We start from the raw sequence: 72,089 nt of genomic DNA, 5'->3' as shown, positions 1-72,089 counted from the left end.
TTGGCCCTGAAAGCATCCTCAAGTTCCTCCCAACTTCCAATTGAGTTTTCGTGGAGGCTTTTCAACCAATGCCGAGCTGGTCCTTTTAACTTGAGGGGAAGGTATTTGATGGCGTGGAGGTCGTCCCCACGAGCCATGTGGATGTGAAGGATAAAATCCTCAATCCAGACCCAAGGGTCTGTTGTTCCATCGTATGCCTCTATGTTCACGGGTTTAAATCCCTGTGGAAATTCATGATCCAGCACCTCATCGGTGAAGCACAGAGGGTGCACAGCCCATCTGTATCTGGGCATGTCGTGGCATGCTATCGGTTGTTGTTGTGTTCGGTGCTGATTCCGAACTGGTATTCGATCAGTGTGATTATTTTGTGACCATAATCCTGCGTCGGAGCATGTCCTCTGGATCCGTAGATGGACCTGGTTGCACCTGCCTTTTTGTCCAGGAGCTCACGTAAATCGTGTGCGGCATCAGTGGCTGCTCTATCGCGGCCATGAAGTGGTTGGTCCGGCCGATTAGCCATATTGTTCTTTGGCGGAATGGGCTATGCGGCCTCATCGTCAAATTCGGGCAGCAGCTTGCGTTTTGGGTAGCTCTTTGTGTGGCGATCGTCGCCATATTTTCCTTCAGTGTCTAGCACTTTATTCCATCTTCGGTTGAGCGTATCCTGCGTGGCCTTAAGCCTTTGCTTCTGCTTCTTTAAGCTCCTCGATGTGGCCATAAGCCTTCTGCGGAGGTTATTTTGTTCCAAACGTTTTTCCGGGATGATGAATGCATCGTCAACCGGACTGTCCTCCTCTCTGGAGGCAGCTTGATGAGTTCGGCCCTCGGGATCGCTGTGATCGGGCGTCTGTTCAGCGTGGCCTGGCTCTTCTTGCTCCATCGCTGGGTTCATATTGTTGCCTTTGGAGTCAACCAGAGTGTCATTTTTCCTTGCGCTATTATCGCTATTTTTACTGTGACTGGACTTACAGAGGCGCCTATGCCATTGTTTTGGCTTTTGTCTAGGGGGTTTATCCTTCGTTGTATCCTTCTTGTCGCCGCCGTCCTCCTTAAGCATGTCCACCATGTAAGTGTCATATGAGCAAGGGGCAGTCCAATGCCCCATGGGCGGTGGTTCCAAATAGTCCCCTGCATCGACGTCCATACCGTCGATGTTGTCGGAGTCGAAGTCAAGCATGTCTGTTAGGTCATCGACAGTGGCTATGAAGTGGGTGGTTGGTGGGATGAGATTTTCTTCGTCGCCCGTATCCCACTCGGGCCGTACATAGTTAGGCCAAGAGTCTTATGACAAAGGGGGAGTGCTGAAAGACATCCGCGGCGATGAACTCCATTACTGGAGCCCAATCGGACTTGATGGGCCTGGGCTGGCGCGGTTCGGAACCCACATCCGGACGTGAGTCCGGGGGTCCGATGACACAGATTCCCTTAACGGCGGAATCGGCATTCGGCTCTACCGCCGAAGAGTATGCGGCCTCCGTGACGGGGTCCATCCACCCGTCCTCGGACATCATGATCCGCCCTGGATTTAGGTCCGGGGCAGATGCAGGGGCGATATCCCAAATACTGTTCGACATCAGATTTAAGTCGTGCTCGTCGTGACTGTTCGGCGCTCCTGATGCAGGCCCGAATCCGTCAAAGATCAAATCTCCATGGATATCGGTCATATAATTCAAGTTTCCGAACCTGACCTGATGGCCAGGGGCGTAGCCATCGATCTGCTTGAGATGGCCACGCGAGTTGGCCCGTAGTGTGAAGCTGCCATACGCGAAGATCTGTTCGGGGAGAAAAGTCTCACCCTGGACTGCGTTGTTGTTGAAGATTGAAGGAGCCATCGAGCCTTATAGCAACGACACAGAGGAACTCTCAATGAAAGCACCAATGTCGGTGTCAAAACCGGCAGATCACGGTTAGGGGGTCTCGAACTGTGCGTCTAAGGCTAATGGTAACAGGAGACTGGGGACACGATGTTTACCCAGGTTCGGGCCCTCTCGATGGAGGTAATACCCTACTTCCTACTTGATTGATCTTGATGATATGAATATTACAAGAGTTGATCTACCACGAGATCGTAGAGGCTAAACCCTAGAAGCTAGCCTATGATTATGATTGTTCTTATCCTACGGACTAAATCCTGCGGTTTATATAGACACCGGAGGGGGCTAGGGTTACACAGAGTCGGTTATAGAGAAGCAGATCTATCATCTGAATCGCCAAGCTTGCCTTCCACGCAAAGGAGAGTCCCATCCGGACACAGGACAAAGTCTTCAATCTTGTATCTTCATAGTCCGATAGTCCGGCCAAAGCGTATAGTCCGGCTGTCCGGATACCCCTTATCCAGGACTCCCTCACCCCCAGATGTTACATATACTGTGATTTTTCAATCACAGTTCGAACATGCACGTTAATGCATGCTCACCCAGGGAAAGGAACCCTTAACGGAACTATTCTCTCAGGAAGATGTTTCTTACAATCACAATGTAATATAACATAGCTACCCGGATACAACTTGCCTGTTCAAGCAACTATGACCCCCCTACGCCTGGTTTCTATGCATACCCCGGTTTATTTAGCCGCTCCGGTATTCGGAAACACTCCGCACCTTCGGGTCCAGAGGTCGAAGTGAAAAGGTCTGCCATGACAATTGTTTTACAATCCAGCTAGGGACAAATATGTCAAGGAAAGTACATAGTCACTTGGACTCAAAAATTTCCTCTTCTATGTCGTCCAACAGGTTGTCTAGCTTACAATCCTGTGGGGAATATTTTGCGGCTACTTTTACGTGGTCATATACCAAACTAACAGGAATTTATTTTCCATCTGACCCTAAAGATCCGACCCGGGCCATATGATTTGGATCAAGCTTGGAATACCATGTTTTCCCCATGGCCCAGTCTTCTCGCGCACCTTCTTGGTAGACCGATATCTTCCCTAATCGGAAACGTCGCTGCTCTCCCTTAAATAGTTGTAGAAGCTCCTCCATACTTCCTGGAGGGGGGTGGATGGCCATAAGGCCTTGGCAACACTTCGCACGCCTACCGAGCTCGCTCGTGCATTTGCGACAGCTCTTGTAGCAGATCACCCAAAGATCCGGACATCTCCCCTTCAGAATGCTCAGTCAGCATACCTACAGACGTGACTCTATTAGTTCCTTTCTTCGCCAAATTACGCGGAGGTAAGTTTGAACACATAATAAATATGCCGCTGAGGGAGTCCTGGATTAAGGGGTCCTCGGACAGTCGGACTATGTAGCATGGGATGGACTATTGGGCTGTTAAGATACAAGACCGAAGACTCTCTCCCGCATCCGAATAGGACTCTCCTTTGCGTGGAAGTCAAGGTTGGCACCCGTATATGAAGATTACCTTCTCCGTAACCAACTTTGTACAACCCTAGTCCCCTCCGGTGTCTATATAAACCAGAGGGCTTTGTCTGTAGAAGCAACAATCATAATCATACAGGCTAGACTTCTAGGGTTTTAGCAATTATGATCTCGTGGTAGATCAACTCTTGTAATACTCATATTCATCAAGATCAATCAAGTAGGAAGTAGGGTATTACCTCCAATAGAGAGGGCCCGAACCTGGGTAAACATTCTGTCCCCCGCCTCCTGTTACCATCAACCTTAGACGCACAGTTCGGGACCCCTACCCGAGATCTGCCGGTTTTGACACTGACATTGGTGCTTTCATTGAGAGTTCTGCTGCATTGTCACCAAAAGGTTTGATGGCTCTGTCAATCATCTACAACAATGCAGTCCAGGGGGAGGTTTTCCTCCCTGGACAGATCCTCATACTCGGTGACTTCGCACTGCGGGCCAACTCGCTTGGCCATCTAGACCAGATTGATAGCTACGCCCCTAGCCATCAGGTCAGGTTTGGAAACTTGAATTACATTGCCGATATCCGTGAGACTTGATCTTCGACGGATTCAAGCCCACGGCAGCCGCTCCGTGCCACCACGATGAACATGACCTAAATCTATCATCAGACCGTGCCCAGGAGATAGCGCGTGTAACTGCGCTGGCCCTGGATCCGGAGCAGATTGCATCATCCGAGGAAGAGAAGCTCCACCCCGCCACGGAAGCCGCAGACTCGGCGGCTTTAGAGCCGAACACAGATCCAACCTCGAGCGGGGCCTGTGTTACCGAAACCACGGATTCGTATCCGTCCATAGGTTCTGAACCACGTGCATCCACGCCCATCGAACCTGATCAGGCACCGATCGTTGAGTTCAGCTCCGCGGACATCTTCCGGTACTCACCTTTAGGCGATGTGCTCAACTCATTAAAAGCCCTCTCCCTATCAGGGAACTCTTGGCCGAACTGTATCCGGTTTGGATTGGAAGTAGAGGGCGGAGAATTCCGCTTCCCACCCACCACCCACTTCATAGCCACTGTCAAAGACTTAACCGACATGCTCGGCTACGGCTCCGAAGACATCGACGGTATGGGCGATGATGTCAGAGAGGAGCAGGCACAAAAACCACCGCTTACAGGGCGCTGGACAGCCACCTCCTCGTATGACGTATACATGGTGGATACACCCATAGAGAACAATAGCGACAATAAAAAGGATCTAGTCGAGGATCAGCCTCCTGAGAAACAACCAAAGTGCCAACGTCAGCGGTGCCGATGTAAACCACGCCATGGAAAAAACAGCAATACCGACATAGGAGAAAATAAATACTCCGGACGATGCCGAAGACAATGAAGACCCCGTTGAGCCAACTTCCGAACAGGATCAACGGGAGGATGAGTGAGTCAGCCCTAATGAACAGGCCGTTAACGAAGACTCGGAGGATAGTAATTATCTTCCACCCTCCGAGGATGAGGCGAGCCTCGGCGATGAAGACTTTATCATGCCTGTGGAGCCCGTCGATCAGGAGCGCTTAAAGTGTCGGCTAATAGCCACTGCAAGGAGCCTGAAAAAGAAGCAGCAACAACTTCAATCTGATCAAGATCTACTCAATCGCAGATGGACTAATGTCTTGGCAGCCGAGGAATACGGCCTCGAGCACCCAACCAAAAGTTACCCGAAACGCAAATTGTTACCCCAATTCGATGACGAGGCGCTGGAGCCCATCCTACAAGTGCATAATGCGGCTGACCGACCACCACGTGGCCAGGACAAAGTGGCAACTGAAGCCAAACACCAGCCAACACTACCTTGCCATCAAAACAGAGACACAACAGCTTGGGGATATACATACGACCTGCGGCATGACCTGGAAAAAAGAACAGGTCAGACCATATCGATCTATGGATCGCGGGGGCATGCACCCATGAGCGAAGATGGCCATCTGGCTGGACGTGAAAAATATAACCATGTCCGGGCCGAATACCGCAGATGAACTCCATCCGATCTATGTCGCGATGTGGCCCGACATAGAGGCGCCGCACACCCCCTCTGCTTCACTGATGAAGTAATGGGACATGAATTCCGAGAAGGGTTTAAACCCGTGAACATCGAATCATATGATGGGATAAGAGACCCCACGGTATGGGTTGAGGATTTTCTCCAGCCCGGAGAGTCAGCCAGGAAATTCTGGACTAGGTTTTTAACTAAAAAGAACCAGATTGTCGATTGTCCGGATGCCGAAGCCCTAGCGGCCTTTAAACATAGCATCCCTGACTAGTGGCTCGCCCAACACCTCGGCCAAGAAAAGTCGAAGTCTATGGCAGCCCTCACGATGCTTATGACTTGCTTCTTTGCGGGCGAGGATAGCTGGCTAGCCCGTAGCAATAACAATACAAGCAAACCTGGCACTTCTAAAGCCAGAAATGGCAACGGCAAAACCCGACGCAGCAGACACAAGCATCGAAGCAACGGTAACAACACCAAGGACACGGCGGTCAACCCTGGATTCAGTGGCTCTAAGTCCGGTCAGTGGAAGAAGCCATATAAAAGAAACAATCCGGGCTCGTCCAGCTTGGACCGCATACTCGATCGTCCATGTCAAATCCACGGCACTCCTGATAAACCAGCCAATCATACCAACAGAGAGTGTTGGATTTTTAAATAGGCCGGCAAGTTAAATGCTGAAAATAAGGAGAAGGGGTCGCAAAGCGAGAACGATGACGAGGAGCCCCAGCCACCGAACACAGGGGGACAGAAGAAGTTTCCCCCTCAAGTTAAACGGTGAACAAGATATATGCTAACCATATCTCCAAGTGGGAGCGCAAGCGCGCTCAGGGACGTCTACGACATGGAGCTAGTCGCCCCAAAGTTGAACCCATGGTCATCTTGCTCGATCACTTTCGATCGCAGGGACCATCCGACCAGTATCTGTCATGGCAGTTCAGCCACACAGGTCCTCGACCCAATCATTGATGGATTCCATCTCACACGAGTTCTCATGGACGATGGCAGCAGCCTGAACCTGCTCTATAAGGATACAGTGCGCAAAATGGGCATTGATCCGTCAAGAATCAAGCCCACAAAAACCACCTTTAAAGGAGTCATGCCAGGTGTAGAGGCCCGATGTACGGGCTCAATCACACTAGAAGTGGTCTTCGGATCCCCGGATAACTTCCCAAGTAAAGAGTTGATCTTCGATATCGTCCCCTTCAGCTTTGGCTATCACGAACTGCTCGGAAGAACCGCATTCGCTCGATTCAATGCGGTGCCACACTACGCTTATCTCAAGCTCAAGATGCTTGGACCACGCGGTATCATAACAGTCAATGGAAACAGGGAACGCTCCCTTTGTACCGAGGAGCACACCACTGCCCTCGCAGCAGAAGCGCATAGCAGCCTTTTCAAGCAGAACTTTAATTCGGCGGCCAAGCTCCCGGACACTGTCAAACGAGTCCGGACTACTCTGCAGCAGGACAGTTCAGCTCATCAAGAGCTCAACTGGCAATTTGGCCTCTGTCTCAATCCCAATCAAATGGCGGCAAACGTACCGCGCGTACATAACTACACACTCAAAATACCATGGGCATAGAGGGAAGCGTAAAATTATTGTGTCCCATCATACGGCTCACACACATACCTTTTCCTTTTCTTTCTTATTATTTTTTTGTCTTTTTCACAGGCCTCTCCCGACGGCCTGGTCGTCGGTCCTTTCGAAGGATATACACAAACCAAGGCGGGAAGCAGTACAGACGTGTGAAGGAATCTCTAGATATTCTTCTCGATGATCATTCTACCTGTGTTCGGGACCCGCACGCAGCTCCCCCTGGTCTTGGCAGGTTAAATAGCCATATTGTTTATCGCACTATTTGTACAAATACGCTTTGACGTCTTAACCAAATTACAATACAAACAGTTTGCGGCCCAATTTATGTGGCATTAACCTGCCTTTTCATTTTATTTCGTTATTCTATTGATTGCACGCTTACACTTTGGTACACTGTAAATTCGCCAGGGGCTTCGTTACACCCCATAATACGGTGACAAAGTCCGAATACTTTTTTACAGCAAGTTCGGCACCCCGAACTTATAGCATTATATGCATCGACTCCGAATCATGTCTTTGGTGAATAGTTGGGTTGCCCGGCTCCTGCGCTTACTACCTTCCGTTCCGTTATATCGGCTAGGGTAGTAAAGGGAGAACTACTGCGATTGTGTCCTGGTTCATCCGGATGAGTACCTTAGTAGAAAAAGCCGAAAACTGACTGTCATGATGCGGCGAGAGCCGGTCAGCTGTTCGAGAGGTTACAAATCTTTTGCAATTTTTTCTGCATTATGCGATGAATCAGTTTTTATCCGATCAGGTGTTTACAGCCCCAAGTTTGGACTTACGAACACTAGTGGATGCGCCTAAATTTCTATTGTCAAACTCCTATGGCTAAGTGAGGGTGATAAAGCCACATAGTCTGATTGCCTAGTTCGGTGCGCTAAACACCTCCTTTAAGGACCAAACTCTGGAGTAAAGAGTGTTTAGATTCATCCCGAACACCCCCGTACTTCCTACATGGGGGAAGAAGCCGACGACTAGCCAACTCTCAGATTTAACAAAACGGCCGCATAGGAGGTAAAATTTTAAATAACAGGCATTATATTACATAACGGTTCTGTTCCATAATACAGGAAGGGACAATATGAATGACTTCATTCAAAGATAATATCTTTTGAACACAGCCCCTCTACAATGCGGGATCCCTTCAGGACATCTTCAAAATACCGCTAGGGCGTGCGGTGCTCCTTGCCTGCGGGCGGTCCCTCGGTCGCAAGCTTCACGGCGTCCATCTTCGCCCACTGCATCTTGACTCGGGCGAAGGCCATTCGCGCGCCTTCGATGCAGACCGACCGCTTGATGGCATCAAGCCGAGGGCAGGCATTGACCAGCCGCTTCACGAGCCCGAAGTAGCTGCTGGGTATGGCTTCGGCAGGCCATAGCTGGATTATTAAATCCTTCATGGCTAGTTCGGCCACCCTATGCAGTTCGACCAGCTGTTTTAGCTGGTCGCTAAAGGGCACCGGATGTTCTGGCGCAAGGTATTGCGACCAAAATAGCTTCTCCGTGGAGCTCCTTCAGCTAGGAAGAACTCCGCAGCGTCTGAAATGCTGCATGGCAGATCCACAAATGCCCTTGGAGAACTCCAAATCCGGGTCAGTAAGAGGAACCTTTTCTTCACATATTTTCTCAGCATAATAAAGGCCTTACCCATCGCGATTTTTCTGGCCTCCTGGACTTCCTGGAGGGCGCCCTGGGCTTCAACCTGGGCATCGTGTGCGCTTTTGCGGGGCTTGGCAAGTTCAGACTCTTGATCCGCAATGTTGCGCTCCAAGGACTCGCATTTCTTCACGGCGTCATGGAACTCCTGCTGGACCTCAACGGCCCTGGACTCATGCTTTTCATGGGCGGCTTGTTCCTTTGTCGCTCTCTCCTTGGCCTTGGTCAGTGCCTTCTTGACGGTCTCCACCTTGGTCGCCGTCCTAATGAATATCATTGCACTTTAGTCAGAACAAATCATTCATCCTTCCTGAATATAGACAAAGTTATTGCATACCTTGATTGTCTTCCAGCTATTTCTTCACACGGCCGAGCTCTTCCTCGGTACACTCCAGACTCTGCTTCAGTCTGGAGACCTCAGCAGCATGAGAGGTCGCAGCCAGCAACGACGCTTGCTTATTCATATAGACATGTCAGGTTGGTCTCCTGCGAAAATTATTTGATCCTCTGTTCGGCTTTTCTTTCCGAACACCGCACAGAGTCTCAGGGGCTACTAACTATACTATGACATTCTTTTTATATAATTGTGTCGCTCACCTCAAAACCTGTTAGAAGGCTGGTATAGGCATCGATTAGTCCGCTCTTAACGGACCGCACCCTCTCAATCACCGTACCCATAAGGATACGGTGTTCCGCAACAATGGAAGTGCCTTGTATCGCTTCCAGCAAATTATTCGGTGCCTCTGGATGCACAGAGGTCACCGGTGGAATAGACACACTTCCTTCTTTTGAAAAAGGTTGCTTCCCTGATTCCGGAGCCGTATAGGTCTCCGGAATTGTATTCGGCTGGGGGCCGAATTTGATATGGCCTCCACCACCACTATGCATGGGGATTTTCTCCCTCGTGTGTCCGGTGGCCAAGGTTTCACCCTCTGGTGCCACTTTGATGGCCTCCTGCGTCTCTCCCTGGCTTGGGGTCCATCGGGACAACGCCTCGGTGTCATCCGTGGCCTTGGGAGAGAAGGCCGTTGGAGGGGGCCCACTCTCCATCACCTCCGGGTCCAGCGAATTCCCCATTGATGAGGATCACTGGAGGACGGAACAGGCTGGGCTGCAGCACATGATTTGACATGTTAAAACCATGAACAAAAAAGGTCGGACATATGAGTGCATCTTCGAGTACTTACGATGAGGCCAAGGGCTTATCCCTGGGGCGCCATTCCGAGCTGATGTCGGTGTCCGCTCAGGAGTTGTCCAGGAGGGAAGCCTTCCCCTTCTTGGACCGTTTGGCCTCCAGACGCATGGAGGCCGTCCTTTTATCCCCCCCCTAGGGGGGAATGGCTTTCTTATTCCTCATCGTCCTCGGCGGTGGAGGAATGAGTCTCAGCGTCTTCGGACGTCACGTCCGAAGTGCCCTTATGATGGGGACCACCTCTGGCCCCTTGGCCTTCTTCTTGGCTTTCTTCTTCCGCGCTTGATAGGGCGCCGGAACCAGCATCTTCGTCAGAAGTGGAATTGTTGGGTCTTCGGGCAGCGGAGCCGGACAGTGAATTCGCTCCGCCTTCTTTGTCCAGCCCTGAGAGAATCAGTAAGGAGGCTTAGGCATCTTCCTCGAGTATGCAAGTAAAGGATACACCTTGAAAACATGAAAAAACTTACCGGACTACCAGGATGGGCCAAGTCGTGCCCATGGTCCTCGGTCGTATCCGGCCACATATTGTTGGACTTGAAAAGCACCTTCCAGATGTCTTCGTGCGTAGTGCCGAAGAATTGCAGCAAGGTCTGGTGCTTGGCCGGATCATACTCCCACAAATGGCAAGTCCGGCTTTGGCACGGAAAGATCCAGCGAACAAGCATCACCTGGATCACATTGACATGCTTTATATTCTTGTCTATCATGCTCTTGATGCGCGTCTGAAGCGTTGTCAGCTCATCCGACAAAGACCAGTCCAGGCCCTTCTCTGGCCAGGAGGTGAACCGCATCGGGGCTCCGGACCGGAATTCGAGAGCCATGGCCCAGGTGGTGTTGCGTGGCTCTATGACGTAGAACCACTGCTATTGCCACCCTTTGACGGTCTCCACGAAGGAACCTATTGGCCATGTGACGTTGGGCATCTTGCTCACCATGGCGCCTCCGCACTCTGCGTGTTAGCCCCCCACCACCTTCGGCTTCACATTGAAGATCTTTAACCACAATCCAAAGTGGGGTGGGATGCGAAGGAAATCCTCGCACACGACAATGAATGCCGAAATGTTGAGGAAAGAATTTGGGGCTATATCATGAAAATCTAGCCCGTAGTAGAACATGAGTCCACGGAGGAATGGGTGGAGAGGAAATCCCAGCCTGCAGATGAAGTGGGAGATGAACACTACCCTCTCATGGGGCTCCGAAGTGGGGACAGTCTGTCCCTCGGCCGGAAGCCGGTGGGCGATTTCCTTGGCCAAATACCCAGCCTCCCGGAGCTACGTAATGTCCTTCTCCTTGACGGAGGAGACCATCCACTTGCCCTGCGCTCCGGATCCGAACATGGTTGGAGTGCTTTCTTGAGACGGAAAAGATGAGAACTTGGATGCTGGAGCTCGAAAATGGTGGATCCAGAGAGAGAGAAGGCATGGGTGAAAGGGGTGAATCCTTATATCTTTATAAAGGCAGTAAATATCAAGCGCCTCCCACTCGCCCTAAAAACTCGCCTATCCCCAAGGGTCGTGTAGACGATACGGTAGGATTACCCATGCCCGTATTGATGAGAATCCGCAATAAGGGGACACGATCTCTGCTTTGACAAGACGTGCCAATGAAACCGTGTCTCGAAATATGGAGTGGCAGGCTAAAAAACAGTTCGAAATAATGGTCGGGCGGCGACGTGATGTCACGCTACAAAAAGCTGTCAATGGATTGGACTCGTGAAATATTATACTCTCTACGGTTGTGTGTGGAACTTGTTTTGTAGAGCTGGACACGATTCTTGTGTTCGAAGACTATTTTGGAGTATTGGGACAAGGAACCCTCCTTGCAATGCCGAAGACAATCTGCACGCCGGACACCTTGTCATTGAAGCCCAGTTCAGGGGCAAGTGAGGGAGTCCTGGATTAAGGGTAACTCGGACAGCCGGACTATGTAGCATGGGCCGGACTATTGGGCTGTGAAGATACAAGACCAAAGACTCTCTCTCCCGTGTCCGGATGGGACTCTCCTTGGCGTGGAAGGCAAGCTTGGCGCCCGTATATGAAGATTCCTTTCTCTGTAACTGACTTTGTACAACCCTAGTCCCCTCTGTGTCTATATAAACCGGAGGGCTTAGTCCGTAGAGGCAACAATCATAATCATACAGGCTAGACTTCTAGGGTTTTAGCCATTACGATCTCGTGGTAGATCAACTCTTGTAATACTCATATTCATCAAGATCAATCAAGCAGGAAGTAGGGTTTTACCTCCATAGAGAGGGCCCAAACCTAGGTAAACATCGTGTCCCCCGCCTCCTGTTACCATCAACCTTAGACACACAGTTCGGGACCCCCTACCTGAGATCCGCCGGTTTTGACACCGACAGCCGCCTCGCAGCCTCTTATTTTCCTTCACGGAGTCAGCCAGATGGGCCCGCACATCTTTCAGTTCTTTGCCTAGCTGGGTGTTGGAATCCTGGAGTTTGTTTTTCTCCTCCCTGACCCATGTGAGTATACATTATCCTGCGGCCAGTTGCCTTTTGGCTTCTTGTTCACCCGCTTGTGCCACTTCCGGTGCCTCTCCCAGATGATCTGTCGATCCTGCCATAAGATACACAACTGTGTTAGCATTGCTGGTATATAATTCCATTTTTCTCGATGGAGGGACACATTACCAGGCGATGCCTTCTTGGATTTCTCCAGTTTGGCTGTCGCGGAGGCTAGCTGGGTCCGACACTTTTCCAGCTCTTGAGACAACATGTTGTTCTTCTCCATAAGCACCTGGTTTTACAATGATCCTTAAATCAGCTGAATCAACTGCTTCATGTCTCGGGGGCTACTGGTATATAATTATCAGGTTTATACAATGTGAGCTCACCCGCATATCTTTCAAATGTTGGTCTGTGGCTCAGGCAAGCCCATCTCGAGCAGCTCGGATGTATGCATCAGCCGAGTTGAAGGCATTGAATGCCTCTTTGGTAAGGCCAGGGTCGCAAAGAGAGGCCCTCCGGCGCCGATGGTTCCTCACGCTCTCCGCTTCTGAGTTTGTGACGGACACATCATCAGGATCCCCTGCCAAAGAACAATCCAGTGGCACTCCTGTATCAGCCCTCGTCGTTACGGCAGGGTCTGTAACCTGGCTGTTGGGAGTGTGACTGACAGGACTCCCATACATAGTCCGGCGAACGCTCTTCCTGATAAGACATGAATGGATAATGTCACAGTTGGATGTGACCGCCAAAGAGCATATTTACGAAGCTATACCTCTTTGATGATGGCTCCGACGTGTCTTCGCTTGCCTTCCTCTTTGAAAGCTTGCCCGGTGCGGGCGCCGCTCTCTTTGGAGTTGCCTCTGGTGCGGGATGGCGCGTCGAGCACCTCCCCTTTGGAGCACGGGATAGTGCTGTGGGTGAGGCAGAATGAGGAAGCTCTTTCGGAGGAGATGTCTCCTGATTACTTACGTGTGAGGCAGGGAGAAGACCGGGATAGTCAGCGGTGATGGCCACTTCCATGTCGTCATAGCTCGCCTGGTAGAACACCCCATCCTCGAGCATCACGAATATGTCTGGATCCTCTTTGAATCCGGGGTCAAGGTCCTGGTTGTGATCCTCTGGCTGTGGGGCGGGGCTGTGGAGCCCCTTGGTGATCTTCCACCATTCCTGTTACAAATGGATGGATTAATGTCCATGAAAAGTGACTTAGGGAGTAGATTGAGTAGAGTAGTGGGATTGGAACTCACCCAGCTAGGAGGATTGTACATGGAAAATCCATCTCGATGCTTAATACAAGTGAACTCCTCTTCCTCCCCTTTGTATAGTTCAGCCAGTATTTTGGCCAAAGCGGCGAGGGTGTCCGGACCCTTCCGACCGCAGCGGGAGGTGTCATCTTCCCCATTATAGTGCCACATGGGAAGCCCTCTGTATTGGAGTGGCTGGACCCCTCGTACTATGGAAGTCGCCATTACCTCGACTATTGATAATCCGGACTGGGTGAGCGTCTTTATCTTGCTCATCAATTGACGGACTTCCGCGCTATCTTCCTCCTCGAGGGTCCGAGGGCGCCAACTGTGGCTGCTCTTCAACGGAACGCTTGAAAATTCGGGAAGGCCCATTTGGACTAGGTCGGGAAGGGTGATGTCCTCAATATAGAACCATTCGGAAGGCCACTCTTCGGATGCCTTCTTCGGTGTGATGGATAGTTATCCGGTCTCAGCGATGCGCCATACCTCAGCTCCGCCCACTTCAAATATTGAACCCTCTTGGCTATGAGGGACAAGGCAGAATAGTTTCCTCCATGATTCAAAATGGGCCTCACAACCCAGGAATAGTTCACAAAGAGCAATGTAACCCGCAATGTGCGGGATGGAGGCAGGAGTGAAATTGTGCAGTTGGAGGCAATAATACTCCAGAAGTCCTCTGAGGAACGGGTGGATTGGAAATCCAACGCCTCTCAACAAGTAGGGAATGAAGCACACTCGTTCCCCCTGGATGGATTGGGGAAATTCTCCGCCTAAGCCCCGCCATTGAAGGAACTCAATCCTGCTCGAACGGGGACTAGATCCACGGGGGGAAGAAATCCCTATGTCTGCAGCTCTGCTAGCTGACCGTGTGATACGGAACATTTCTCCCAATCGCCTTTTCTAGGGCCGTGGAGACAGGAGGAAGAGCTCGGAGCGCTAGCCATGTTGGAATGGTTTCTCCTAGCAAGCTCTGAGGATTCCTCGCTTGGTGTGGAATGGATTTGAAAATCCCAATCTCTTTAAATAGACGCCTTTCTTACATGGTCAGGGTGATATGTGCAAAAATATCCCGACCTCTCATATTCGCTCAACACGTGGAAGCTGAAGTCATGAAGGTGTGGAATCTGATGAGCGCGACATTAAAGGGAAAGCCGAATACTGCTCTTTAAATCAGGTACTTTGAAGTAATCGGAGGAGTAACTCGCCTTGCAATGCCGAGGACAATTCGCGCACTGGACACCTCATCATTGAAGCTTGGTTCGGGGGCTACTGAGGGAGCCCTGGATTAAGGGGTCCTTGGGCCTCCGGCCTATTGACATGGGCCGAACTATTGGGTTGTGAACATACAAGACCAAAGACTCTCTCCCATGTCCGGATGGGACTCTCCTTGGCGTGGAAGGCAAGCTTAGCACCCAGATATGAAGATTCCGTTCTCTGTAACCGACTTTGTACAACCCTAGTACCCTCCGGTGTCTATATAAACCGGAGGGCTTAGTCCGTAGAGGCAATCATAATCATACAGGCTAGACTCCTAGGGTTTTAGCCATTACGATCTCGTGGTAGATCAACTCTTGTAATAATCATATTCATCAAGATCAATCAAGCAGGAAGTAGGGTATTACCTCCATAGAGAGGGCTCGAACCTAGGTAAACATCATGTCCCCCACCTCCTGTTACCATCAACCTTAGACGCATAGTTCGGGACCCCTACCCGAGATCCGTCAGTTTTGACATTGTCAATGAGCCCAAGAATAAATGGGCCCAGAGAAGGCTGAAAGGTAACACGGGCTGGAAACGACCCAATGGAATAATGGGCCGTTGATGGGTATAAAGCGATTCACTATTCACTACGGGCCAGTTTCACCACGGGTCGTTAATGGGCCGAGAGACATCATGGTCCATACATGGGCTAGAAGTTACAATGGGCTGGAATCATATATTCGTCGGCCCAGATGACGCTACTGGGCCTAATTCGGATAGGCCATAATGGGCCATGTCTTAGCAGGCTGTAAATGGGCTATATGCGAACAGGCCATTAACAGGGTTCCCGTGGGCTGGCCCGCTACCTTTTGACCAAGTCAAATGGGTCGGCCTTTTCACCGGAATGGTCCTTTGTTGGGTCGTGCCACGTGTTGACGTATCATAGGCACCTTCGGTCCAATGAGTGGATGACATATGTCCCAACAGTGAGCAGACACATGGTTCCTCTGGCTATTGAGAATTTGACACGTGGAAAATCCCCATTGGTCCGGGCTATTAATGGGTTATCGGATCCAAACTGGAACCCAATAGCTTAACGGCGACCCGTTACGGTGGATGCCATGTGTCGGGTTTTTTTTTATGAAAGCAATTCTGTGACGCGCGATTTATCGTCATGGAAGTAGACACTTCCATGATGATACTTTTGGTAATGTCATGGAACACTTCTACGATAGCACAGGTATGACTATCTCGATTCTGTCATAAAATCGTCATCGATGTACATGCATGACAGAAAACGTGACCTAATGTGACAAACACGTATCATCACAGAAATGTATATTTTTTTGTAGTGTTGTGAGTTTTCTCTCCAGATCCGATGGCGGCTACTAGCGTCTCGTACTGGCGGCGTTGCAAGATGCGGCCGAATGGCTCCTTTGTGGGTTCCGGCTGCTCTTACTTTAGCAGTTTGCTTTCAATGATGAGATGCAATCTATGGACAACACTTGACGCAAAGGGTATGGTTGTGCAGCGGTGTCGTCTATTTCTGGCCAAGCATGCAGCTATTGGGATCGCGAAAAGTGTTGACGGCAACACATGAGGGACTTTGATTTGATGGTGCTTCTCGATTACCTGATCTTGAGCTCCGAGGTAAAAATCCTAGTTTTGACCCAAGGTGGCTACATCTGGCAATGACGATGTTTTTGCGTCATTACCTTGTTGAAGGCATTGCTTGGAGATGCTCATATTTGTTCTTCAGGGTGAAAACCCAAAATCCAGCCTCTGATTGTTGAATCCGGTGACGACGACGGTTGAGTTTCGTTTCCTTCTTGAAGGCATTATAATTGAAGAATCTCGTTGTCCTTGTGATGTCAAGAGATAGTTGGTGTGGATATGGTCGTTGTTGTAGTTTGTCGATCATTGTTGATCGCTTCAGGGTCTTTTTCTTTTCCTCTCTAAGGCTTGCTTTGGTCTTGTATGAATTTGTTGTTTGCGAGAGGGTTTATTTGGGTTTGTGTGTGTGAGGTGTTGGTTGTGTGCATCTTAATTATGTAGAGGTCGGGTGTGTGCTTATTGTGTTTGTATCTTCTTGATGCTTCATTCCGGTCAATAAAATCTATTATTTGTCAAAAAAGCGTGCAGAGCAGACAAAGCTTGTTTTTCTGTTTCTTTTTTGAGAAGTTGAGCAATAGTGGCCCATTTTCTCTGACGGAGTACTATACCTGACATGGCAGATGCTGAGCAGAGTCATTGCCTATTTGCTGACAGACTAAGGCTGCTGTTGGTGAACATGGACAGAAATCGCCGAGACGTGCAAGTAGGTTTCAGGTCGGTTGAAGGTGCCAATCGATCAGTGAGCATGCAGCCATGCACCTGCATGCCGAAAGCCTAAACAACCACCGCTAGTTACATCGAGTTCTCCAGTGTCATACTAGCCACACTGAAACGTGAGTGCACCGCACGCGAACCACATGCAGCCGCTCATGGCGAGACGCGTGCATGCACTTACTTATCTAGTGATCAGAGAACCCTAATTGTCTCCTCTAATAATAATACTCATTTTTTCTCGCGGTGTTGGGGATATAACTATTGAGTATAAACTGCCCAGGAGGGGTTGGGTTATACTCACAAGGAATCATATGTATTAAAGCCCATGAAGACAAGAAGTATGGCGCTTTACTTCAGAGACTTAAAGGCCCAGAGCCCAAGGGCGGATTAGAGCCCATAGACGTAAACCGCCATGAAATATGTAATTCATATTGTAAGATAGGAAAAGGTAGAAACCGAGCCGGACACATGTATGAACCGGCCTCGAGATTCTGTAAACCGTTGGGCGTCAACCTGTGTATATAAAGGGACGACCCGGCGGTGGTTCAGGGACAAGAAACAACAACTCGAGAACTAGGCAAAGCAGATTTGCTCCCTGGTTATCAATACCCCATCAATTCCACCACAACTGGATCGTAGGCTTTTACCTTCACCGCAAGGGGCCGAACCAGTATAAACTCCATGTGTCCTTTGTCCGGTTTAACCCCTCTAAGCTAACCTACTCGCGATGGCTCCACGACTAAGTCCTCACACTAGGACATCTGACGTGATAATTCCATGACAGTTGGCGCCCACCGTGGGGCTATCGCACGATGGTTTCAAGTTCTTGGAGGGCAAGTTCGAAGGACTCAAGGGATATGAAGTGGGACGGATGACCAAGAGTCGTCGTGGCAAGCTCTACATCAACGACGCAGGCTGGGGCCTCGACGCCGGCTCAATCGAGTACGGGTACCGGGTCCCCTTTGGAGGAATTCATGTCTTCATTAGCAAGATGGGTGAACCGGGCCCTGAGCCAGACGTCTGCACCGACCTCGTCAAGACGGCTCAGCGTGCAAGCCCTGCCCGGGTTCAGCCTGCCATGAAGCATGAATTCATAGGATTCATCCATGGTGCAGGATCTGAACCGGTATCCGATAGTGAGACAGCTATTTATTCTGATGGCGAGTCATCCACCGGGGAGACCGGGTCATTGTACCAACTACAGGATGGCCGCTTCGGGGGTTGTTCCGATGGTAACAGTATTCCAAATGCCTTTGAACCGCCAAATCAGGTTGCGGTCTTCATGGCCGGTACACAGTCCACGCCGCACTCCTCAGCTGCGGCAGCAATGATTTTCGGATTGGCAGCCAGGGCAGGAGGCCCCGCGCGCCCGCCGGCTCAAGTCTTGTCCGGTTTACTGTACGCCCTGGAGACGTTGTTGACCGCAGAGGTTAATCCAGATAATCGGGATGAGCATAATGCAAAGGTCAGGAAATTGCGAGATCAGATAGCTTAGGCTAAGGAGGAGATGGCCGCTGAGGAAAAAAGGATGGCTGAGGAGCGGGCCGCTTTGGATGCTCAGGCGGAGCAGATTCAAGCAGAAAATTACCGGCTCATGTTGGATCAAAATGCTTCAAACGACATGATGAGGAGAAGGCACCAATCTCGTCTACCAACGGTTTATGAGGCAAGGAATCTCTTTTGCACGCCAGGAGCAGGAACCAGTAACCCAGCAGCGGTAAACCTGGCTGAAGCACCTGGGACAGGAGTGCCGGATCAGCCACGGGCAACACACCCGCCTCAGTACTGGCCAACACCGCCGGGTCACTTCCCAACCCCGTTGGATAACATGATCGCTGTGGCGTCACGATTGACAGCTATTCTGATGGACGGCGACTCTCCGGCAGTGGTTGAGACACGAGGGGCCAGGGATCTTCTTCAAACGGCTATGGTTCAGCAGCAGGCTTATTCATACAGTCGAGACAGGATTCATTCAACCCCACGCCCGAGACGGAGTTACAGCACGCGCATTAATGAACCGGATGTATCAAGCAGCGAGCGGAACCGTAATGCCCCTCGGAGGCCAAACCCGGCAGACGGTGGTGCAAATGCTCAGGACGTGGTGAACAACAGCAGAGCGCGTCGAGAAGCCGAGTTAGCAGCGCAGCACGCGACCGTGAGCTCACTCCGGTTCGTCCGACGACTTCGGTGGAACTAGGTGTTACTTTTAGATCTTGGGGGGTGCCATGTCTAACTCCGGATCTACGTAATGTGCGGTTACCCAAGGATTCAAAGGTCCACGGAAAGTACCCAATTACAGGGCTGATTTACCCCCCCCCCCACAAGTCATGGATTGAAAGCTATGAGATGGCAATGGAGATGTTGGATGTAGATGAAGCGGCATGTGCTAAGTACTTTACCATGATGTTGGATGGAACAGCTCGCACTTGGCTGAAAAGTTTGCCAGCTAACTCCATTAGGTCATGGGCCGAGTTAAAAACCCGGTTTATAACGAATTTCAAGCACACGTGCAAGCAACCCATGTCAATTGTGGATCTGGCCACTTGTGTTCAAGAAGAGAACAAATCAACAACTCATTGGGTGCACCGGTTTCGGAGATTTTGCATTCGTCGGACCGCATCAATGTTGATTCAGCAGTTATAACCTTGGAGGGCAATTGACGGTTTAAGCCTCTGAAGTTGAAATTGGGACGACTCAAGCGTCACTGCAATGACATAGGAACACTTGTGGCAGCTCTGGTTAAGTATGCTGACTATGATAGTACCAAGGATCCCGAGTCTTACGAGTAAAAATGGGGAAGGGAAAGAAGAGCGGCAACACCAAGGGGCAGCACCATAATCCGGCTGGCCACGGGAACAATGGTAAGCATAAAGCGGATAATAGTTTGGATTTTGTGGCTAACACCAACGTACAGGGTAATGGTCATCATCGTAAGGGCAAACCGCCCCCGCGGAGTGAAGGATCAGGTATGAATCTGGAGTGCCTGTTAAACCAGCCTTTCCCAAAGCACGGGACGCAAGAGAAGCCAGCTACGCACCTCTGGAAGGATTGCTTCATTATGCGAGAGTTCAGAAACTCCGATCTTTTCCGATATGATCAGGGTCCGTATGGTGGTTCAGGTCCCGGGTCTCATGGGTCGGGTTACGGTGGAGGTAGTTCAAGATCAGGATTCCAAGGTAATCCGGGCAATCAGAACAACCAGGGTGGTTACAACCAGCAGAATAATCAGGGGAATCAGCAACAGTCGAGTTATCAAAGTCACCCAAAGCAGTTGAATAGTGGATAGTATCATGTCTTCACCACTAGCTTGTGCAAGCGCGATCAGAAGCTTCACAAAAGGGCAGTTAACTCTGTTGAAACGGCGGTGCCCCGTTACTTGCGCTGGTCTGAGCAGCCCATTGTGTGGAGCAGAGAGGATCATCCACCCCGGGTTGATAATCCGGGTCATCTGGCTTTGGTGGTGGCGCCTCAGGTTGGAGGTTATAAGTTCACCAAGGTGCTCATGGATGGAGGGAGCAGTATCAACATCATGTATTATGAAACCTTCCATCACATGGGACTGACAGATAAGAATCTTAAACTATCAAACACTATTTTTCATGGTGTGGTACCAGGTAAATCGGCGTACCCGGTTGGTAAGATAGCTCTGGAGGTTGTGTTTTGAGATGATCGTGATTCCAGATCAGAAACCTTAACCTTTGAGGTGGTGAAAATCCAAAGCCCATATCATGCCCTGTTTGGACGGCCGGCTTATGCCAGGTTCATGGCAAGGCCCTGTTATGTCTATTTACAGCTCAAAATGTCAGGTCATAAGGGGACCATTACGGTACATGGGAGTTGTAAGATTGCTTTGGATTGCGAAGAGGGTGATGCGGCTTATCCTGAGTCGGTTTGTGCGGTAGAGGAGTTGAAGTTCTACAAGGACAATGTTGATCCGACGGATATGACTTCTCTGAAGAAGCCCAGCACAGAGCATGACCCAGCCCTGAAGTTTAAATCGGCTGATGAGACTAAGCTGGTTGATTTTGTTCCTGGCGATTCATCCAAGCAGTTTAGTATCAGCACTAACCTGGAGCTGAAATAGGAAAGCGCGCTCATCGAGTTCATCCGTGAGAACCGGGACATCTTTGCATGGAAACCTTCTGACATGCCAGGTGTGCCGAGGGAACTTGCTGAGCACAATCTCAATATTGATCCCAAGTTTAAACCGATCAAGCAGTTTCAACGCCGCTTCAATGAACAAAGGCGCAAGGCTATTGGTGAGGAGGTAGCCCGGCTTTTGGCGGCTGGGTTTATCATTGAGGTTTTTCATCCGGAGTGGCTGGCTAATCCGGTGTTGGTGCTTAAGAAGAATGGCACTTGGCGCATGTGTGTGGATTACACGGACTTGAACAAGGCTTGTCCGGCTGATCCTTTTGCTCTCCCTCGTATTGATCAGATCATTGATGCTACGGCGGGTTGTGAGCGTTTAAGTTTCTTGGATGCTTATTCTGGTTATCATCATATCAAGATGGCCATTAAGGACCAGGAGAAAACAGCTTTTATAACTCCCTTTGGAGACTTCTGCTATGTGTCTATGTCTTTTGGGCTCAAGAGTGCCCATGTGACTTATTAGCGATGTGTGCAGAATTGTCTTCATGATCAAATTAGGCGCAATGTTCATGCTTATGTAGACGATATTGTGGTGAAGTCCAGGAAGAAGGAGACACTGATAGATGACTTGAGGGAAACCTTTGATAACCTTCGGGTTTATAAGATGATGCTTAATCCGGCCAAGTGCATCTTCGGTGTTCCGGTGGGCAAACTTTTGGGTTTTTGGTGTCTAACAGGGGCATTGAAGCTAATCCGGAAAAGATCAAGGCTATTACGTCTCTGGCTAAACCGGTGTGTATCAATGATGTTCAACGTCTGGCGGGTCGTATTGCAGCCTTGAGCCGGTTTATCAGCCGGTTGGGGGAGAAGGCGATCCCTTTATATCAGATGATGAAAAAGACAGAAAACTTTGTCTGGAGTGATGTTGCTAATGCGGCATTTGAGGATTTGAAGAAGCAGTTAGCCGAGCCACCTGTCCTTGCTGCTCCGGTCGAGAATGAGCCGATGTTGTTATATGTGGCTGCCAATGCCCGGGATGTCAGCGTGGCCATTGTAGTAGAGCGCAAGGAGGCTGGGAAGGAATATCCGGTTCAACGGCCGATTTATTATATCAGTGAAGTGCTCATTGAGTTGAAGCAGAGATATCCACATTGGCAGAAGCTTGTGTGTGGGGTCTTTATGGCAAGCCAGAAGCTTAAGCAGTACTTTCAGGGCCATCCCATCACTGTGGTCAGTTCTGCTCCGTTGGGGGATATCATCAAAAACAGGGAGGCAACTGGCTGGGTTGCTAAGTGGGCTATTGAGCTCGGACCTCACGGGGTGAAATATATGCCTCAAATGGCCGTCAAGTCCCAGGCGCTCGTGGACTTCATCAATGACTGGACGGAGTTACAGGCACCAGAGGATAAACCGGATAACACGTACTGGACTATCCACTTCGACGGGTCCAGGCAATTGGAGGGCTCGGGGGCTGGAGTTGTCCTTACTTCCCCTCGAGGTGATAAAATTCGTTATGTTCTCCGCTTAATATTTCCCTGTACTAACAATGCAGCTGGGTACGAGGCCTTGCTCCACGGTCTTCGGGTGGCTAAGGAAATGAACTTAAGCCGAGTACGATGCTTTGGGGACTCTGATCTAGTGGCTCAGCAAGTCTCTAGTACCTGGGATTCTAAGGATCCACTCATGGCGGCTTATCGACGAGAGGATGATATTGTTGCTGGTCACTTCAAGGGTTACCAGGTTGAGCACATTGATCAGCACAAAAATGAAGCAGCAGACGCTTTAAGCCGGTTGGGGTCTCAGCGTAAATCGGTGTTGCCCAATACCTTTCTGGATGTTTTGCATAATCCATCGGTCAAGTTACCTACAGAGGAGGACCTGGCTATTCCTGATCCAGAGGCTTAGTTGGTGGCGGCTCTACATATTATTCCAGATTGGACGGTTCCATATTTGGCGTATATGAACCGGGGCGAGTTACCGGAGGATGAAGTTTTGGCCACACAGATAATCCGGTGATCCAAGTCCATGACTATTCATAATGGCGAGTTACATCACTGCAGCATCTCGGGGGCGTTTCAGCGTTGCGTTTCTCCTGAAGAAGGTTGTGAGATTTTGCGTGAGATCCACAAAGGCGACTGTGGTCACCACTCCGGTTCAAAATCCTTGGCTGACGGCTCATGCTGATGCTGAGGACTTGGTGAAAAGGTTCGATGGTTGTCAGAAATTTTCACGTCGAGCTCATGTTCCGGCTCAAGAGCTAAGGATGATTCCGATCACTTGGCCGTTTGCAAATTGGGGGCTTGATATGGTAGGGCCTTTTAAGCGGTCCAAAGATAAGAAGACCCACCTTTTGGTGGTTGTTGATAAGTTCACTAAGTGGGTTGAGGCGGAGCCAGTTAGCAAGTGTGACGCAGCCACGGCGGTTCAATTCATGAAGAAAGTGATCTTCCGCTTCGGTTTTCCACACAACATCATGACAGATAATGGCACGAACCTCTCAAAAGGCGCTATGGAGGAATTTTGTCAACGAGAGCACATCCAGCTTGATGTGTCATCAGTGGCTCACCCCCAATCCAATGGTCAAGCTGAGAGAGCTAATCAGGAAATCTTGAAGAGCATCAAGCTGCGGCTTATGGTTCCTTTGAAGAGGACGCCGGGTTGTTGGGTGGAAGAGTTGCCTTCTGTGTTGTGGAGCATTAACACCACCCCCAATCGATCTACGGGTTATACGCCTTTCTTCATGGTTTATGGGGTAGAGGCAGTTCTTCCTAGTGATATTCGCCATGACTCGCCTTGGGTGGCAGCATATGTTGAAGCGGACAACGAGCAAGATGCCAAGAAGCGCTGGACCTGTGATACGTCTCCGTCGTATCTATAATTTTTGATTGTTTCATGCCAATATTATTCAACTTTCATATACTTTTGGCAACTTTTTATACTCCCTCCATTCCTAAATATAAGGTGTATAGTTTTTGGCACGGAAATTAAAGAACACACGTGGAGGGAAAATTTCACAAGTTTTGGGCGAGATTACACCTGACTAATTGACATGAGAAAATAGAGGAGCTTGACAGGTATAAGAAAATGTAATCAAATCCCTAAAAAATTATCCAAACGAGTGGTGCAACGTAATACACCTTATATTTCGGGTTTTTCTCAAAAATCTATACACCTTATATCAAGAAACGGAGGGAGTACTATTTTTGGGACTAACATATTGATCCAGTGCCCAGTGCCAGTTCCTATTTGTTGCATGTTTTTTGTTTCACAGAAAACCCATATCAAACGGATTCCAAACGGAATAAAAACGGACGGAGATTTTTTTTGGAATATTTATGATTTTTGGGAAGAAGAATCAACGCGATACGATGCTCGAGTGGCCCGCGAGACAGGGGGCGCGCCCCTGACCCTCGTGGCCTCTCCGTAAGGCGGTTGGTGTCCTTATTTTGCTGCAAGAAATCTAACTTCCAGATAGAAATCGTGTCCAAAGGGTAACCCAATCAGAGTTACGGATCTCCGGGAATATAAAAAACGGTGAAAGGGTAGATTCCAGAACGCGGAAACAGAGAGAGATAGAGAGATAGATCCAATCTCGGATGGGCTCTCGCCCCTCCCACGCCATGGGAGCCAAGGACCAGAGGGGAAACCCTTCTCCCGTCTAGGGAGAAGGTCAAGGAAGAAGAAGAAGAAGAAGAAGAAGGGGGCTCTCTCCCCTGGCTTCAAAATAGATAGAACAATTGAAGTCCTTGCTACTAAAAAATATAGGAAAACATAAAACATAGGCAATGCCCAATCAATGCCATCCTACTTGCAGCATAGTCATAGATAGATGCCCTTTTTCTGCCGAGGCACACGTGCAACCATACATACAGAACTAAGCTGAAGCAACTATACATAGAGAACTAAGTTCTGTGATGAGCTGCTCAGTAGCTCACAACTCACAAACTCCCACAGCCTAAATTACCCTCCGTGCTAGTTTCACAAGACAGGACTCCCAATTCTGAAAGGTGTACTGCTACACCTGGGACAGTGTAGATTTCCTTGTCAGAATTTAACACAACCTGTGTAGAACGATATGACCATATTTATATGAGCCCAAATATTAATAATCGAGGTACACAAGCTAAGGTTTCTCAAGTTCTACAAAAAAATTAAGCAAGGAAGCAAAGGCGAACGAACGATTCGAAATTCGTAGAAATACTGTCATTAACCCACGGAAGACTACTTCAGCCCATCCAAAACTTTCTATCTCACAATGAAGAGAAAAAACGGGCAAAATAGAAGGATGGTACCTTTGCTTCCAAAGTCAGCCCGAGACTGAATAAACAGGAATTATATATGATGCACATGTTGTCTTCTAAAATGAAGAACTCGTCCAAAACTTTTCTAGCACAACAGAGTTTCACATAGATGGAACAGTTGATGTCCTTACTACTGAAAAACATTGGCAAATAGATAAACTACAGAAAGCAGAAAACTGATGTGTCTCGGCAAATAGAAAACACAGAAGATTGCCTGCATTATAGTCATAGATGGGTTCCCTTTCTTTGCCAAGGCACACATGCAACCACATATAGAGAAGTAAGTTGAAGCATGCATATATACTAAACTAACCTATGTGCGATGGTCGTGAGCCATACTACTAAATGGTCATGATAATATCCTTTGGCCGCTTTCATTGTATCCGGCAGTAGCCTAGCAACCAGCTCTTTGAGGACAGATGGGCAACTGCTTTTCAGATGCCCATAGCCATCGCTTGCCATCATCGCCTCCAGATTTGTGGGAGAAGCAAGGAACTGTAGACAAGCTTCCTTGAGTCCACTGCAGCTATGCTGCTCAGCTAAGGTCAAACTGGTTGCCACCATGTTCGCATCAATGTGGTTGCATTACTTGTGCTCACATATCAGTTTTAACCTCTTGACATTGTACCTATCCGCTTCCACGAGGAGATGGCCAGCCGTCGTCACATCTAAACGTGCTTCACTTGGGTTGCTATCGATCTCAAGAGCAGGCAGCGAGTCGGTGTATATGAAATGAGTCATTTTACAGTGCATCCGGACGATATGGACAGTCTGTCGGAGCGAATTCGACGGTCCAGATTCGATGCAATACGCTGATGTCACGTGTATTATATCAGACCCTAAGGGGCATTTTTGGGAGAAAAAATATTTCGAACTGATCTGATTTTCCCTCCCAAATATTTCGAGGGTATTCTCGGTACAAATTTCAGGGCTATTTTCGGTTCGATTTTTATCCTGTTCGCTAGGGTTTATTCCTCGCCGCCGCTAGGGTTTTAATCCTCGCCGGCAGGATCTAGCCGCTCGTCGCGGCCCCTCCCTCCCTCGCCGCCGGCAGGATCTAGCCGCGCGTCGCGGCCCCTCCCTCCCTCGTCGCCGGTAGGATCTAGCCGAGCGTCGCGGCCCCTCCCTTCCTCCACCCTAATTCCCTCGCGATCTTGCACCACCTTTTCAACGAACACTAGAGAAGGCCCACTGCACTCCCCACGGCGGCCGCCGGCGAAGAGTCGGCGCCATCCCACCTCATATCATTTCTCAGCCATGGCTGCAGTTTTGATCTGGCCATGCATCTCGTCCGATGGCAAGGTGGTTGGGTATGGATCATATTCTGCGGGGCTAGATGAAGCCGGCCGCCGGCCTCGACGGCCAACCTCATTCGTCCAGCCCCGACTGCATGATCTACGAACGTTCAATCGTTGCATTCAACATGTATTCTTTCAATTTGGCTGATAGGTGAGATTTGGAGATTAATAGAGATGATAAGCTATTAATTTTGGAATGTACTATAAACAATTCATAGCTTGTGTTGCTCAATATTTATGATGCTCGCTTCTTCTTGTGCAATTGTTGGACTGGGATCAACAGACTTGGCATATGCTTTATATGAAAAATTAGATTCACATGGGATATCCACCTTTTCAAGATTGCTGTTAATTCTTATTATGATGTTTTAGCCTTGTTAAAGGGAGAGTAATGGTCCTCGCAAAAAGTAGAGAGAAAGGGATGAGCATTTGATTCTTCCATATGTTGCATTTCATTCTTTCGTGTTTAGTTATGTCCAACATTTGTTACATGCACACACTTGACAGGGTTAGTACAAGTAGTAATTTTTCCATTGTTTTGCAGGCCTATGACAGAACATGCTATGTGATTCCGTGAGGCAGGATGGATGTACCATGGCCACACTATTGTGCTCCTCAAGGTGACCGCTTCAATTCAGCTTTGCAGCACCTGCAGAGGCCCCCTATGATACGTGCTTTACTCTTGTTATCATATGCTCTATTTTTTTGGCTTTGCGGCCTACCTACGAGACATAGCTGGGATTGCTTTTTCTCTCGTATGAAAATACACATATCATAATCCACTATTCTTCTAGGGTTGCCCCAGGCACCATTACTGTCACATGGTACTAAAAAGCAAATATAGATTTCTACGAGATCTCGTAGAGACCAAATTTATTTCAAGCCAAATATAGTAACCAGTATTATTGAAGTTTTACAACTTGACTCATGTGCAATGGACTAAGAACACGGCTAGGAAACCTTCTTCGGGACTAAAACCCAACCACACCCTACTCTATCGCTTTATGGCCAAGTGAACACTCCACACTGCTGGACTAACTGCTTGCATCTTCGTCGTCTTCAACCGCAGTTGCATCCGATAGCCTAGCATGGTACTGCTTGAACCTATTCATGTACTTCATTTTGTTGTAGGGTGCATCAACAAGCACAACAGGTAGCTCTTTTCTGAATTTCTCGATGTACTCCTGCATGCAAGGATATGTTAGTATCGTTCCTTTACCTTCAGAAAATGACAAAAATTTAGGTGTTACTCTATGTACTTCGTCATACTGCTTGCTCAGTTTTAGTCCCGTAAATAATTCGATGTTCTTCAGCATGTACAGTGCACAACATGAAATGCAACATTTTATGTTGTTAGATCAGCATTTCAGATATTAGCAATCTAAAACAAAAACAATAGCTAATATTTTTTACTGACGTTTCATCGGATTTTGGCACTTTAATGTTCCGTACTGGCCATTGCGTCACGTTAATGTCTTCCCATGCATTGCTTTCTATCCCATTGACTCGCCTCGCTGCTCTCAGATGTGCTTCCATCCCACGTACCTGCAAGCCCAATGGGATGAGAAGTTGCCTACGACTAATACTTACATACGATGTCAAATCCTTTGTTATAATTAAATATGTTGAAATTCTCACCATGTTATGTACTTCTTTGGGTATCATACAGCGGAAAAGTGAATCAAGAACATGAATCTCCTTCCTTCTGGGGTTTACGACCACAAGTAACCAGTGGACGCCTTGGTTGTTCGTAGGTAGGAAAACCTGGATTGCACAGATAATTAGATCAACGTGTATAGTAATAAAAAATATGTTCAAAGTCAAGTTAAAATACCATATCATGTTTCAGGTAGCTGGTGCCTTGTGTTGTTCCAGGAATGCCTGCCAAAGCGTCCTCGTAGCACTCCTCTATCCTACCGTCTCTTTCGAGCTTAGCGACGCCGGCCACCCTCTCAATGTAAACCAGTTGGCCGTCCCTTGTGTCAATTGGGTCATCATGACGCATGAGCTGGATCACAGCATCAACCACCTACAACAATAATCAAGATAATTGTATTGTACAAAATTTAAACTTCATAAACTAATTTGTGAAATATCTTACTTCGTCACCCAACCATACGGCTTCTTCAGGTCCATCTTTTTGGGTGAGGCATTGCAAATGCTTCGATAGCACGACAATGTCATCAATTGAGACCATTTGTTTTTCTTGATTTGTACTATTGATCAGTGACGCCACGAAATCTTGTCGAACCACATCTAGCTGGTCCCTCGAGGTTTCATTAACTTCTGACCTCTTTTTTAAGTTGCTAGAGCCGATTTTCCTATTTTTATTGTTTGTGTCCTCAGAACCATTTGTAGACTCTGATGGAGTCTTGTTTTTCCTTTTTTTCTTCTCAGTATCGTACGAAGCATACTTGTCATTCTTAAATAATTGCAATACCACATTTTTCTTTTCGCCCCCTTGATTTGGTGGCGTCGATTCAACCACAGTTACTTCTTGCTGCTTTCGTAAGGGTTCATCATGGATGTCATCATCTGCGAAGGCACGGGGCTCTTCGGGCTGTCGCGATCCCGTAGCCTTCACAGAGTGTTGCTTACTCCATATGTTGAACGGAATCTGTCATACGAAATAAACCGCATGTTAGCCTTTAGCAGATTCTTGCACAATTATAGGTAAAATGTGCATCACCTGGAATTCTTCAAGGCTTATGGTGGCTTTGGAATGCATTTGCTTATCCAAACTAGGAGCACCCTGGATATCATCCACCTCTTTCAAAAGCTTATGAATACCACTGAGATTCTGTTTGATTTTTCTTTCAGCTCTTTCTAATGCTTCATCCTGGACGTGCAAGATCACATGTTATTTCTGAAGCGACAATGATTGTTTCATAATTAAGTTAACATGCGTACATCAAACTCTTCATCAAGGTTCTTCATTGGGGGATCCATGTCATCATTATTTATTCCCTGCTTACAATGGTGCTTAGCAGCGACCTCCATGACATCATTTTGTTTCCCCTGGTAAGAAGCCTATTCAGCATTCTTAACAGAGGCCTCCATTGGGTGTGAAGGTGCCCCGAGGTCAGAAAGATGTATGTCCTCCAGTCCTAGAAATATTCCGTTGCGTTTTGTCTTTAAAAACTACATGTTAGTCTGGGGTGTTTTCATAGTAAACTAATTTAGAAAAAACCTTGTACACGTAAATTTCCAATTACATATACTAATCTCATAATTCTAGGCTTACGTTCAATTCTTTGATGAGGTCCTCCGTGAACTTGCCATTTGTATGGGTACGCCTAAGGCACTCATCCATTTTCTTTTCAAGGGTGCACATCCTATCAACTTGTTGTGCACCAGCCTCCCGCACGAGGGAGGCAACTTCTTGCAAATCAGTCAAAACACGTCCAACGAGTACCTTCATCTGAGACTTTGAAACAGTTAGAATCATATAACTTCATACTAGTTGCAATGTTACAATATATATTGGGTGCTTGATGTAACTCATTTACCTGAGCGCCAGTCTTCGATTTGGCCAGCGTACCATCTCGTGCTGGAATGAAAGGCCTCATCAGGTCCTCAACATACTGCAGTTTAGTGTCGTTAGTATGATTTAGAAAATATACATGTTACATAATCCAGGCAATGTGCTGACATTTTACCTCTCCAACTCCCAGATAATTATTCTGGATTATATGTCAACCTTTTTTGCCTTCTCCTCGCTCTAGTTCTGGATCAGCGGCCTTAACCTTGATTCATATGAGATGCTAGAGTCGAATTGGTGCACTCCGAACTTCTCGTAGTACCATGTCTGCATGACAACAAAAGCAGTTTACAAATATTCTCGTACATTATGTAATGTATGTTAGGACATGTGATAATTGCATTACTATGAGTTACCTGCAGCAGTGCTAGATTCCCCTCCAGAATTGCCTCGCCATTTACAAAATTCTTCACGCTATCCATAAGATAGTCAAGCATTAGCTGTCCAAGATTTGTGCCCTTTATCGTCTCAACGTTTCTAACAATCCCAATATATTTGTTATCCACATACTCCTCTTTTGTTCGGCATACATATTTGCCTATGGTGTACAAGACAAATGGCCTGACAAAATTTGGTGTGTTGTCGCCTTTCATCTTGGCTAGCAATCGTTTGAAAGTTATTTTGGTGTCATTACGGTCTTTCAGTTTCTTCCACAACTCCATATTATCATCAAGATTTGAAGGAACGTGCTTCTTCCCATGGTAGGGCATGCCTGTTATATGCGCTACATCTTCTAGTGTGATCCTACATGGTCTCCCATTGATGATAAAGGCATCCTGCTCTGCATCATATGAATTAGCGATGGACATGCACAGTACACATCTTAATTTGATGCTAGGTGTCTTGAGAAGTCCACCCAGTCCTATCAACTGGATGTACATCCTTTGCTGCGTGTTTAATCCCTTTATGAACTCCTCATGTGGCGGAAAAGAAGCATACTGGGTTCAATGGATGTGCAAGTGTGATTAGATTCAGCATGGTATACAATTTAAACACTCATACAGATGAATACAGCTTATATATACCAACATAAAAATTGTGCTCTACGCTACTTCATGAGGTAATTTGTTTACAAGCAAGCTGAGTTCCATGAATGTGCAAATACTAGCATTAGATTCAGCTTGGTTACGTTTGAACGGTCATATAAGGTAATCTCCATTGCAAGGCGATGATCTGAAATAAAATCAAGATTCGAAAATAAAAAACTATCCAAGCGTGGTCTCCTCAACTCTAGGCGCTAATCATGGTCAGTAGTATAGAATTAAAACATGGGCCATCGATGCCTTCCATAACTCCTGCGGAAGGAAAAAAGAAGGCAAGCGACCGCTGCCCTAATTGGCATCGACAAGACCAGAACCTAAGATTTAGCCTGGAATTAATCAATGAACTGCCAATCTGGTAGGAAACAAATCCTAGCGCCCTCCCATAACGCCCCCCGACTTAATTTGTTTAAAGACATGCTGAGTTACATGAATATGCAAACAACGAGTGGGGTTGCAGCAAGAGATCATGGGATTAAGATCGTGGCACGAAAAATAGCAGCGGTTGCAGGAGGAGATCGTGGGGAGTTACCTGAGGATTCATGTTTGGCTCCGTCGTTCGGTCTTGCTGGATTCCTGGGTTGCTCCGTCCTTCGGTCTTGCTGCTTTGGGCGGCGCAGAAGGACGAACTATGATCTATGAGGTTTCAAAGGATCCCTATTTATAGGGATCGTAACAACCCGGGCATATATCCACGTATAGATTTCTTCGGTTGGAGGAAATCAAAGGAGGGGACCCACCACGTAACAACACTTAGGTCTCCAGAGAATCACGATCGTCAAAAAGATATAGTTCACATTTCTTTGAAAAACAGCCAAAGAACTGGACCACTTTTATTATTTATTTTTTGAGGGCAAGCATTAAGCTTTATTTTTTTTAGGGCAAGCATCCGCGGCATGATCAACGCGTCCAGCCCGCGCAGCCACCACCTCTCCTGTGTGATCCCGCACAACCATGCCCCATCCCCCTTGCATGCCATCTTCAATGAATGCCCCGTCCACATTGAATTTAATCATATCCTCTGGAGGATGGGACCAGCGAGGCGCGCTTGCTGGCGGGGAGGTTGTTTTGCAGAAACACCCCTGGTACTCTCCGGCCGTGCATGCAACCCTAGCAGCAAATTGCGTGTGATCCATCGGCTCGGCTTGTCTCCCTCTCGGACTTTGTTGCGCTGAGCCCACCATTGCCACCACATGATGATAACCAACATCCGGTACTAAAGTCAACTAGGATTAACTGTTCACACGTGAACTATTTTCTTTTTTCTTGTGAAGCTATTTTATTGCCCATCCGTGCTCATACCTTTTCTCCTCGTAATGAATCATGTCTGGTGCTGCTCAAGATGGCACGACACCATGGTTTTCGCTTCGGTGAGATTCGGCACTCACTGCAATATTTGCCTTTCGGCCAAAATATTTCAGCACTCGCTGAAATTTTTCAGGAACTTCTAACTAGCAATGTTTAAAAAATTATGAAACTTCTAACTAGTGACGTAATTGTTCTGAATCTTGTCCAGACTCCGACGAAACTTAAATATAAATTTAAGAATTCAGTTAACCTTCCTAAGCTTCAAATTCTTGTCAAAAGCAAATATATGTTTCAGCGTCTCCCATGCAGACCAAATTTATTTCAAGAATAGTATTTGGAACCACTACTATGAAGTATTACAACTTGATTAATCCGCACTGGACTAAGAACATGGTTAGGAAACCTTCTTCGGGACTAAAACCAAACCACACCCTACTCTACCGCTTCATAACCAAATGTACACTCCATATCTAAGAATGGACCATTGCTGAACTAAATGCTTGTTGGAAATATGCCCTAGAGGCAATAATAAAATGGTTATTATTGTATTTCCTTGTTCATGATAATTGTCTATTATTCATGCTATAATTGTGTTGACCGAAAACCGCAATACATGTGTGAATACATAGACCACAACATGTCCCTAGTGAGCCTCTAATTGACTAGCTCGTTGATCAACAGATGGTCATGGTTTCCTGACCATGGACATTGGATGTCATTGATAACGGGATCACATCATTAGGAGAATGATTTGATGGACAAGACCCAATCCTAAGCATAGCACAAGATCGTGTAGTTAGTTTGCTAAAAGATTTTCTAATGTCAAGTATCATTTCCTTAGACCATGAGATTGTGCAACTCCCGGATACCGTAGGAATGCTTTGGGTGTGCCAAACGTCACAACGTAACTGGGTGGCTATAAAGGTGCACTACGGGTATCTCCGAAAGTGTCTGTTGGGTTGGCATGAATCAAGACTAGGATTTGTCACTCTGTATGACGGAGAGGTATCTCTGGGCCCACTAGGTAATGCATCATCATGAGCTCAATGTGACTAAGTTGTTAGTCACCGGATCATGCATTATGGAACGATTAAAGTGACTTGCCAGTAACGAGATTGAACGAGGTATTGGGATACCGACGATCGAATCTCGGGCAAGTAACATACCGACTGACAAAGGGAATTGTATACGGGATTGATTGAATCCCCGACATCGTGGTTCATCCGATGAGATCATCGTGGAACATGTGGGAGTCAACATGGGTATCCAGATCCTGTTGTTGGTTATTGGCCGAAGAGGTGTCTCGGTCATGTCTGCATGGTTCCCGAACCCGTAGGGTCTACACACTTAAGGTTCGGTGACGCTAGAGTTGTTATGGGAAATAGTATGTGGTTACCGAAGGTTGTTCGGAGTCCCGAATGAGATCCCAAACATGACGAGGAGCTCCGGAATGGTCCAGAGGTGAAGATCGGTATATTGGACGAAGGGTATTGGAGTCCGGAATTGTTCTGGGAGTACCAGGTGATGACCAGCGTGTCCGAAAGGGGTTTCGGAGGCCCCGGCAGCGTTGGGGGGCCTTATGGGCCAAGGGGAGGGGTCACATCAGCCCACTAAGGGGCTGAGCGCCCCTCCCACCCCATCTCACGTAACCAGGAGAGGTGGGGGCGCCACCCCTAGGGTAGCCGCCCCTCCCGGCTTGGGGGGCAAGTTTCCTAGGGGGTGGGGGCGCCCAAACCCATCTAGGGTTTCCCCTATGGCCGCCGCCCCTCCCCTAGGGAACCCTAGGGCTCCTCCTCCTCCTCCCTCCCCCCTATATATAGTCAGGGAGAGAGAGGGCAGCCGCACCCTTCCCCTGGCGCATCCCTCTCCCTCCTCCAACAGCTCCTCCTCCACCATAGTGCTTGGCGAAGCCCTACCGGAGAACCACGAGCTCCATCACCACCACACTGTTGTGATGTCGGAGTTCTCCCTCAACTTCTCCTCTCACCTTGCTGGATCAAGAAGGAGGAGACGTCCCCGGGTTGTACGTGTGTTGAACGCGGAGGCACCGTTGTTCGGTACTTAGATCGGATTCGACCGCGATCTGAATTGCGTCGTGTACGACTCCACCGACCGCGTTCTTGCAATGCTTCCTCTTAGCGATCTTCAATGGTATGAAGATGCACTCCCTCTCTCTCTCGTTGCTAGAATCTCCTAGATTGATCTTGGTGATACGTAGGAAAATTTTGAATTTGTGCTACGTTCCCCAATAGTGGTATCAGAGCTAGGTCTATTGCGTAGATTCTATGCACGAGTAGAACACAAGTTGTTGTGGGCGTTGATTTTGTTAAATATGCTTACCGTTACTAGTCCTATCTTGTTTCGACGGTATTGTGGGATGAAGCGGCCCGGACCGACCTTACACGTACACTTACGTGAGACAGGTTCCACCGACTGACATGCACTTGTTGCATAAGGTGGCTAGCGGGTGCCAGTCTCTCCCACTTTAGTCAGATCAGATTCGACGAAAAGGGTCCTTATGAAGGGTAAATAGAAATTGGCATATCACATTGTGGTTTTGGCGTAGGTAAGAAATGATCTTGCTAGAAACTGCAGCCACGTAAAAACTTGCAACAACAATTAGAGGACATTTAACTTGTTTTTGCAGCATATGCCGTGTGATGTGATATGGCCCAGAAGGATGTGATGAATAAAATATATGTGATGTATGAGATTGATCATATTCTTGTAATAGGAATCACGACTTGCATGTCGATGAGTATGACAACCGGCAGGAGCCATAGGAGTTGTCTTTATTTATTGTATGACCTGCGTGTCACTGAATAACGCCATGTAATTACTTTACTTCATTGCTAAACCATTAGCCATAGTAGTAGAAGTAATAGTTGGCGAGACAACTTCATGGAGACACGATGATGGAGATCATGCTGTCATGCCGGTGACGATGATGATCATGGAGCCCCGAAGATGGAGATCAAAAGGAGCAAAATGATATTGGCCATATCATGTCACTATTTGATTACATGTGATGTTTATCATGTTTATGCATCTTATTTTCTTAGAACGATGGTAGTAAATAAGATGGTCCCTCATAATAATTTCAAGAAACTGTTCCCCCTAACTGTGCACCGTTGCTAAAGACCGTTGCTTCGAAGCACCACGTGATGATCGGGTGTGATAGATTCTAACATTCACATACAATGGGTGTAAGCCAAATTTACACACGCGAAACACTTAGGTTGACTTGACGAGCCTAGCATGTACAGACATGGCCTCGGAACACAAGAGACCGAAAGGTCGAGCATGAGTCGTATAGTAGATACGATCAATAGGGAGATGTTCACCGAAGATGACTAGTCCGTCTCACGTGATGATCGGACACGGCCTAGTTGACTCGGATCATGTATCACTTAGATGACTAGAGGGATGTCTATCTGAGTGGGAGTTCATTAGATGAACTTAATTATCATGAACATAGTAAAAAGGTCTTTGCAAATTATGTCATAGCTTGCGTTTTAGTTCTACTATTTTAGATATGTTCCTAGAGAAAATATAGTTGAAAGTTAATAGTAGCAATTATGCGGACTGGGTCCGTAAACTGAGGATTGTCCTCATTGCTGCGGAGAAGGCTTATGTCCTTAATGCACTGCTCAGTGTGCTGAACCTCAAACGTCATCCGCGAATGTTGCGAACATCTGACATACACATTTTGATGACTACGTGATAGTTCAGTAATGTTAAACAGTTTGGAATTGAGGCGCTAAAAACATTTTAGAAACGTCGCGGAACATATGAGATGTTCCAAGGACTGAAATTGTGATTTCAGGCTCGTGCCCACGTCAAGAGGTATAAGACCTCCGACGAGCTTCTTAGCCTACAAACTAAGGGAGAAAAGCCCAATCATTGAGCATGTGCTCAGATTGTCTGGGTACTACAATCACTTGAATCGAGTGGGAGTTAATCTTCTAGATGAGATAGTGATGTTTCTCCAAAGTCATTGCCACCAAGCTACTAGAGCTTCGTGATGAACTATAACAAATCAGGGATAGATATGATGATCCTTGAGCTATTCGCGATGTTTGACACCGCGAAATTAGAAATCAAGAAGGAGCATCAATTGTTGATGGTAAGTGAAACCACTAGTTTCAAGAAGGGCAAGGGTAAGAAGGGGTACATCATGAAACGGCAAATCAGTTGCTGCTCCAGTGAAGAAACCCAGGGTTGAACCCAAACCCGAGACTAAGTGCTTCTGTAATGAGGGAACGGTCACTGAAGCCGAACTACCCTAGATACTTGGTAGATGAGAAGGCTGGCAAGGTTGACAGAAAAATATTGGATATACATTGTATTAGTGTACTTTACTAGTACTCCTGGTAGCACCAGGTTATTAAGATACCGGTTCGGTTGCTAAGTGTTAGTAACTCGGAATAAAAGAGCTACGGAATAAACGGAGACTAGCTAAAGGTGAGATGACGATGTGTGTTGGAAGTGTTTCCAAGGTTGATGTGATCAAGCATCGCCTGCTCCCTCTACCATCGAGATTGGTGGTAAACCTAAATAAATGTTATTTGGTGTTTGCGTTGAGCATAGACATGATTGGATTATGTCTATCGCAATACGGTTATTCATTTAAGGAGAATAATGGTTACTCTATTTATTTGAATAATACCTTCAATGGTCTTGCACCTAAAATGAATGGTTTATTGAATCTCGATCGTAGTGATACACATGTTCATGCCAAAAGATATAAGATAGTAATGATAGTACCACCTGCTTGTGGCACTGCCATTTGAGTCATATTGGTATAAAACGCATGAAGAAGCTCCATGTTGATGGATCTTTGGACTCACTCGTTTTTTGAAAAGTTTGAGACATGCGAACCATGTCTATTGGTATGTGCGCATGAAGAAACTCCATGCAGATGGATCATTTGGACTCACTTGATTCTAAATCACTTGAGACATGCAAATCATACCACATGGGCAAGATGACTGAAAAGCCTCGTTTCAGTAAGATGGAACAAGAAAGCAACTTGTTGGAAGTAATGCATTTTGATGTGTGTTGTCCAATGAGTGCCAAGGCACGCAGTGGATATCGTTATGTTCTTACTTCACAAATGATTTGAGTAGATGCTGAGTATATTTACTTGATGAAACACAAGTCTGAATTATTGAAAGGTTCAAGTAATTTCAGAGTGAAGTTGAAGATCTTCGTGACAAGAGGATAAAATGTCTATGATATGATCATAGAGATGAATATCTGAGTTGCGAGTTTGCTACACAATTAAGACATTGTGGAAATTGTTTCACAACTAACACCGCCTAGAACACCATAGTGTGATGGTGTGTCCGAACGTCATAGTTGCACCCTATTGGATATGGTGCATGCCATGATGTCTCTTATAGAATTACCACTATTGTTCATGGGTTTGGCATTAGAGACAACCGCATTCACTTTAAATAGGGCACCACATAATTCCATTGAGATGACACCGTATGAACTATGGTTTAGAGAAACCTAAGCTGTCGTTTCTTGAAAGTTTGGGGCTGCGACGCTTATGTGAAAAAGTTTCATCCTAATAAGCTCGAACCCAAAGCGGATAAATACATCTTCATGGGACACCCAAAACAGTTGGGTATACCTCCTATTTCAGATCCGAAAGCAAAAGTGATTGTTTCTAGAAACGGGTACTTTCTCGAGGAAAGGTTTCTCTTGAAAGAATTGAGTGGGAGGATGGCGGAGACTTGATGAGGTTGTTGAACCATCACTTCAACTAGTGTGTAGCAGGGCGCAGGAAGTTGTTCCTGTGGCACCTACACCAATTGAAGTGGAAGCTGATGATAGTGATCATGAAACTTCGGATCAAGTCACTACCGAACCTCGTAGGTCGACAAGGACGCGTACTGCTTCAGAGTGGTATGGTAATCCTGTCTTGGAGGTCATGTTGCTAGACAACAATGAACCTACGAGCTATGGAGAAGCGATGGTGGGCCCGGATTCCGACGAATGGCTCCGTGACATCATTTTGTTTCCCCTGGTCCGAAGCCTGCTCAGCATTCTCAATAGAGGCCTCCATTGGGTGTGAAGGTGCCCCGAGGTCAGAAAGATGTATGTCCTCCAGTCCTAGAAATATTCCGTCACGTTTTGTCTTTAAAAAATACATGTTAGTCTGGGGTGTTTTCATAGTAAACTAATTTAGAAGAAACCTTGTACACGTAAATTTCCAATTATATATACTAATCTCATAATTCTAGGCTTACGTTCAATTCTTTGATGAGGTCCTCCGTGAGCTTGCCATTTGTATGGGTACGCCTAAGGCACTCATTCATTTTCTTTTCAAGGGTGAACATCCTATCAACTTGTTGTGCACCAGCCTCCCGCACGAGGGAGGCAACTTTTTGCAAATCAGTCAAAACACGTCCGACGAGTACCTTCATCTGAGACTTTGAAACAGTTAGAATCATATAACTTCATACTAGTTGCAATGTTACAATATATATTAGGTGCCTGATGTAACTCGTTTACCTGAGCGCTAGTCTTCGGTTTGGCTAGCGTACCATCTCGTGCTGGAATGAAAGGCCTCATCAGGTCCTCAATGTACTGCAGTTTAGTGTCGTTAGTATGATTTAGAAAATATACATGTTACATAATCCATGCAATGTGCTGACATTTTACCTCTCCAACTCCCAGATAATTATTCTAGATTATATTGTCAACCTTTTTTGCCTTCTCCTCGCTCTAGTTCTGGATTAGCGGCCTTAACCTTGATTCATATGAGATGCTAGAGTCGAATTGGTGCACTCTGAACTTCTCATAGTACCATGTCTGCATGACAACAAAAGCAGTTTACAAATATTCTCGTACATTATGTAATGTATGTTAGGACATGTGATAATTGTACTACTACGAGTTACCTGCAGCAGTGCTAGGTTCCCCTCCAGAATTTCCTCGCCATTTACAAAATTCTTCATGCTATCCATAAGATAGTCAAGCGTTAGCTATCCAAGATTTGTGCCCTTTATCGTCTCAACGTTTCTAACAATCCCAATATATTTGTTATCCACATACTCCTCTTTTGTTCGGCATACATATTTGCCTATGGTGTACAAGACAAATGGCCTGACAAAATTTGGTGTGCTGTCGCCTTTCATCTTGGCTAGCAATCCTTTGAAAGTTATTTTGGTGTCATTACAGTCTTTCAGTTTCTTCCACAACTCCATATTATCATCAAGATTTGAAGGAACGTGCTTCCTCCCATGGCAGGGCATGCCTGTTATATGCGCTACATCTTCTAGTGTGATCCTACATGGTCTCCCGTTGATGATAAAGGCATCCTGCTCTGCATCATATGAATTAGCGATGGCCATGCACAGTACACGTCTTAATTTGATGCTAGGTGTCTTGAGAAGTCCACCCAGTCCTATCAACTGGATGTACATCCTTTGCTGCGTGTTTAATCCCTTTATGAACTCCTCATATGGCGGCAAAGAAGCATCCTGGGTTCAATGGATGTGCAAGTGTGATTAGATTCAGCATGGTATACAATTTAAACACTCATACAGACGAATACAGCTTATATAAACCAACATAAAAATTGTGCTCTACGCTACTTCATGAGGTAATTTGTTTACAAGCAAGCTGAGTTCCATGAATGTGCAAATACTAGCATTAGATTCAGATTGGTTACGTTTGGTCATATAACATAATCTCCATTGCAAGGCGCTGATCTGAAATAAAATCAAGATTCGAAAATAAAAAACTATCCCACCGTGGTCTCCTCAACTCTAGGCGCTAATCATGGTCAGTAGTATAGAATTAAAACATGGGCCATCGATGCCTTCCATAACTCGTGCGGAAGGAAAAAAGAAGGCAAGCGCCCGCTGCCCTAATTGGCATCGACAAGACCAAAACCTAAGATTTAGCCTGGAATTAATCAATGAACTGCCAATCTGGTAGGAAACAAGTCCTAGCGCCCTCCCATAACGCCCCCCGACTTAATTTGTTTAAAAACATGCTGAGTTACATGAATATGCAAACAACGAGTGGGGTTGCAGCAAGAGATCATGGGATTAAGATCGTGGCATGAAAAATAGCAGCGGTTGCAGGAGGAGATCGTGGGGAGTTACCTGAGGATTCATGTTTGGCTCCGTCGTTCGGTCTTGCTGGATTCCTGGGTTGCTCCGTCCTTCGGTCTTGCTACTTTGGGCGGCGCAGAAGGACGAACTATGATCAATGAGGTTTCAAAGGATCCCTATTTATAGGGATCGTAACAACCCGGGCATATATCCACGTATAGATTTCTTCGGTTGGAGGAAATCAAGGGAGGGGACCCACCACGTAACAACACTTAGGTCTCCTGAGAATCACGATCGTCAAAAATATATAGTTCCCGTTTCTTTGAAAAACAGCCAAAAGAACTGGACCACTTTTATTATTTATTTTTTGAGGGCAAGCATTTAGCTTTATTTTTTGAGGGCAAGCATCCACGGTATGATCAACGCGTCCAGCCCGCGCAGCCATGACCTCTCCTGTGTGATCCCGCACAACCACGCCCCATCCCCCTTGCATGCCATCTTCAATGAATGCCCCGTCCACATTGAATTTAATCATATCCTCTGGACGATGGGACCAGCGAGGCGCGCTTGCTGGCAGGGAGGTTGTTTTGCAGAAACACCCCTGGTACTCTCCGGCCGTGCATGCAACCCTAGCAGCGAATTGCGTGTGATCCATCGGCTCGGCTTGTCTCCCTCTCGGACTTTGTTGCGCTGAGCCCACCATTGCCACCACATGATGATAACCAACATCCGGTCCTAAAGTCAACTAGGATTAACTGTTCACACGTGAAGTATTTTCTTTTTTCTTGTGAAGCTATTTTATTGCCCATCTGTGCTCATACCTTTTCTCCTCGTATATGTTAGACCAAATTTTGTTGATAATACTGAATCATGTCTGGTGCTGCTCAAGATGGCACGACACCATGGTTTTCGCTTCGGTGAGATTCGGCACTCACTGCAATATTTGCCTTTGGGCCAAAATATTTCAGCACTCGCTGAAATTTTTCAGGAACTTCTAACTAGCGATGTTTAAAAAATTATGAAACTTCTAACTAGTGACGTAATTGTTCTGAATCTTGTCCAGACTCCGACGAAACTTAAATATAAATTTAAGAATTCAGTTAACCTTCCTAAGCTTCAAATTCTTGTCAAAAGCAAATATATGTTTCAGCGTCTCCCATGCAGACCAAATTTATTTCAAGAATAGTATTTGGAACCACTACTATGAAGTATTACAACTTGATTAATCCGCACTGGACTAAGAACATGGTTAGGAAACCTTCTTCGGGACTAAAACCAAACCACACCCTACTCTACCGCTTCATAACCAAATGTACACTCCATATCTAAGAATGGACCATTGCTGGACTAAATGCTTGTTGGAAATATGCCCTAGAGGCAATAATAAAATGGTTATTATTGTATTTCCTTGTTCATGATAATTGTCTATTATTCATGCTATAATTGTGTTGACCGAAAACCGCAATACATGTGTGAATGCATAGACCACAACATGTCCCTAGTGAGCCTCTAATTGACTAGCTCGTTGATCAACAGATGGTCATGGTTTCCTGACCATGGACATTGGATGTCATTGATAACGGGATCACATCATTAGGAGAATGATTTGATGGACAAGACCCAATCCTAAGCATAGCACAAGATCGTGTAGTTAGTTTGCTAAAAGATTTTCTAATGTCAAGTATCATTTCCTTAGACCATGAGATTGTGCAACTCCCGGATACCGTAGGAATGCTTTGGGTGTGCCAAACGTCACAACGTAACTGGGTGGTTATAAAGGTGCACTACGGGTATCTCCGAAAGTGTCTGTTGGGTTGGCATGAATCGAGACTGGGATTTGTCACTCCGTATGATGGAGAGGTATCTCTGGGCCCACTCGGTAATGCATCATCATAATGAGCTCAATGTGACTAAGTAGTTAGTCACGGGATCATGCATTACAGAACGAGTAAAGTGACTTGCCGGTAACGAGATTGAACGAGGTATTGGGATACCGATGATCGAATCTCGGGCAAGTAACGTACCGATTGACAAAGGGAATTGTATACGGGATTGATTGAATCCCCGACATCGTGGTTCATCCGATGAGATAATCGTGGTACATGTGGGAGTCAACATAGGTATCCAGATCCCGTTGTTGGTTATTGGCCGGAGAGGTGTCTCGGTCATGTCTGCATGGTTCCCGAACCCGTAGGGTCTACACACTTAAGGTTCGATGACGCTAGAGTTGTTATGGGAAATAGTATGTGGTTACCGAAGGTTGTTCGGAGTCCCGGATGAGATCCCGGACATGACGAGGATCTCCGGAATGGTCCGGAGGTGAAGATCAGTATATTGGACGACGGGTATTGGAGTCCAGAATTGTTCCGGGAGTACCAGATGATGACCAGCGTGTCCGAAAGGGGTTTTGGAGGCCCCGGCAGGCGTTGGGGGGCCTTATGGGCCAAGGGGAGGGGGCACATCAGCCCACTAAGGGGATGAGCGTCCCTCCCACCCCATCTCACGTAACCAGGAGAGGTGGGAGCGTCACCCCTAGGGTAGCTGCCCCTCCCGGCTTGGGGGGCAAGTTTCCTAGGGGGTGGGGGCGCCCAAACCCATCTAGGGTTTCCCCTGTGGCCGCCGCCCCTCCCCTAGGGAACCCTAGGGCGCCTCCTCCTCCTCCCTTCCCCCTATATATAGTGAGGGAGAGAGAGGGCAGCCGCACCCTTCCCCTGGCACAGCCCTCTCCCTCCTCCAACACCTCCTCCTCCACCATAGTGCTTGGCGAAGCCCTGCCGGAGAACCACGAGCTCCATCACCACCACGCCGTCGTGCTGTCGGAGTTCTCCCTCAACTTATCCTCTCCCCTTGCTGGATCAAGAAGGAGGAGACGTCCCTGGGTTGTACGTGTGTTGAACGCGGAGGCACCGTTGTTCGGTGCTTAGATCGGATTCGGCCGCGATCTGAATCGCTTCATGTACGACTCCACCGACCGCGTTCTTGCAACGCTTCCGCTTAGCGATCTTCAAGGGTATGAAGATGCACTCCCTCTCTCTCTCATTGCTAGAATCTCCTAGATTGATCTTGGTGATACGTAGGAAAATTTTGAATTTGTGCTACGTTCCCCAACAATGCTTGCATCTTCATGATCTTCAATCACAGCTGCATCCGATAGGCTAGCATTGTACGTCTTCAGCCTTTTCATGGACTTCAATTTGTTGTAGGGCGAATTAAGAAGGACAACAGGCAGCTCTCTTCTATAATTGTCGATGTATGCCAGCAAGGGAGGATATGTTAGTATCGTTCCATATGTTTACAAAATTGAGAGAATTTTAGGTGTTACTCTGCGTACTTGGTCATAATGCAGTCTAAGATCTTCTCCCGTAAATAATTCGATGTTCTTCAGCATGTAGAGTGCACAAGAAGAACTACAACAATTAATTCTGTTAGCAGCATTTCGCGTATTAACAATGAAAAACATAATTAGAAGCTAATACTGTTGACTGACTTGTCATCTTGTCTTGGCACAGGCACATGCTTTACTGTCCATTGGGTCACGTTAATGTCTTGCCATGCATGGCTTTGTGGTCCATTGATTCGCAGCGATGCTCTCAGATGTGCTTCCACCCCACGTATCTGCCAAAGTCAATGGTATGAGAAGTTGCTCATGGTTCATGGCTAGGTATGATGCTAAATTCTGTGTTATATTGAAAGACGTTTAAAATCTCACCATGTGAACCACTTGTGTGCGTTCTAGGTAGCCTAAAAGTGAATCAAGAATCTGAATCTCCCTCCTTCTGGGGTTTACGACCACAAGGAACCACTGGGTGTTCGCCATGTTCGTAGGCAGAAAAACCTGGACAGCCAAGATGATTACATCAACATGCATAATAATTAGAAGGAAAAAATGTGTTTATGTCATGGTGAGATGGTACCAGATCATGTCTGATGTAGTTGTCTCCTTTTGTTGTTCCATGACTGCCCGCCAAAGCAGCCTCGTGGCAGTTCTCTACCTTACCATCTCTTTCGAGCATAGCGACACCGGCCACCCTCTCAATGTAAACCAGCTGCCCATCCCTTATGTCATTAGGATGATCATGACACATGATCTGAATCACAGCATCAACCAACTAAAACAAAATTCAAGTTAATTGTGGCATTCAAAAAAATTCAAGTTAATTGTATTGTGCAAAAGAAAATTGATAAACTAATTTGGGCAAATATCTTACTTCGTCACCCAACCATTTGTCATCTTCGCCTACATCTGTCATGGTGAGGCATTGCAAATGCTTCTGTTGCAGAACAATGTCATCAATTACCACCAATTGTTTACCAAGATCTGAGGTGTTGATAATTTCGGCCACATAACTCTGTCAAAACTTGTCAAGGTTGGTCTCCAGCGTCGAAGCACCTGTGTCTGTATCTTTTAAATTGCTTGCATGGTTTTTCCTCTTTGTATTCTTTGTGTCCTTGGAATCGTTGGTAGACTCCGATGGAGTCCTGTTTTTCTTTCTCTTCTTATCACTATCGTACAGAACAAAATCTTCATTGCACAATAATGAAGATACCACTCTTTTTCCGGCTGCTCGCACGAGTTGGTAGCATGGAATCAACCCCACTATCTTATCGCTGCTTTGCTAAAGAATCATCATAGTTGTCCTCATCAACTGGGAAGACATGGGGCTCTTCCGGCTCCCTTATTCCCTTAGCCTTGGCAGACCGGTGGTTGCTTTTGGTACCTGCCTCTGCACCCACCTCAATACTGACATCTTCATCATCTTGATTTCTTCTTTCTTCAGTCTTTCGCACATTCTCATTGTGCCTCAAATTTAGAGGATCCTGTGATTCGAAATGAAGCACTTGTTAGCTTGCAATCTGCGCAAAATAAAAAACACAAAACCAGTTAACTGTAAAATGTGCATCACCAGGAAAGCTTCAAGGCTTGTGGTGACTTTGGAATGCTTTCACGAATCCAAACTCGGAGCACCCTGCGATGCATCCACCTCTTTATAAAGTTGTGAAACATTCTTGAGACTCTCCTTGCAAGCTGCAGTAACAGCTCTGTCTTCTTCATCCTGAACGTGGAAGATCATATGTTAGCTACGAATCTGCATTCACTTAAAACAAAATCAGTTAGATGTAAAATGTGTATCACCATGAAAGCTTCAAGGCTAATCTTGGCTTTTGAATGCTTTCGTGATTGCAAACTAGGAGCAGGCTGTAAATCTTCAGATACATACTTCTTGGGGGCATCCATGTAATCTTTTTGTATTCCCTTAGCAGAAATGCCTTTGGCAATGACCTCTGTGTCATCTTTTTGTTTTTGCTGGCGAGTAGTATTCTCTCCTGGGACCTCCATTGGGTCCGCAGGTAATCCCAGGTCAGATAGTTCTTTGTCCTCGACTCCTGTGCAGTCAGCATCAAATATTCCATAGCGGTGGTTCTTTAAAAAAATGTGTTAGTGTGGAGAGTATTGACAGTAAAATTATTTATAGAAACTCACAATGGTATACTTACATTGAATTCTGTGATGAGGTCGTCCGTGCGTCTGCCGTTCGCAAGGGTGATCCTATCAAATTGTTGTGCACTGGCCTCCCGCACAATGGAGACAACTTCTTTCAAATCAGCCAATACACTGCCCATGAGTGCCTTATCCTGCAAATTACAAGCAGTTAGGAGCATATGACTTCGATTGTACTTGCAAAGTTACAATATATATTTGTGCGTGATTTTCATCATTTACCTGGCCGTCATTCTTTGGTTTGACCGGTGTCCCAACTGGTGGTGGATTGAAAGGCCGTAGCAGGTCATCGACATACTACATGTTAGTGTCGTTAGTATCATTCAAAACATATGGTACATAATCCAGGCACACAGTACTAACACTTTACCTCTCCAACCCCTATATAACTTTTGTTGATTATGTTCAACCTTCTGTGCCTTCTCGTCACTCCAGTTTTGGATCAGCGGCCTTAACCTTGATGCATACGAGATGGTAGAGTCCAATTGGTGCACCCTCCACTTCTTGTAGTACCACGTCTGCATTACAACAAAAATAGCTTAGACAATTTTCCATAAAATTAAATGTATGGTATGTTAATAATGATTGTATTACCTACAGCAGTGGTAGGTTGCCCTCCAGATTTGCTCCACCATTTACAATTTTCCTGACGCTAGCCATAAGATGGTCAAGAGTAAGCTGTCCAAAATTGGTGCTCTTTATTGTCTCAACATTTCTAACAATCCCAAGGTAGTATGGGCTTCTTGGGGTCAATGAAAATTTGCTGTTGGATTTTCTCACTGTTGGATTTTCTGCCATTATACTTCATAATCATGATTTTACTTGTTGGTATGGGTAGTAATGAGTAAATAAATAGCAAGTATACAAAAGGGTGAGTATTGGTCAGCATACCTTGCTCGTTCTCATAGCCTTCACTATGCTGTCATCTTGATTGAGAGATTCTATCATGTCCTTATTCTCACTGGAAATTGGAAAATTAACCTCCACAGCTACCTCTAAAAATGGTATGTACAGCAGCAAATGCATTATTTGTTTTGTTGGGACAATTTAAAGACATTATATTTATTAACTGATGGTACCACACAACAGCCCATCAGGAAATTTGCAGTGATCAAAGGCAGATCAGTTATAGTTTCACGTATTGCTTGATGAGAGCAGTCAATCATGGTTCATTTGTACATGGCTACTAATTGGTTGGTCATGTCTACTACACGACCTTCTTCTTGTAGACGTTGTTGGGCCTGCAAGTGCACATGTTTGTAGGACAGTAGCAAATTTCCCTCAAGTGGATGACCTAAGGTTTATCAATCCGTAGGAGGCGTAAGGTGAAGATGGTCTCTCTCAAGCAACGCTGCAACCAAATAACAAAGAGTCTCTTGTGTCCCCAACACACCCAATACAATGGCAAATTGTATAGGTGCACTAGTTCGGCGAAGAGATGGTGATACAAGTGCAAAATAGATGGTAGATAAAGGTATTTGTAATCTGAAATAATAAAAACAGCAAGGTAGCAAGCAGTAAAAGTGAGCGTAAACGGTATTGCAATGGTAGGAAACAAGGCCTAGGGTTCATACTTTCACTAGTGCAAGTTCTCTCAACAATAATAACATAGATAGAACATATGACAAGCCCTCAACATGCAACAAAGAGTCACTCCAAAGACACTAATAGCGGAGAACAAACATAGAGATTACGGTAGGGTACGAAACCACCTCAAAGTTAGCATTTTTGTTCTATCTATTCAAGAGTTCGTAGTAAAATAACATAAAGCTATTCTTTCCGCTCAATCCATCATAGAGTTCATACTAGAATAACACCTTAAGACACAAATCAACCAAAACCCTAATGTCACCTAGATACTCCATTGTCACCTCAAGTATCCGTGGGCATGATTATACGATATGTGTCACACAATCTCAGATTCATCCAACCAACATAAAAGTACTTCAAAGAGTGCCCCAAAGCTAATACCGGAGAGTCAAGAACGTGTGCCAACCCCTATGCATAGGTTCATGGGCGGAACTCGCAAGTTGGTCACCAAAACATACATCAAGTGGCACATGATATCCCATTGTCACCACAGATAATCACGGCAAGACATACATCAAGTGTTCTCATAAAGACTCAATCCAATAAGATAACTTCAAAGGGGAAACTCAATTCATCACAAGAGAGTAGAGGGGGAGAAACATCATAAGATCCAACTACAATAGCAAAGCTCGGAATACATCAAGATCGTGCCATAGAGGAAACACGAGAGAGAACACGAGAGAGAGAGAGAGAGAGAGAGAGAGAGAGAGAGAGATCAAACACATAGCTACTGGTACATACCCTCAGCCCCAAGGGTGAACTACTCCCTCCTCATCATGGATAGCGCCGGGATGATGAAGATGGCCTCCGGTGATGGGATCCCCCTCCGGCAGGGTGCTGGAATGGGGTCCCGATTGGTTTTTGGTGGCTACAGAGGCTTGCGGCGGCGGAACTCCCGATCTAGGTTCTGTTTTGGAAGTTTTTGGGTACGTAGGTATATATGGGTGCAGGGGGTACGTCGGAGGAGCTACGGGGGTCCCACGAGGCAGGGGGCGCGCCCCCCACCCTCGTGGGCAGCCCGTCTCTCCCCTGACATGCACTCCAAGCCCATCAGGTTGGTTTCCTTCCAAAATTAATTTCTCCAGTTGATTTCGTTCCGTTCTGACTCCGTTTGATATTCCTTTTCCTCGAAACACTGAAATAGGCATAAAACAGCAAATCTGTGTTGGGCCTCCGGTTAATAGGTTAGTCCCAAAAATAATATAGAAGTGGATAATAAAGCCCAATATTGCCTAAAACAGTAGATAAAGTAGCATGGAGCAATCAAAAATTATAGATACGTTGGAGACGTATCAAGCATCCCCAAGCTTAATTCCTGCTCGTCCTCGAGTAGGTAAATGATAAAAAAGAATTTTTGATGCGGAGTGATACTTTGGCATAATTTCAATGCAAATCTTCTTAATTGTGATATGAATATTCAGATCCGAAAGATTCAAGAAAAAAGTTCATATTGACACAAAAATAATAATACTTCAAACATACTAATCAAAGTAATCATGTCTTCTCAAAATAGCATGGTTAAAGAAAGTTATCCCTACAAAATCATATAGTCTGGCTATGCTCTATCTTCATCACACAAAATATTTAATCATGCACAACCCCGATGACAAGCCAAGCAATTGTTTCATACTTTAATAATCTCAAACTTTTTCAACTTTCACACAATACATGAGCGTGAGCCATGGACATAGCACTATAGGTGGAATAGAATGGTGGTTGTGGAGAAGACAAAAAGGAGAAGATAGTCTCACATCAACTAGGCGTATCAATGGGCTATGGAGATGCCCATCAATAGATATCAATGTGAGTGAGTAGGGATTGCCATGCAACGGATGCACTAGAGCTATAAGTATATGAAAGCTCAACAAAAGAAACTAAGTGGGTGTGCATCCAACTTGCTTGCTCAACTTTTGAGGAAGCCCATCATTGGAATATACAAGCCAAGTTTTATAATAAAAAATTCCCACTAGTATATGAAAGTGACAACATATGAGACTCTCTATCATGAAGATCATGGTGCTTATTTTGAAGCACAAGTGTGGAAAAAGGATAGTAGCATTGTCCCTTCTCTCTTTTTCTCTCATTTTTTTTTGTTTGGGCCTTTTCTCCTTTTTTTATGGCCACTCTTTTTTTCATCCGGAGTCTCATCCCGACTTATGGGGGAATCATAGTCTCCATCATCCTTTCCTCACTGGGACAATGCTCTAATAATGATGATCATCACACTTTTATTTTTTTCTTACAACTCAACAATTACAACTCGATACTTAGAACAAGATATGACTCTATATGAATGCCTCCGGCGGTGTACCGGGATATGCAATGAATCAAGAGTGACATGTATGAAAGAATTATGAACAGTGGCTTTGCCACAAATACAATGTCAAACTACATGTTCATTCAAAAAGCAATATGATAAAAGTAATGTGTGGCATATGAGCGGAACGGTGGAGAATTGCATGGCAATATATCTCGGAATGGCTATGGAAATGCCATAATAGGTAGGTATGGTGGCCGTTTTGAGGAAGGTATATGGTGAGTGTATGATATCGGCGAAAAGTGCGCGGTATTAGAGAGGCTAGCAATGGTGGAAGGGTGAGAGTGCGTACAATCCATGAACTCAACATTAATCAAAAGAACTCATGCACTTGTTGCAAAAATTTAGAAGTCATCAAAAACCAAAGCACTACGTGCATGCTCCTAGGGGGATAGATTGGTAGGAAAAGACCATCGCTCGTCCCCGACTGCCACCCATAAGGAAGACAATCAATAAATAAAATTGTGCTCCGACTTCATCACAAAGCGGTTCACCATACGTGCATGCTACGGGAATCACAAACTTCAACACAAGCATTCTTTAAATTCATAATCACCCCAACTAGCATTGCTTTGATATTATCACCTCCATATCTCAAAACAATTATCAAGCGTCAAACTTATCTTAGTATTCAACGCACTCAAAAGAAAGTTTCACATATCTTGAATACCAAGTATATTATCTTTAAGCAAATTACCATGCTACTAACAACTCTCAAAATAATCTAAGTTAAGCATGAGAGATCAATAGTTTCTTTAAAACAAATCCACCACCGTGCTCTAAAAGATCTAAGTGAAGTACTAGAGCAAAAATTATCAAGCTCAAAAGATATAAGTGAAGCACATAGAGTACTCTAGCAAATTCTAAATCATGTAAGGCTCTCTCTCATTAAAGGATTTCAGATCTTGATACTTTATTCAAACAGCAAGCAAAGCTAAAGAAAACTACATTGCAAGGATAGCACAACGCATGTGATGAAGCAAAAACTTAGGCTCAAACGATACTAACCGATAGTTGTCGAAGAAGAAAGGTGGGATGCCTACCGGGGCATCCCCAAGCTTAGATGCTTGAGACTTCTTGAAATATTATCTTGGGGTGCCTTGGTCATCCCCAAGCTTGATCTTTTATGTCTCCTTAATTCCTCTCATATCATGGTTTCTCTTTTTATCAAAAGCTTCATTCACAACAAACTCAACAAGAACTCGTGAGATAGGTTAGTATAAACCAATGCAAAACCTTATCATATTATACTGTAACAAATCACTAAAATTATTATTCAACATTGAATACTAAATGCCTCTGTATATTTAATACTCCTATCCTCAAATAGAATCAATAAACAAGCAAACATACGCAAAGAATGCAACCATAACAGCAATCTGCCAAAACAGTACAGTCTGTAAAGAATGCAAGAGTAACAATACTTACCTGACTCCAAAAATTATGAACTAAAATTCCCACTGTTATAAATTTATCAGAGCTTAATATGCAAAAAGATTCAACGTTATACCATTCTCTGACTTTTCTAGGGAATTTTTGCAACAGCGGTAAACTTTCTGTTTTTAAACAGCAACATGCATACTAGCAAAATAAGCGTGGCAAAGGCTATACTTGACTTTTTTATTGAAACTAAAGATTAAAAACATTATTCTAACTAACAGGAAGCAAAAACTAACAAAATAAAATGACACTCCAAGCAAAAAAAATATCATGTGGTGAATAAAAATATAGCTCCAAGTAAAGTTACCGATGAACGAAGACAAAAGAGGGGATGCCTTCCGGGGCATCCCCAAGCTTAGTTGCTTGGTTGTCCTTGAATTTTACCTTGGGGTGCCTTGGGAATCCCCAAGCTTAGGCTCTTGCCACTCCTTATTCTATAGTCCATCGAATCTTTACCCAAAAACTTGAAAATTTCAACCACACAAAACTCAAAACAAAACTCATAAGCTCCGTTAGTATAAGAAAATAAAACCACCACTTAGGTAATGTAATGAACTCATTCTTAATCGATATTGGTGTAATATCTACTGTATTCTAACATCTCTATGGTTCATACCACTTAATACTAGCCATAGATGCATCAAAATAAGCAAACAACACAATGAAAACAGAATCTGTCAAAAACAGAACATTCTGTAGTAATCTGTATCAAACGTATACCTATGGAACCCCAAAAATTATGAAATAAATTGCTGGACCTGAGTAATTTGTCATTAATCATCTGAAAAAAGAATCAACCTAAAAGCACTCTCCAGTAAAAAAATGGCAGCCATTCTCGTGAGCGCAAAAGTTTCTGTTTTTCACAGCAAGATCACATAAACTTCACCCAAGTCTTCCCAAAGGTTCTACTTGGCACTTTATTGAAACAAAAGCTATAAAACATGATTACTACAGTAGCATAATCATGTGGACACAAAAAACAGTAAGGATAAATATTGGGTTGTCTCCCAACAAGCGTTTTTCTTTAATGCCTTTTTAGCTAGGCATGATGATGGCAATGATGCTCAGATAAAAGATAAGAATTGAAACATAACGGGAGCATCATGAAGAATATGAATAGCACATTTAAGTCTAACCCACTTCCTATGCAAAGGGATTTTGTGAGCAAACAACTTATGGGAACAATAATCAACTAGCATAGGAAGATATAACAAGCATAGCTTCAAGAATTTCAACACATAGAGAGGAAACTTGACATTATTGCAATTCCTACAAGCATATGTTCCTATCTCATAATAATTTTCAGTAGCATCATGAATGAATTCCACAATATAACCAGCACCTAAAGCATTCTTTTCATGATCTACAAGCATAGAAAATTTGCTACTCTCCACATAAGCAAACTTCTTCTCATGAATAGTAGTGGGAGCAAACTCAACAAAATAACTATCATGTGATTGAAAATTAAGATCAAGATGACACGTTTCATGATTATCATTATTCTTTAAAGCATACGTGTCATCACAATAATCATCATAGATAGGAGGCATGCTTTCATCATAGTAGTTTTGCTCATCAAAGCTTGGGGGACAAAAAATATCATCTTCATCAAACATAGCTTCCCCAAGCTTGTGGCTTTGCATATCATTAGCATCATGGATATTCAAAGAATTCATACTAACAACATTGCAATCATGCTCATCATTCAAATATTTAGTTCCAAACATTCTATAGATTTCTTCTTCTAGCACTTGAGCACAATTATCCTTTCCATCATACTCACGAAAGATATTAAAAAGGTGAAGCGTATGAGACAAACTTAATTCCATTTTTTTGTGATTTTCTTTTATAAAATAAACTAGTGCTAAAACAAGAAACAAAAAGATTCGATTGCAAGATCTAAAGATATACCTTCAAGCACTCACCTCGCCAGAAAAGAGCTTAGTGACAGAGTGTGAGTACCCTTTACCTAGCCTCCCCGGCAACGGCGCCAGAAAAGAGCTTGATGTCTACTACACGACCTTCTTCTTGTAGACGTTGTTGGGCCTGCAAGTGCACAGGTTTGTAGGACAGTAGCAAATTTCCCTCAAGTGGATGACCTAAGGTTTATCAATCCGTAGGAGGCGTAAGGTGAAGATGGTCTCTCTCAAGCAACCCTGCAACCAAATAACAAAGAGTCTCTTGTGTCCCCAACACACCCAAGACAATGGCAAATTGTATAGGTGCACTAGTTCGGCGAAGAGATGGTGATACAAGTGCAAAATAGATGGTAGATAAAGGTATTTGTAATCTGAAATAATAAAAACAGCAAGGTAGCGAGCGGTAAAAGTGAGCATAAACGGTATTGCAATGGTAGGAAACAAGGCCTAGGGTTCATACTTTCACTAGTGCAAGTTCTCTCAACAATAATAACATAGATAGAACATATGACCAGCCCTCAACATGAAATAAAGAGTCACTCCAAAGACACTAATAGCAGAGAACAAACGTAGAGATTATGGTAGGGTACAAAACCACCTCAAAGTTATCCTTTCTGTTCTATCTATTCAAGAGTTCGTAGTAAAATAACATAAAGCTATTCTTTCCGCTCAATCCATCATAGAGTTCATACTAGCATAACACCTTAAGACACAAATCAACCAAAACCCTAATGTCACCTAGATACTCCATTGTCACCTCAAGTATCCGTGGGCATGAATATACGATATGCGTCACACAATCTCAGATTCATCCAACCAACATAAAAGTACTTCAAAGAGTGCCCCAAAGCTAATAACGGAGAGTCAAGAATGTGTGCCAACCCCTATGCATAGGTTCATGGGCGGAACCCGCAAGTTGGTCACCAAAACATACATCAAGTGGCACATGATATCCCATTGTCACCACAGATAATCACGGCAAGACATACATCAAGTGTTCTCATAAAGACTCAATCCAATAAGATAACTTCAAAGGGGAAACTCAATTCATCACAAGAGAGTAGAGGGGGAGAAACATCATAAGATCCAACTACAATAGCAAAGCTCGGGATACATCAAGATCGTGCCATAGAGGAAACACGAGAGAGAACACGAGAGAGAGAGAGAGAGAGAGAGAGATCAAACACATAGCTACTGGTACATACCCTCAGCCCCGAGGGTGAACTACTCCCTCCTCATCATGGATAGCGCCGGGATGATGAAGATGGCCTCCGGTGATGGGATCCCCCTCCGGCAGGGTGCTGGAATAGGGTCCCGATTGGTTTTTGGTGGCTACAGAGGCTTGCGGCGGCGGAACTCCCGATCTAGGTTCTGTTCTGGAAGTTTTTGGGTACGTAGGTATATATGGGTGCAGGGGGTACATCGGAGGAGCTACGGGGGTCCCACGAGGCAGGGGGCGCGCCCCCCACCCTCGTGGGCAGCCCGTCTCTCCCCTGACATGCACTCCAAGCCCATCAGGTTGGTTTCCTTCCAAAATTAATTTCTCCAGTTGATTTCGTTCCGTTCTGACTCCGTTTGATATTCCTTTTCCTCGAAACACTGAAATAGGCATAAAACAGCAAATCTGTGTTGGGCCTCCGGTTAATAGGTTAGTCCCAAAAATAATATAAAAGTGGATAATAAAGCCCAATATTGCCTAAAACAGTAGATAAAGTAGCATGGAGCAATCAAAAATTATAGATACGTTGGAGACGTATCAAGCATCCCCAAGCTTAATTCCTGCTCGTCCTCGAGTAGGTAAATGATAAAAAAGAATTTTTGATGCGGAGTGATACTTTGGCATAATTTCAATGCAAATCTTCTTAATTGTGATATGAATATTCAGATCCGAAAGATTCAAGACAAAAGTTCATATTGACACAAAAATAATAATACTTCAAGCATACTAATCAAAGTAATCATGTCTTCTCAAAATAGCATGGTTAAAGAAAGTTATCCCTACAAAATCATATAGTCTGGCTATGCTCTATCTTCATCACACAAAATATTTAATCATGCACAACCCCGATGACAAGCCAAGCAATTGTTTCATACTTTAATAATCTCAAACTTTTTCAACTTTCACACAATACATGAGCATGAGCCATGGACATAGCACTATAGGTGGAATAGAATGGTGGTTGTGGAGAAGACAAAAAGGAGAAGATAGTCTCACATCAACTAGGCGTATCAATGGGCTATGGAGATGCCCATCAATAGATATCAATGTGAGTGAGTAGGGATTGCCATGCAACGGATGCACTAGAGCTATAAGTATATGAAAGCTCAACAAAAGAAACTAAGTGGGTGTGCATCCAACTTGCTTGCTCACAAAGACCTAGGGCACTTTTGAGGAAGCCCATCATTGGAATATACAAGCCAAGTTTTATAATAAAAAATTCCCACTAGTATATGAAAGTGATAACATATGAGACTCTCTATCATGAAGATCATGGTGCTTATTTTGAAGCACAAGTGTGGAAAAAGGATAGTAGCATTGTCCCTTCTCTCTTTTTCTCTAATTTTTTTTTGTTTGGGCCTTTTCTCCTTTTTTTATGGCCACTCTTTTTTTCATCCGGAGTCTCATCCCGACTTATGGGGGAATCATAGTCTCCATCATCCTTTCCTCACTGGGACAATGCTCTAATAATGATGATCATCACACTTTTATTTTTTTCTTACAACTCAACAATTACAACTCGATACTTAGAACAAGATATGACTCTATATGAATGCCTCCGGCGGTGTACCGGGATATGCAATGAATCAAGAGTGACATGTATGAAAGAATTATGAACAGTGGCTTTGCCACAAATACAATGTCAACTACATGTTCATGCAAAAAGCAATATGACAAAAGTAATGTGTGGCATATGAGCGGAACGGTGGAGAATTGCATGGCAATATATCTCGGAATGGCTATGGAAATGCCATAATAGGTAGGTATGGTGGCCGTTTTGAGGAAGGTATATGGTGAGTGTATGATATCGGCGAAAAGTGCGCGGTATTAGAGAGGCTAGCAATGGTGGAAGGGTGAGAGTGCGTACAATCCATGAACTCAACATTAATCAAAAGAACTCATGCACTTGTTGCAAAAATTTAGAAGTCATCAAAAACCAAAGCACTACGCGCATGCTCCTAGGGGGATAGATTGGTAGGAAAAGACCATCGCTCGTCCCCGACTGCCACCCATAAGGAAGACAATCAATAAATAAAATTGTGCTCCGACTTCATCACAAAGCGGTTCACCATACGTGCATGCTACGGGAATCACAAACTTCAACACAAGCATTCTTTAAATTCATAATCACCCCAACTAGCATTGCTTTGATATTATCACCTCCATATCTCAAAACAATTATCAAGCGTCAAACTTATCTTAGTATTCAACGCACTCAAAAGAAAGTTTCACATATCTTGAATACCAAGTATATTATCTTTAAGCAAATTACCATGCTACTAACAACTCTCAAAATAATCTAAGTTAAGCATGAGAGATCAATAGTTTCTTTAAAACAAATCCACCACCGTGCTCTAAAAGATCTAAGTGAAGTACTAGAGCAAAAATTATCAAGCTCAAAAGATATAAGTGAAGCACATAGAGTATTCTAGCAAATTCTAAATCATGTAAGGCTCTCTCTCATTAAAGGATTTCAGATCTTGATACTTTATTCAAACAGCAAGCAAATCTAAAGAAAACTACATTGCAAGGATAGCACAACGCATGTGATGAAGCAAAAACTTAGGCTCAAACGATACTAACCGATAGTTGTCGAAGAAGAAAGGTGGGATGCCTACCGGGGCATCCCCAAGCTTAGATGCTTGAGACTTCTTGAAATATTATCTTGGGGTGCCTTGGGCATCCCCAATATTGAGCTTTTATGTCTCCTTAATTCCTCTCATATCATGGTTTCTCTTTTTATCAAAAGCTTCATTCACAACAAACTCAACAAGAACTCGTGAGATAGGTTAGTATAAACCAATGCAAAACCTTATCATATTATACTGTAACAAATCACTAAAATTATTATTCAACATTGAATACTAAATGCCTCTGTATATTTAATACTCCTATCCTCAAATAGAATCATTAAACAAGCAAACATACGCAAAGAATGCAACCATAACAGCAATCTGCCAAAACAGTACAGTCTGTAAAGAATGCAAGAGTAACAATACTTACCTGACTCCAAAAATTATGAACTAAAATTCCCACTGTTATAAATTTATCAGATCTTAATATGCAAAAAGATTCAACATTATACCATTCTCTGACTTTTGTAGGGAATTTTTGCAACAGCGGTAAACTTTCTGTTTTTAAACAGCAACATGCATACTAGCAAAATAAGCATGGCAAAGGCTATCCTTGACTTTTTTATTGAAACTAAAGATTAAAAACATTATTCTAACTAACAGCAAGCAAAACTAACAAAATAAAATGACACTCCAAGCAAAAAAAATATCATGTGGTGAATAAAAATATAGCTCCAAGTAAAGTTACCGATGAACGAAGACAAAAGGGGGGATGCCTTCCGGGGCATCCCCAAGCTTAGTTTCTTGGTTGTCCTTGAATTTTACCTTGGGGTGCCTTGGGCATCCCCAATCTTATGCTCTTGCCACTCCTTATTCTATAGTCCATCGAATCTTTACCCAAAAACTTGAAAACTTCAACCACACAAAACTCAAAACAAAACTCATAAGCTCCGTTAGTATAAGAAAATAAAACCACCACTTAGGTAATGTAATGAACTCATTCTTAATCGATATTGGTGTAATATCTACTGTATTCTAACATCTCTATGGTTCATACCACTTAATACTAGCCATAGATGCATCAAAATAAGCAAACAACACAATGAAAACAGAATCTGTCAAAAACAGAACATTCTGTAGTAATCTATATCAAACGTATACCTATGGAACCCCAAAAATTATGAAATAAATTGCTGGACCTGAGTAATTTGTCATTAATCATCTGAAAAAAGAATCAACCTAAAAGCACTCTCCAGTAAAAAATGGCAGCCATTCTCGTGAGCGCAAAAGTTTCTGTTTTTCACAGCAAGATCACATAAACTTCACCCAAGTCTTCCCAAAGGTTCTACTTGGCACTTTATTGAAACAAAAGCTATAAAACATGATTACTACAGTAGCATAATCATGTGGACACAAAAAACAGTAAGGATAAATATTGGGTTGTCTCCCAACAAGCGTTTTTCTTTAATGCCTTTTTAGCTAGGCATGATGATGGCAATGATGCTCACATAAAAGATAAGAATTGAAACATAACGGGAGCATCATGAAGAATATGAATAGCACATTTAAGTCTAACCCACTTACTATGCAAAGGGATTTTGTGAGCAAACAACTTATGGGAACAATAATCAACTAGCATAGGAAGATATAACAAGCATAGCTTCAAGAATTTCAACACATAGAGAGGAAACTTGACATTATTGCAATTCCTACAAGCATATGTTCCTATCTCATAATAATTTTCAGTAGCATCATGAATGAATTCCACAATATAACCAGCACCTAAAGCATTCTTTTCATGATCTACAAGCATAGAAAATTTGCTACTCTCCACATAAGCAAACTTCTTCTCATGAATAGTAGTGGGAGCAAACTCAACAAAATAACTATCATGTGATTGAAAATTAAGATCAAGATGACACGTTTCATGATTATCATTATTCTTTAAAGCATACGTGTCATCACAATAATCATCATAGATAGGAGGCATGCTTTCATCATAGTAGTTTTGCTCATCAAAGCTTGGGGGACAAAAAATATCATCTTCATCAAACATAGCTTCCCCAAGCTTGTGGCTTTGCATATCATTAGCATCATGGATATTCAAAGAATTCATACTAACAACATTGCAATCATGCTCATCATTCAAATATTTAGTTCCAAACATTCTATAGATTTCTTCTTCTAGCACTTGAGCACAATTATCCTTTCCATCATACTCACGAAAGATATTAAAAAGGTGAAGCGTATGAGACAAACTTAATTCCATTTTTTTGTGATTTTCTTTTATAAAATAAACTAGTGCTAAAACAAGAAACAAAAAGATTCGATTGCAAGATCTAAAGATATACCTTCAAGCACTCACCTCGCCAGAAAAGAGCTTAGTGACAGAGTGTGAGTACCCTTTACCTAGCCTCCCCGGCAACGGCGCCAGAAAAGAGCTTGATGTCTACTACACGACCTTCTTCTTGTAGACGTTGTTGGGCCTGCAAGTGCACAGGTTTGTAGGACAGTAGCAAATTTCCCTCAAGTGGATGACCTAAGGTTTATCAATCCGTAGGAGGCGTAAGGTGAAGATGGTCTCTCTCAAGCAACCCTGCAACCAAATAACAAAGAGTCTCTTGTGTCCCCAACACACCCAAGACAATGGCAAATTGTATAGGTGCACTAGTTCGGCGAAGAGATGGTGATACAAGTGCAAAATAGATGGTAGATAAAGGTATTTGTAATCTGAAATAATAAAAACAGCAAGGTAGCGAGCGGTAAAAGTGAGCATAAACGGTATTGCAATGGTAGGAAACAAGGCCTAGGGTTCATACTTTCACTAGTGCAAGTTCTCTCAACAATAATAACATAGATAGAACATATGACCAGCCCTCAACATGCAATAAAGAGTCACTCCAAAGACACTAATAGCAGAGAACAAACGTAGAGATTATGGTAGGGTACAAAACCACCTCAAAGTAATCCTTTCTGTTCTATCTATTCAAGAGTTTGTAGTAAAATAACATAAAGCTATTCTTTCCGCTCAATCCATCATAGAGTTCATACTAGCATAACACCTTAAGACACAAATCAACCAAAACCCTAATGTCACCTAGATACTCCCTTGTCACCTCAAGTATCCGTGGGCATGAATATACGATATGCGTCACACAATCTCAGATTCATCCAACCAACATAAAAATACTTCAAAGAGTGCCCCAAAGCTAATACCGGAGAGTCAAGAACGTGTGCCAACCCCTATGCATAGGTTCATGGGCGGAACCCGCAAGTTGGTCACCAAAACATACATCAAGTGGCACATGATATCCCATTGTCACCATGGATAATCACGGCAAGACATACATCAAGTGTTCTCATAAAGACTCAATCCGATAAGATAACTTCAAAGGGGAAACTCAATTCATCACAAGAGAGTAGAGAGGGAGAAACATCATAAGATCCAACTACAATAGCAAAGCTCGGGATACATCAAGATCGTGCCATAGAGGGAACATGAGAGAGAACACGAGAGAGAGAGAGAGAGAGAGAGAGAGAGAGATCAAACACATAGCTACTAGTACATACCCTCAGCCCTGAGGGTGAACTACTCCCTCCTCGTCATGGATAGCGCCGGGAGGATGAAGATGGCCTCCGGTGATGGGATCCCCCTCCGGCAGGGTGCCGGAATAGGGTCCCGATTGGTTTTTGGTGGCTACAGAGGCTTGCGGCGGCCCGATCTAGGTTCTATTCTGGAAGTTTTCGGGTACATAGGTATATATGGGTGCAGGGGGTACGTCGGAGGAGCTACGGGGGTCCCACGAGGTAGGGGGTGCGCCCAGGGGGGCCCCACCCTCGTGGGCAGCCCGTCTCTCCCCTGACGTGCACTCCAAGCCCTCAGGTTGGTTTCCTTCCAAAATTAACTTCTCCAGTTGATTTCGTTCCGTTTTGACTCCGTCTGATATTCCTTTTCCTCGAAACACTGAAATAGGCATAAAACAACAAATCTGGGCTGGGCCTCCGGTTAATAGATTAGTCCCAAAAATAATATAAAACTGGATAATAAAGCCCAATATTGCCTAAAAGAGTAGATAAAGTAGCATGGAGCAATCAAAAATTATAGATACGTTGGAGACGTATCAGTTGGTTACCAAGTTTTCTTGTCCAGCTCACAAAATTGTAACCTTGAAATATCCTAATTGGTTATGTCTGCCCAATGATTATGAGTCTAACCACTAGTCTTGACTAGTCGTGCGAATAGTTGTCGACTAGCTTTTTCGTGTAGATGTTTATACATGAAGTACGTACTTAGGGAGAAGTATGTGAAAAGATTATTCACATTGTATATGGTGCTAACAAGTCCTAATGGAAGATTGATTTCATATATCAATAACTAACATTTGTTCATTGCAATGCATGCAACAGGTTTGAATGGCAAGGGAAACCATCCTCATCAGCAGTGAAGAGAGTGATCACCGGACCACCTCAGATGATGCTTCAGATGGCACTTCACGTGGGAGTGACGGCTATAGCGCTGATGGCGACACCTCTAGCGACTATGACACTGATGATAGTTCTGATGGAGATGGAGATGTGGACCACGATCCTATCTTGGCACTACGGGGTAAAGTTCTATATGGCTGGTCAGATATTAAATGAACCGTGAAATATAAAAAGTTGATGTTTGAGTGACACTTGATTACCACACATTACTCTGTTTGGGTTCTAGATGACCTTCCAAATCAACATTGACTGAACTAGAGCTTACATAGAGGAGTGTTTAGTTGTTAGTTTAAAAAATCAAATATTCAATTTGCCCATGTTTCTACGAGATATTGCTGGGTGGATGTGATTGGGTTATCTATGTCCTTCATTTCTTGATCATTGGAGTAGGCATTGATCATTAACCCAGTGCTGATGTTCTAGATCTTATGTATGAAATTATTTACTACTCTGTCATCTTAATTTTTTTTGATACAAGTCCGGGAATCATTGTGAGAAAAGGAACTTTTGAGGATCTCATCTTCTACGGCAACCATGTATCGCTAAACGATGATCGGTGGGACTATCTCAAATCCATAGTAAAGCACTGCCAACCTCCCATACCATACTATGTCAGCACTGTCACTCGATCGATAGTCATCACAGAGAAGAACAAGATGGTAAACACTTGGACTTTTCTTTTTGCAAATCATACTTCACTAGTGAAAATGCCATCATGCAGAGACAGAGAGGAGGACGGGCGTGGTTGTGCAAATCATACTTACTTTTTTTGTGTGCAAATCATACTTAATTTTTTATGTGACATTATTTATTTCCATGTGCAATCAGATGTTCTCAAAGGATTACAGTCAGGCCTACCTCAAAGATTATCTGCGAAATCCCATGCTTGTGCGTGTCACCGATGAACATTTTGAAGGTAATAAAAAGGTCTTGTTCAAGATGGGCAAGAAGGACGGGCGTGTGATCATGACGAAGAACTAGAGAGAAGTCATTGAGGGAGCCAGAATGGAAGAAGATCAAATGGCTATCTTCAGGTTCACGGAAAGGAGTGGAGGTGGGCTTAGGGTGAACATGGTTTGTGGCATGAGGATTCGTTGACCCATGGCAGTAGTTTGACGCTAGTTTTATAATCTGTATGTAGTAGCCAGTAACTGCAAGTTGGTAGTATCAGCTTTTGGGTCTAGTAAGTGCAACTTAGTAGTAATTGGTACTTGGTAGTAACTGGTACTTTGGTGGTATAACTTTTGCGTCCGACTGGGTATGAAGATCGTCCAGTAAGTGGTACTTGGCAGTAACTTGGTGGTACCCTATGTGGCGTAATGTACTTGCTATGCAAGTCTATATATATAACGCACCCTAGTACCCTCCTTGATATAATTATCTCTATGGACTGCAATTATATTTCCTTTTTTTGCCACAGTGATGCTAGTGTTTTTAGAATCAAATCTAACCGGGTTTCAAATGGATTGGAAAATACTTTCTTTTTTGAACAAGGTTTTTGTGTTGGTTAGTACGAGTTATTTTGAAAATGTGGTTTGTATGTGTGTCGCACAAAAAAATACAATGCAAAACAAAAACTTTTGGGTCAAAATGCAATGCAAAAAATGATGTTTATGTTACTTCCGAAATGGCATGGCATGCTATTTTCAAAAACAGAGCAAACCAGCATGTTTTTTTTATTTGAAAAACAGTATACTAAAAAACATGCTATCTTTTAGAAAGCGTAATTTTAAAAAATGCTGTTTTCAAAATCAGCACGCTGCTTTCAAAACAGAATATTTCAAAAAGCATGTAATTTTTTAAATCGGCGTGCTATTTTAAAAACAGCGTTATATTTTTAAAATGAGGCTGTTATTTTGAAATCAGCATGCTATTTTTAAAAACGGCGTTATATTTTTAGAATGAGGCTGTTATTTTGAAATCAGCATGCTATTTTTAAAAATATCAAATTCAAAAGAACATGATTTTTTTAAAATTAGCATGCTATTTTTGAAATCATCATGCTATTTTAAAAGTAGCATATTGAAAAGAGCATGCTATTTTTAAAATAAGCATGCTATTTTTAAAATAAGCATGATATTTTTTAAAATAGCATGCTATTTTAAAAGTAGCATATTGAAAAAAGCATTATATTTTTACAAGTAGCATGCTATTTTTAAAATTAGCATGATATTTTTGAAATCAGCATGTTATTTTGAAAGTAGCATATTGAAAAGAGTATTATAAATTTAAAAGTAGCATGCTATTTTTGAAATCATATTTTTAAAATCAGCATGCTATTTTTAAAATAGCATGGTATTTTAAAAACAGTATATTCAAAGCAGCATGCTATTTTTAAATCCGCATATTCTTTCTATTTTATTTTCAATTGAACATGCTTTTTTCAAATGAGCATGCTATTTTTAAAATATCAGTATGCTTATTTTCTATTTGAAAATAAACGATTTTCAAGGTTATTTGAAAACGAGATTTCTATTAAAGTTCTATTTTCTTATATATAATTTTCGGTTTCTATTTTATATTTCAAGTATGAAAATTGACTACACTTGAACAAATTTCAGCAATATATTATGTAAAAAAATGAAAAAAATACAGAAAACAAACTTCACTAAAAATGCATTGTTTCATCGATGTTGATAAATCATAACTAGCCTACCATGTCGTCCTGTCCATAATAAAATGAGGGTGTACCAAGCAAACGAGGAATTCAGAAAAATAGTGGCAGTCCATCAAATAGGTCTAATACATCAGAAACAAGGTGGATCACGACATGGAAAACTGTCTACTTTAGTTTGTTCTCAATTTTTCGACCCCAGAAATCCTTTTGTTTTCTCTGCTTGACCCTATGCATCTAAACATCCTGTCTCTACTTCACTATAGCTTTCCTGCATGAAACAACATTTGTTAATAGGATAGCAAAGAACATTTGAGCATGTACCGTACACTATAAAAGAAAAGACACTAACTTCAGTGATTTTCTCGGCATAGCTACAGAAGCTAATTTGAGAGCTCTTATTCGCTCAGCCTGTGGTACATTCCTAGCAGGCCTTTTTGTCTTCATCACCCCTTTGGCCTGTTCTTTACCGCCCTTCGTAGAGTCTATCCTGGAAAAGTTAACAAATGTCAACACAGTACTAGCAAATACCCGACTTCTAGAGCGGACATGTAAGTACAAACACTAACTTCACTGGTTTTCCTCGCGCACCCTTGTCATCGTTCTTTTTCTTCCTCCCAGCATTGACATTTGGAACGCCCTTGCGTTTCCTGCAAAAAAGAAATAGATGAATCTGCAGTCAGCATTCGAAAACATGTTGAAGTACGCACAATTGTGCTGATGCCCACTTGTTTGGTTTTGCGTAATCCTCTTCTGCAACCTCCAATGGTCTCTTCCTAGCCCTCCTCGGCCCACCATCTTCTGCATCTGAATCTCCCTCTTCTTCTGAATCTGAATCTCCCTCTTCTTCTGCATCTGAATCTTCCTCTTCTTCTGTATCTGCCTCTGTCTCTTCTTCTGTATCTGCCTCTGTCTCTTCTTCTGTATCTGACTCTGTCTCTTCTTTTTGCTTCTTCCTCCTTATGCTATTTGATTTCCCCGATTTTTTCCTGCGTAAATTGAAGAAAAACATGTGAACACTCTCCGGGAGAACATATTAACACTGTAAGCATGTATGGAAATGAACAATGAGATTAACATGTGCACTAACTTCGTTGCTTTTTTTGAATCTTCCACTTCTTCTGTATCTGAATCTATGTCTTCTTCTGTCTCTGAGTCTTTCTCTTTTCGCTTCTTCCTCCTTGTGACCTTTGATTTCCCCGATTTGTTCCTGAGTAAATTGAAGAAAAAGAGAGAACATATTAACATTGTAAGCATGTATGGAAATGAACAATGAGATAAACATGTGCACAAACTTCGTTGCTTTTTTTCCTCTCGTCCGCTTGCGCCTGGATTTAATCCTCTTGTTCGATTCTTCGGTAGTTGGTCTCCCTTTTGGAACTATTTTGATTGGATTTTCCACGTCATTAGTGCAGCATTCGCGAGCAGCACAGAAGTATGCCGGCAAAGGAACAAACGATTTATGGCCGTCATCGAAATCAGTTTTTTTTCATCAACCAATATACTCCAGAGGAGCTCCATCACCTGTTCTGACTGTGAATCGCTAGCTGCGGCTGTGAATAAAGTGTCACTAGCCATGTTGCGTAGTTGATGGTACTTATTCATGTGATCAGACCATACATGAGTATTCGCGGTCCTCGAAGAAGGGAACGCTGGCTTGGCATGCATTGTCCATCTTTTCTTGACAATTTTGTTTAGAAATGTGCGTACACCAAGATGATCCAGAACACAGAATATATGTGCGCATGGGTAATCCTGACTTTCCAACTTTTTACATTTACAAGCGGCATCATCCAGTCTTGCTCCTGTAAACAGACAATTCACGTGATATATAAAATCCACAGGCTTAGCATCCACGCCTTGTGCATCCAAATTTTTTGCATCCAACTCCTCACTATCCTTACCTTCCAAGTCATTGGGATCCTTAGCATCCAGGTTCTTGGCATGCAAGTCCACACCATCCTTGCCTTCCAATTCATTGGGATCCTCAGCATCCAAGTTTTTTGCATGCAAGTCCTCGGCATCCTTACCTTCCAAGTCGTTGGGATCCTCAGCATCCAAGTTTTTTGCATGCAAGTCCTCAGCATCCTTACCTTGCAAGTCATTGGGATCCTCAGCATCCAATTTCTTTGCATGCAAGTCCTCAACATCCTTACCTTTCTTACCTTGCAATTCTGTAGCATCCCTGCCATATGGGACTTTATCATATGGGTCTTTGTGCAAAACTCCAAACACGACCAAACCGTCACATGCTACCCGGTCAGTGACCTGTCAATTTGTCCCTTCGACAATCTGACGCTTTACCTTTGGAAACATCACAGTTGTATAAATATAAGAGGCAGCAATCTCCAGAGGGTGTGCATTCAGCTTAGTGAAGGGTATCGTATGTGTTGCTACTGCGTCTAATGCTGCTTCATTCTTACGCATTATGGATACACAGTGCTCAACATGCTACAACAAATCAACAAGCTGCATCTTCCTGTTCAGGTGCACATGAAGCCTTGAGTTGAGAGACTCACTCCTCTGATTACTCATCATGCCTAGGGAATATCTACCCTTTGTTTACGTAGCAGCCCATTTGTGTCACAGCTCGTACATGTTGTTAACCCATGACGACCTCTTTCCCATTGGTTTTATTTTGAACCGAACCTTATAAGCCTCCCATCTTTTCTCAAACTCATCAACATCCCAACGACGGTAAATGAATTCCCTAAATTCCTCAAGCTTTTTCTTGCGGGGGTGCATCACCATATTCTCCTCGATATGCCACGTGCACAAACGATGATCTGTTCCAGTCCAGACAGTAGCTATTGCTTTAGCCATTGAACCGTCCCCATGGGTGATTGCTGAAATGGGTGCCCTCTGGGACATTGCCTCAAAAAATACATGAAGAAGCCACTGGTATGATGCAACTGTCTCGTCTGACACTAGACCGACCCCAAACAAAACTGTGTTGCGGTGATGGTTCAGACCAACAAATGGAACAAACAGAAGCCTATGCTTGTTAGACCGGTATGTACTGTCGAACACCACGACACCACCAAAGGCAACATAGTCAATCCGGGATTGTGAATCAGCCCAGAATATGTTCCTCAAATGGCCTTCTTTGTCTTTTGTGTATTTGAAAAAGAATTTCGGCTCTGCTTTTTTCTGTGCAATCATATAGGTAAGCAAATACCTAGCGTCGCTGCCTTCTATCTTCCGCTTCTTCTGGATTGAAACATGGTTGTATAGGTCTCGATCTATAAATCCAAGCTTGCCGGGACCTCCGACATTCTTCTCCATTACATTCATAATCTGATGTGTTCGAAGTCCACCAACAGCATACTCGATGACATCGGCCTTTTGTGCGTCAGTCATTCTACGATGAGCCGATAAGTAGGGAGTCAGGTCAGCAGGGACAAACAGATGGTTATGCTTGTCCACAAAATTCTTGACGAACCAGAGGCCACTACTATCTTGTAGCTCAACCTGAAAAAGAGCGGGACACCCACACCGAGAAAGACCCCTCGGTGTTCTTTTTCTATCAGCTCTGTTAAAGTGCTTAAGGGCCCGCCAGCCTTGTTTGCGGCACTTGTATGTCCTTCTATATGCATTTTGTTTCGGACCCGGACCCCTGTACTTCAGATCATCCTTTCTAACACCAAACCCTTTTTTCCCGCATAGCCTACGTAGAACATGTAGGCTTCTTCCTTAGTCCTGAAAGTCTTCTTCACGATCTCTATGTATTCCATACACTCATTTAGATCTGAACCAGCCATGCCTTTAATATCAATTCCTTTACCTTGCATGTGTACATCATCCAGGTCTATGCCATCTTTGCCTGCATCCTCATTATCGTTATCATCTGTGCGCATACCATCCATTCCTTTGCCTTTGTTTCGTCTATCACCCTTGTCCTTGTCATCCTTGCCTGTATTCCCCAAGTTTTTGCCATCGTTGCCTTTATCATCCATGTCGTTATGCTGCCAACGAAAACAGATAGTCAATGTTACGGATGGATAGCATACATAATAATTATGCAATACTCTGCTTAAATAATCAATTTAATTTTTCTTATCGGATTCATGTACCAAACTCAGTCCTTCAAAAGTTGTAAGTAAGTATAAAATATTCCCTGACTAAATCCAAAAATACTTAATTGATTGTACTTGTTGTAACTGATGATCTCCTAACTAAATCCAAAGTGCACGAATCTTTCAAGTCCCAAGATAGATCCACCCTGATAGATCAATTATCTGCAAACTACATTCAAAATTGTGTCCTAACTGAATCCAAAATTATCACCTAACTAAATCCAATTATCTCTTCACTAAGTCGAAAACATCTCCAAACTCCATACAAAAATAATTATCTCCTAACTAAATCCAAAATATCTAGAAACTCAATTCAGAAGCATCTCCTAACTAAATCCAGAATAACTTTCTTTGAATCCAAATCTGCTGACAAATTCTCATGGCACACAACCCTAACTAAGTGCTTTAATATGTCCTAGCTAAATCCGACTTACACTTCCTTTGAAAAAAAATCTTTTCACAACTTTCTGAAACCATAAACCCTAACTAACTACATCAACATGTCCTAGCTAAATCCAACTTACACTCCCTTTCAATAGAAAACTCGTAACAACTTTCTGAAACCATAAACCCTAAACCTCACATGACATATCCTAAACCCTAATCAAATCCGACCCCTATTGGTACTATAAGCATAAGGGACCAGCAAAGATTTGAGATGGTTAGGCACTTACTACGAAGATCCAGCGTGAAAAAGTTGATGCACGTCGATGAGGATGATGTGGCCTCTCGGGTCGGGGAAGGTGGCGTCCGCTCGGGGAAGGAGGGGAGGGTCGTCGGAAGATCTGGCGCCGCGACCCGAGTGGGGTGACTTCCGATGGAGGGGGAAGGGGGGAGTAGGAGCAGGAGGAAGGAGTGACATGGCGAGTGCGATCGGCGGCGATCGAGGGAGCCGGGGGCGATCGGCGGTGATCGAGGGCGCCGGAGGCGATCGGCGGCGATCGAGGGCGCCGAGGTTAGGGCTCGAGAGGAGGAGAGAGGACGAACCGCTCGAACCAAATTTCAAAAGAGTACGCACGATGATTGGACCTCTATAATGAAGTGTTTTATTAATGCAATTAATTTAATCGAAAAATTTCGGACGAGAATACCCCTGGACTTAATTGGGCCGATTAAAGGTATAAAACAATTATGTCGAAAATACCCTTGGGCTTAAAAAGGCCCAGTTATTCTAATCTATTAGATCGCCCATATAATACACGTGATTTGATGTATTATGATGCACCGTAAAATCTCCCATATGAAATAGAGCAAGGACTTGAACACAACGGCTTCCATCTCATGGATTTCAGTCGGACTGCCGACTTTCTCCTTCATGGCGCCGAGGAGCTCCGCCTTGAACACAGATGACCTAGCAACGAGCACAGAACTATGAGCCATGAACTTCTGACCACCGACATGAAAGGTCACGTCCGCTCCATCCATGCTCTCTAGGAGGTCACCAAAATGCCGGTGCAAGTTGCTTGGAGGAACCCAACAAATTGATGACCCATTGTTTGTTCACCAGGGGTATTCTTGATGACAGTTATATCAAACACCACGTTGAAACAGTCATTTATTACATAAATCTCAACAGCAGCCCGGTCAAAGAGGACGCGAACGGAGGAACCTTTGAGTGGGAAGATATGATCATATATGTTAAGATTGAATGGCTGCAAATCGTTTACAAGTATAAACGACCGGATCTTAACCTTCACATTCATACTATCTAAATCAAGAACCAGGTGAACAACCGTGTAGTAATCACCATCTTCTGCCAAGTCACCGTTTGGGTAAAACCTTACAACCCAGTTCTGCCCTCCGGCAGTGAAAGGTGGAGAAGTGACGCACTCGCCGCACTTGAGTAGCCTCTTCGCACTTGTGTATCCATACAGCTTCAACACGCACTTGTGTATCCATTCAGCTAAAGCAGCAGCTGAAACCTTGCACTGATCTGCCATCCGGGAGGCCGGCTAGGTGGATGATACAAGTCGGGATTGTGGGACGATCTCCCGTCCCAAGAACCTGGACCCAGATCGAGGGCCGGGGATGAGTCCGGAGCGAAGCGGGTCGACCGACGACTGGGACGTGAAGTGATTCCGGATGCCACGGTGGGTCGGAGAGGTGCACCGCTCGCCGTCGTCTGCTTGCGCGGTCGTAGGTCGGCGGAGCAGTAGCAGACGGAGGTGGGAAATATGCGGCGGCGGAAATCGAGGCGTGCGTGAGGTTTTTCCTTTTTTGGTAGCTCAAGGTCGCGTGAAAGAGAGTTGTTTTCGGGCCTGCATGGGCTTCGGAGAGCAACAACCAATAGCCCACGTACGCTTTTCTCAAAAATAAAAAGCAGCCCATGGCCATGTGTGTACTTTCGTGTTCCTACTCTGATTGAATTGGGAGCAACTAATTAACGAGCGCTCCTTCGGGAGCCTCGCAACGATCAGCGCCACTTGGCGCGCTCACAGCCATTCGCCACGTGTCGCGCTCTGGGCGTTCCCTCCGGATTTTATTTTTTTTTATTTTTACGCACACGTTTTCGGCTTTTTAAAAGATTTTTTTGGTTTTTTTTGACGTTTTGGTTTTCTATCGGTCTTTCCTATCTTTTCGACCAAAAAAAATTCGAAAAAAAAATTTTGCGGAAAAAAATGCTTTTTTTTCGCGAGAGGCATGGTTGTGCTTTCGCGAGAGGCACGGGCGTGCTTCTTTCGGAAAGGGAAAAAACGCGTTTTCTGTTTTTTTTTCTTCTTTCGCGAGAGGCACGGTTTTGCTTCCGCCAGAGGCACGGTTGTGCTTTCGCGAGAGGCACGGATGTGCCTCTTTTGGAAAGGCAAAAAAACGCGTTTTCTGTTTTTTTTCTTTCGCGAGAGGCATGGTTTAGCTTCCGCCACAGGCACGGTTGTGCTTTCGCGAGAGGCACGGGCGTGCCTCTTTCGGAAAGGAAAAAAACACATTTTCTGTTTTTTTTCGTGAGAGGCACGGTTTTGCTTCCGCCAGAGGCACGATTGTGCTTTCGCGAGAGGCACGGGCGTGCCTCTTTTGGAAAAGGAAAAAAAACTTATCTTTTGTTTTTTTTCTTTCGCGAGAGGCACGGTTTTGCTTCCGCCAGAGGCACGGTTGTGCTTTCGTCAGAGGCATGGGCATGCCTCTTTCGGAAAGGGAAAAACCCCGTGTTTTGCCAAGTTTTGCATAAGCCTTGCATAGTGCTTGCCAAGTTTTGCATTCAAAATAGGTGTACGTGTGTGCATTGTATACTTTGACGTTGAAAATATAACCATCGTGCTCACTTTTCAGGTAAACTCTCTTTACCTCCATAGTTTCCATATCTTTGAAACCTATCTTATCCAAGACAAAAATTCTTGCATGGCAGGGGATGCGCTAGTAGAATAGTGAAAACTAAAAATTATAAGTCAGGCAAATGAAGCACACATATATAAGTCATGCTTAATTACGAAAACAGACTTGTCGTTGTGACTTACTGTATCGAATTCGAAGGTCTCATCCAGCTTGATGCTGAATCGCCTACCATCAACAAGGAAATTTCTGTCGCACTGGCCGCGCTGGTCTTCACAGTATTCGCACATAATGAAATTTTTTCCGTCGTCAGACGACATTTCCTATGTTCATATTAGGCGAAACATTAAACACTTATTAATTCAATTAATTCAACTATTTCTATTA

At 44.5% G+C, this 72,089-nt stretch overlaps 1 pseudogene; it reads right to left on the bottom strand.

The window, feature by feature from the left end:
- Window positions 1-25,784: 25,784 nt before the first annotated feature.
- On the bottom strand, window positions 25,785-70,378 carry LOC119368927 (annotated as a pseudogene).
- Window positions 70,379-72,089: the final 1,711 nt, after the last annotated feature.

This window comes from Triticum dicoccoides, chromosome 2B (genome assembly GCF_002162155.2).
Source record: "Triticum dicoccoides isolate Atlit2015 ecotype Zavitan chromosome 2B, WEW_v2.0, whole genome shotgun sequence".
Lineage (NCBI taxonomy): Eukaryota > Viridiplantae > Streptophyta > Magnoliopsida > Poales > Poaceae > Triticum > Triticum dicoccoides.
Note: the sequence above shows the minus strand (reverse complement) of the source record. Positions and strands in the feature narration are given on the sequence as shown.